The 72,089-nt window shown below is 37.9% G+C and overlaps 1 protein-coding gene and 1 pseudogene across 1 annotated transcript; both read left to right on the top strand.

The window, feature by feature from the left end:
• Nucleotides 1–14,585: 14,585 nt before the first annotated feature.
• LOC105751126 lies at nt 14,586–18,549 on the top strand (annotated as a pseudogene).
• A 15,885-nt stretch (nt 18,550–34,434) lies between these two features.
• On the top strand, nt 34,435–65,147 carry LOC100930140 (BRCA1-A complex subunit Abraxas 1-like). The gene is given in 9 exon segments (XM_031944464.1): nt 34,435–34,619; nt 46,979–47,078; nt 54,070–54,106; nt 57,800–57,866; nt 60,361–60,554; nt 61,178–61,297; nt 62,816–62,900; nt 63,362–63,479; nt 64,409–65,147. Coding segments are annotated over 9 exon segments (1,374 nt in total). The 5' UTR covers nt 34,435–34,532; the 3' UTR covers nt 64,975–65,147.
• The last annotated feature ends 6,942 nt before the right edge of the window (nt 65,148–72,089 follow it).

Raw genomic sequence — 72,089 nt, 5'->3', positions numbered from 1 at the left:
TATTTTAGTCACCCCAGTGTGGTCGCTATACAAATAAAGACATATTATCACCCCAACTTGGGGCCTCTAGAAACTAGGATATTTTAATCACCGCATCTTGGGGAGGGGTGTCTAGAAAGCAATGGTACATTCTGTCACCCCCAACTTGGGTCCCGTAAAATGCAAGATATTTTAATCATTCCAGTGTAATGGGTCTATTAAATAAAGGTACAATTTTTACCCCCAACTTGGGGGTTCTAGAAATCAGCATATGATAATCAACCCAACTTGAGGCCTCTACAAAGTAGGATATTTTAATCACCACACAGTGGGGGCTTTAGAAAGCAGGATATTTTAATCACCTCATTGTTAGGCTCTAGAAAGTAGAACTCAATGCTTTCTTTGCTGCAACATGGGAACCCCAGAAAGCAGGATAGTTTAATCATCTCAATATGGGGGGTCTAGAAAGCAGGGTATTTTAGTTACCCCACCGTGTGGGGTATTGGAAACAATTGTACAATTTGTCAGCTAGATTTGGGGGCTCTAAAACGTAGGATATTTTAATAAGCCCATTGTGGGGCCTCTAGAAAGCAGGATATTTTAATCACCGCATCTTGGGGAGGGGTGTCTAGAACGCAATGGTTTCTGGGCCCATAGAACCTAAGATATGTTAATCGTCCCAGCGTAATGGGTCTAGTAAGTAATGGTATAATTTTTACCCCCAAATTGGGGGTTCTAGAAAGCAGGATATTTCAGTCACCCCACCGTGGGTGTTCTAGATAACAGGATATATTAATTGCCCCATCATTGGGGCTGTAGAAAGCAGGATATTTTAATTACCCCATCATTGGGGCTCTAGAAACTAATGGTACATTTTGTGACCCCAACTTGGGGGCTCTAGATAGCAGGATATTTTAATCAACCCATCTTTAGTCTCTAAAAAGCAGAACTCAATGCTTTATTTGCTCCAACATGGGAACCTTGGAAAGCAGGATAGTTTAATGACCCCAGGGTGGGGGCTCTAGAGAGCAGGGTATTTCACTCAGCCCAGAATTGGGCCTCTAGAAAGCAATGGTACTTTTTTACCACCCAAAATTAAAGGCTCTAGAAAGTAGGATATTTTCATCACCACAGAATGGGGGGTATTGGAAGCATTTGTACAATTTGTCACCCAGACTTGGGAGCTCTAGAAAGCAGAATATTTTTACGACCCTAGTGTGGGGGGGTCTAAAAAGCAACGATATATTTTGTTACTCCAACTTGGGGCCACTAGCCAGCAGGATCGTTTGATCAACCCAGTTTGGGGTGTCTAGAAAGAAAGGGCAGGTTTTGTCACCCAACTGCGTGGCTCTCGTAAGCAGGATTCAATGCTTTCGTCTCTTCTCCTTGGAAGCCCTAGAAAGCGGGGTGTTTTAATCACCCCAGCGTGGGGGCTGTAGCATGCAGGATATTTTAATATAGACTCCATTTTGGAGGATGGAGAAAGCAGTCGTACAATTTGTCACGCAAATTGCGGGGCTCAGAAAAGCAGGGTGTGACCGTCAAAAGTCACATTGCCCTGTCAGCCTAAGTTTCCTGATCTGTAAACTACAGGTCTGGACAGCTACATGATGTACTCGTTGTAGTAAAAAGAGCACCAAGTAGAGCATCAAGAGGATTCTCCTTGCTAAGTTTGGATCCGGCCTGAGAAAGCTGAGTGACATTGAAGAGAAAGCCATGGCCCCAAAAGTAATCTCCAAGAGGCCGTTCCAGAGCCCTGAGTGTAGAACCCAGCGTTCTAGAATCCCGACCTACAACATGACATCCCAGAGTTCCGGCTCTGGGACACGGCGGAGAGACTGGGGCCGGAATCCTTGACCCTTTCCCTGGGGGTGGGTGGGTGATCTAGAACACTCAGACTTGCCTTCTGGGCGTTCTGGAACATGGTGGACTGGAGATGCGCTCCCTGTTGTTTTAGGCGATCTAGAACACGATGGGACAGAGCCCCCGGCCCTACCACATGGAATTCTAGAATGGGGTAGTGCAGGGCAGCCAACAGCCCTTTTGGAGCGTTCTAGAACACCGCGGTCAAGAGCAGGGCAGCTTAGAATGGGCCAGTCTGGCACAGACAGCCATGTCTTAGGGCGGTCCGCGAGGAAAGACAGGTCTTTTTAAGTCAATGGAGAACAAGAGGGTGTCCAATGGGCCCCTCTAGGAAGAGAAGTGAAGTCTTTTGTGGTAGGTCTCGAGCACCAAGTCTGGGCACAAGAAAACTCTGCTTCCTAAGTTTCAATCCAGCCTCAGACACTTTGTCGTTGGGAGACCTTAGGCAAGTCACTTATCCCTCTGGGGCTCGGCTTTCTCCATGTAAAATAGAGATGTGTGGGGATATAGGGGGAGAAAAGAAGACACACACACACACACACACACACACACACACACACACACAAGATGGGTATACATAGATATGTATGTGAAAATATATAGGTGCATATTTGCCCGATATTTGTCATTACAGCACTTGGAGTAGTGGCATCATCTCCAGGACAGAGAGCAACCACTCTCCTCATCCTGAGTTCAAACCTAGCCACAAACACTCCGTTGCTGTATTTTTTTATTCAAGCCTTTTTAGCCAGTCTGTCTCAGTTTCCCCATCAGTAAAATACAGGGAGGGACAATGACCTCAGCACCCCTTTATTTTAATCACCCTAACGTGGGGCCTCTAGAATGCAGGATATTTTAGTCACCTCTTTGGGGGGTCTCTAGAAAGTAATTGTATATTTTCCCCCAAATTGGGGGCTCTAGAAAGCAGAACTCAGTGCTTTATTTTGTCCCACATGGGAACCCCAGAAAGCAGGATAGTTTAATTGCCACATCATTGCGGCAATAGAAAGTAATGGTACATTTTGTGACCCCAACTTGGGGGCTCTAGAAAGCAAGGTATTTTAGTCAGCCCAGTGTGGTTGCTATACAGATTTAGGCACATTTTATCACCCCATCTTTGGGCCTCTAGAAATTAGGATATTTTAATCACCATATCTTGAGGGGTGTAGAAAACAATGGTACATTTTGTCACCCTAACTTGGGGCCCATAGAACCCAAGATATGTTAATCATCTTAGCATAATGGGTTTAATAAGTAATGATACAATATTTACCCTCAAATTGGGGGTCCTAGAAATCAGGATATTTTAATCACCCCATCATGCTGTCTCTAGAAAGCGGGATGTTTTAATGACCCCATAGTTGGGCTCTAGAAAGCAGAACTCAATGCTTTATTTACTCCAATATGGGAACCCCAGAAAGCAGGATAGTTTAATCACCCCAGCGTTGGTGGTCTAGAAAGTAGGGTATTTTAATCACCCCACAATGGGGCCTCTAGAAAACAATGGCACTTTTTTGTCACCCAAAATTAAATCCTCTTGAAAGTAGGATATTTTAATTGTTCCATCATTGGGGCTCTAGACAGCAATGGTACCATTTGTCACCCCAACTTGGGGCCGGTAAAATGCAAGATATTTTAATCATCCCAGTGTAATGGGTCTAATAAATAAAGTTACAATTTTTACCCCCAACTTGGGGGTTCTAGAATTCAAGATGTTTTAATCACCCCAATGTGCGGGTTCGAGAAAGCAGGGTAATCAACCTATCTTTGGGCTCTAGAAAGCAGAACTCAATCCTTTATTTACTCCAACATGAAAACACCAAAAAGCAAGATATTTTAATCACCCCAGTGTGGGGGGTCCAGAAAGCAGAATATTTCAATCACCCTGGAATGGGGCCTCTAGAAAGCAATGGTACTTTTTTGTCACCCAAAATTAAAGGCTCTAGAAAGCAGGATAGTTTAATTACCTCAGTATGGGGGTCCTAAAAAGCAGGGTATTTTAGTCAAACCAATGTGGTCGCTATACAAATCAAGACACATTTTATCACCCCAGTGTGGGAGCTCTAGAAAGCAGGATATTTCAATCACCCCACCGTTTAGGCTCTAGAAAGCAATGAAACATTTTGTCACCCCAACTTGGGGGCTCAAGAACGTATGGTATTTTAGTCACCCCAGTGTGGTCACTATACAAATTAAGACACATTTTATCATCCCAGTGTGGGGGCTCTTGAAAGCAGAATATTTCACTCACCCCAGAATGGGGCCTCTAGAAAGAAATGGTACTTTTTTGTCACCCAAAATTAAAGACTCTAGAAAGTAGGATATTTAATCACCACAGCATTAGAAGCAATTTTACAATTTGTCACCCAGACTTGTGGACTCTAGAAAAGAGAATATTTTAATCAGCCCATCGTTGGGGCTGTAGAAAGCAGGATATTTTAATTGCTGCATCATTGGGGCTCTAGAAAGCAATGGTACATTTTGTAACCCCAACTTGTGAGCTCAAGAACATATGGTATTTTAGTCACCCCAGTGTGATCGCTATATAAATCAAGACAGATTTTATCACCCCAACTTGAGGTGGCTAGAAACTAGTAATTTGTAATCACTGCATCTTGGTGCTCTAGAAAGCAATAGTACATTTTTTCACCCAACTTGTGTCCTATAAATCGCAAGATATTTTAATCATCCCAGCATGACGGGTCTAGTAAGTAATGCTACAATTTTTACCCCCTACTTGGGGGTTCTAGAAATCTTCATATTATAATCACCCAAACTTGGGGGCTCTAGAAAGCAGGGTATTTTAATCAGTCCATCGTTGGGCTCTCAAAAGCAGAACTGAGTGCTTTATTTGCTCCCACATGAGAACCCCAGAAAGCAGAATAGTTTAATCACCCCAGTGTGGGGGGGTCTAGAAAGCAGGGTATTTTAGTCACACCAGTGTGGTTGCTATACAAATCAAGACACATTTTATCACCCCAACTTCGGCCTCTAGAAACTAGGATATTTTAATCACTGCATATTGGGGGTTCTAGAAAGCAATAGTACATTTTGTCTCCCCAACTTGGGGTCAGTAGAACACAAGATATTTTAATCATTCCAGCTTAATGGGTCTAATAAGTAATGGTACAGTTTTTACCCCCAATTTGTGGGTTCTAGAAACGAAGATATTTTAATCACCCCTATGTGTGGTCTCCAGAAAGCAGGGTATTTTAATCACCCCACCATAGGGGCTCTAGAAAGGAGGATATTTTAATTGACCCATCATTGGGGCTCCAGAAAGCAATGGTACATTTTCTCACCACAACTTGGAGGCTCTAGAAAGCAGGGTATTTTAGTCACCCCAGTGTGGTAGCTATACAAATTAAGATACATTTTATCACCCCAACTTGGGGCATCTAGAAACTAGGATATTTTAATCACCGCATCTTGGGGGGTCTAGAAAGCAATGGTACATTTTGTCACCCCAACTTCGGGCCTGTAAATCGTAGATATTTTAATCCTCCCTGCATAATTGGTTTAATAAGTGATGATACAATTTTTACTCCCAACTTGGGGGTTCTATAAATCAGCCAATTATAATCATCCCAACTTAGGGGCTCTAGAAAGCAGGATATTTTAATCACCCCATAGTTGGGCTCTAGAAAGCAGAACTCAGTGTTCTATTTACTTCAAAATGGGAACCCCCAGAAAGCAGAATAGTTTAATCACTTCTGTGTTGTTGCTATATAAATCAAGACACATTTTATCACCACAGCATGGGGGGTATTCAAAGCAATTGTACAATTTGTCACTCAGACTTGGGGGCTCTAGAAAGCAGGATATTTTAGTCACGCCAGTGTGGTCGCTATACAAATTAAGACACATTTTATCACCCCAACTTGGGCCCTCTAGAAACTAGGATATTTTAATCACCGATTCTTGGTGGGTCTAGAAAGCACTGGTACATTTTGTCCCCCCAACTTGGTTCCAATAGAACGCAGGATATTTTAATCATACCAGCGTAATGGGTCTACTAAGTAATGGTAGAATTTTTATTCACAACTTGGGGGTTGTAGAAATCAGGATATTTTAATCACCCCACCATGGAGGCTCTAGAAGCAGCACATTTTAATTTCCCCATCATTGGGGCTCTATAAAACAGGGTATTTTAATCACCCCATCATTGGGCTCTAGAAAGCAATTGTACATTTTTTCCCGAAATTGTAAGCAGAACTCAATGCTTTAGTCTCTCCAACCTGGGGGCTCTAGAAAGGAGGACTCAATCCTTTAGTCAACCCAAATTGGGAGCTCTCGAAAGCAGGATATTTTAATCCCCCCACCGTGGGGGCTCTAGAAAGCAGGATATTTTAATCACCTCGTTATTGGGCTCTAGAAAGCAGAACTCAATGCTTTATTTGCTCCAACATGGGAACCCCAGAAAGCAGGATAGTTTAATCACCCCAGTGTTGTTGCTATAAAAATCAAGACACATTTTATCACCCCACCTTGGGGCCTCTAGAAAATAGGATATTTCAATCACCGCATCTTGGGGGGTCTAGAAATCAATGGTATATTTTGTCACCCCAACTTGGGGCCCGTAAAATAGAATATATTTTAATCATCCCAGTATTATTGGTCTAATAAGTAATGGTACAATTTTTACCCCCAACTTGAGGGTTCTAGAAAGCAGGATATTTTAATTACCCCATTGTGGGGCTCTAAAAAGCAATCGTACATTTTCCCCCCAAATTAGGGGCTCTAGAAAGCAGAACTCAATGCTTTATTTGCTCCAAAATGGGAACCCCAGAAAGCAGGATAGTTTAATCACCCCAGTGTTGTTGCTATACAAATCAAGACACATTTTATCACCCTAGTGTGGGGGCTCTAGAAAGCAGGATATTTCAATCACCCCAGAATGGGGCATCTAGAAAGCAATGGTACTTTTTTTGTCACCCAAAATTAAAGGCTCTAGAAAGTCGGATATTTTAATCCCCTCAGCATGGGGCGTATTGGAAGCAATTGTACAATTTGTCACCCAGACTTGGGGCCTCTAGAAAGCAGCATATTTTAATTGCCCCATCATTGAGTCTCTAGAAAGCAGTGGTACATTTTGTGACCCCAACTTGTGTGCTCTAGAATGCAGGTCTCAATACATTAGTCACCCTAACTTGGAGGCTCTAGAAAGCATGGTGTTTTAATCACTCCAGTATGGGGTCTCTAGAAAGCAGGATATTTTAATCGCCCCATCGTTGGGCTCTAGAAAGCAGAACTCAATGCTTTAGTCTCTTCAACCTGGGGACTCTACAAAACAGGACTCAATAATTTAGTCACCCCAAGTTGGAATCTGTAGAAAGCAGGGTATTTTAATCACCTCAGCGGGGGCTCTAGAAAGAAGGAAATTTTAATGTCCCCAGCTTGAAGGCTCAAGATAGCAAGATATTTTAATCACCCCAGTGTGGGCGGTCCAGAAAGCAACAGTCCGTTTTGTCACCTAGACTTTGCAGCTCTAGGAAGTAGAACTCAATGCTTTACATTCTCCATCTTGGGGATCCTAGAAAGCAGGATATTTTAATCACCCCACCGTGAGGTCTCTAGAAAGCAATTGTACATTTTCCCCCAAATTGAGGGCTCTAGAAAGCAGAACTCAATGCTTCATTTGCTCCAACGTGGGAACCCCAGAAAGCAGGATAGTTTAATCACCCCAGTGTGAGGGTCTAGAAAACAGGGTATTTTATCACCCCAGTGTGGGGGCTCTAGAAAGCAGGATATTTCAATCACCCTGGAATGGGGCCTCTAGAAAGCAATGGTCATCTTTTGTCACCCAAAATTTTGGGGTATTTTATTTTTGATATTTTAATAACCACAGCATGGGGGGTATTGGAAGCAATTGTACAATTTGTCACCCAGACTTGGGGGCTGTAGAAAGTAGGATATTTTAATCAACCCAGTGTGGGGGCTCTACAAAGCAATGGCACGTTTTGTCACCCTAACTTGTGTGCTCTAGAATGCAGGTCTCAATACAGTAGTCACCCTAACTTGGGGGCTCTAGAAAGCCGGGTGTTTTAATCACCCCAGTGTGGGGTCTCTAGAAAGCATGATAAATTTTGTCACCCCATCTTGCGGGTTCTAGAATGCAGGACTCAATGCTTTAGTCACCCCAACTTGGGGGCTCAAGAAAGCAGGATACTTCAGTCATTCCTGATTGGGGCTCAAGAAAGCAGGGCATTTTAATCACCCTGGTGGGGGGGATATGGAAAGCAATGGTACATTTTGTCATAGCAACTTGGGACCTCTAGAAAGTAGGATATTTTAATCACCGCATCTTGGGGGGTCTAGAAAGAAATGGTACATTTTGTTATCGCAACTTGGGGACCCTAGAAAGTAGGATATTTTAATCAGCCCAGTGTACGGTTATGGAAAGCAATTGTACCTTTTCTTGCCTAACCTTTGTGGCTCTAGAAAGCAGAATTCAATTTCTGTATACAGCTACATGGTGTAATGACTAAAGCGCCAGGACAGGAATCAAGAATACTCCCCATCCTGAGTTCAAACGCAGCCTCAAATACTTCGTTCCTATGTATTTTTATGCAAGTCTTTTTACCCTGTCTGCCTCAATTTCCCCAGCAGTAAAATGGAGATAGGGACAACTACATGATGTAGTGGAATACCAATTTTGGAGTCAAGAGGACTCTCTTTCCTAAGTTCAAATCCAGCATCAAACATTTTATAGCTATGTGACCCTAGGCAAGTCACTTTACCCTGGTTGCTTCAGTTTCCACACCTGTAAAATACAGATATGGACAGCTAGATGGTATAGTGGATAGAGCGCCAAGTCTGGAGTCTAGGAGACTCTTCTTCTTTTTTTTTTTTTTTACTGTCACCAAGTTGGGGATGATAAATTTTACTATTGTTTATTAGACCCACATGGTGGGATGATTAAAATACCCTGCTTTCTAGGCCTTCAAAGTTAGAAGAACTAAAGCATTGAGTTCTGCTTTCTCAAGCCCCCAAATGAGGTGATTAAAATATCCTGCTTTTTAGAGCCCCTAAATTGTGGTGACAAATTGTACCATTGCTTAGTAGACCCCCCGACGCTAGGATGATTAAAATTTCCTGCTTTCTAGAGCCCCCGAACATTCAGTGACAAAATGTACCATTGCTTTCCAGAGCCCCCATTCTGGGGTGATTAAAATATCCTGCTTTCTGGAGCCTGCAAGTCGGGGTGAGAAAACGTGCCATACTTTCTATAGCCCCTACACTGGGGTGATTAAAATACCCTGCTTTCTAGAGCCCCCAACTTGGGGTGACTAAAGTATTGAGTCCTGCTTTCTAGGGGCCCCAGGATGGAAAGATTGAAGCATTCAGTTCTGCTTTATAGAGCTTTCAAATTGGGGTGACAAACTGTACCATTGCTTCAAATATCCTGTTTTCTAGAGCCCCCAAGCTGGGGTGATTGAAATATCCTGCTTTCTACTGCTCCCAAGTTGGGGTGACAAATTTTACCATTGCTTCCTAAACCCCCCACAATGGGATAATTAAAATATCCTGTTGTCTAGGGCTTCCAAGTTGGAGAAACCAAAGCATTGAGCTCTGCTTTCTAGAGCCGAAAAGTTGAGGTGACAAAATGTACCCTTGCTTTCTAGAGCACCAACGTGGGGTGATTAAAATATTTTGTTTTCTATAGCCCCCAACTTGTGGTGACAAATTGGACCAATGCTTAGTAGACTTCCCACGCTGGTACGATTTAAATATCCTGCTTTCTAGAGCTCCCAAGTTGGGGGACAAATTATACGATTACTTTCTAGACCACCCACGCTGTGTTGATTAAATTACCTGATTTGTAGAGCCCCCAAGTTTGTGTGACTAAAGTACTGAGTCCTGCATTCTAGAGCCCACAACTTGGGATAACAAAATATACCATTGCTTTCTAGACCTCCCCATCCTGGGTTGATTAAAATATCCTGCTTTCTAGAGCCCCCAAGTTAGAATGAAAAAATGTACCATTGCTTACTAGACCCAGACGGGTGGGGTGTTGAAACTATCATGCTTCCTAGGGCACCCAAGCTTGAGAGACTAAATGCTTGACTTCTGCTTTCTCGAGCCCCCAAGTTGGGATGACAAAACGTACCATTACTTTCTAGAGCCCCCACCTTTGGGTAATGAAAATATCCTGCTTTCTACAGCCCCCAAGTTGGGGTGACAAAATTTACCGTTGCTTTCTAAACCCCCCCATTGGGGTAATTAAGATATCCTGTTTTCTAGGGCTTCCAAGTTGGAGAAACTTAAGCATTGAGTTCTACTTTCTAGAGCCGATAAGTTGGGGTGACAAAATGCACCATTGCTTTCTAGACACCCCATGTTGGGGTGATTAAAATACCCTGCTTTCTAGAACACCCATGTAGGGGTGACAAAATATACTATTGCTTTCTAGAGCCCCCACGCTGGGTTGATTAAAATATTCTGCTAGTTTGTCCTGGAGGTCTCTAGGCAACAGCTACCAGAATTTTGATTGGATGATAGGTATGGACTGAACCTCTGAGCGGGTGAGATTACTGAATGATGGAGGAAGAGGGAGAGTCTCAAGTCACAGAGGGGAGCAAGGAATATTCTAACTTCCCTGTCTGATCAGGGAAATAAAGGAGACTGCAGCCAGTGCTGGAAAGGCCGGAGGCTATGCCAGAAGGAGGAATAACTACAAGATGAAAGGAGTGGGAGGGAAAAGATTTCAGATGAAAGCAAAGTGGTTACCTATCGAGCAGACATTTTAAAGAGCTATTAGGAGGAGGTTCAGGGAGTTGGATTAAAGGAGTGTTCTTTGCCATGGGTGCCATGGGGAGTAAACACTGAGGAGTTTAATGCTGAAAATATGTCTATTTTATATATTTCTATGTAGCTGAAAAATTTATAATTTATATTTCTATTAATTCTGAAAAATATCCATATTTTATATTTCTATTTAACGCTGAATATGTTTCTATTTCTATTTGATGCTGAATTTTTATACTTAATATTTAATATTTATATTTATAGTAATGGCAGGTCAGGGAGGGGGGCACGAATCTCTGACAAAATCCCAGCCCGGCAGAACTAAGGGATTCAGATTGCATCTAGTACAAACCTTATCTGCTCCTTTCAGCAGCCCTCACTCTGCTTGTATGTGGCCAGTGATGGGGAACTCGTTAGCAGACCTACCCGGTCCATTTCTATTGTTGTTATTCAGTTGTTTCAGTGATGTCTGACTCTCGTGACCCCATTTAGGATTTTCTTGGCAAAAATACAGCAGTGGTTTACCTTTTCCAGTTCATTTAACAGTCGAGGAAACTGAGGCAAACAGGGTTACACAGCTAACAGTTAGAAAGTCTGAGACTGGATTTGAACTCAGGAAGATGCTTCTTTCTAACTCCAAGTTTGGCACTCTGTCCACTACAGCGCCATCTAAGCTGCCCAGAGTCCATTTTCGGGTAGTTCTAATTATGTTTTTGGCTACAACAAGCCTTTTCAATACCTTCTACCCAGCGGTCTTAGTTCTTTTTTTCTGGGCTAAGTGGAACAAATCTTTTCTACCAGACACTCCAGCAAGTATTTGGAGACTGCCATCTAAGACCTCCCAAGTCTTCTTTTCTCGAAATGCTTCCAGTTCCTTCAACAGAATCTGAACTTTCCTTTACCATGTCTGCCCTCATCTGGAATAAGATGTAGTTCTATACTAATCTTTCCTAATGAGACATGAGGCTTTGAGACATCTGAGAACTCCCCATAGTATAGACAAGAAGTGGGACACAGCTGAGAACCGGGGCAATTGTCAAAACATCGACATGTGAATCCCCTTTTGAACTGGATCCCATTTAGCTGACGGGGACTATTCAGATTGGAAATCCAAATGAAAAAATGCCAGAATTATAGATTTGGGGACATCAAAGACCCTTCAAACTGGATCTCGTTCATTGACAGGAAAGGTTCAGACTGTAAGTCCAAATGAAAAGGCAACAGGATTAAAGATTTGGGAACATCAGAGACAATTCAACCGGGATCCCGTTCATTAATAGGCAATCCTGAGATTGGAAATCCAAATGAAAGGGTCACAGAATTGGAGATTTAGGGACATCAGAGACCACTCAAACTGGATCCCAATTCATTAATAGGCAATGTTCTGATTGGAATTCCAAATGAAAGGGTAACCGAATTATAGATTTGGAGACATCAGAGAACATTCAAACTGGATCCTGGTTTATTGACAAGCAATGTTCAGACTGGAAATCCAAATGAAAAAGACATGGAGATGTTGAGGTCCCTGCTGGCTGTGAAATTTTTTATTTGAAGGACCCTCCTAATCCTGATGTTCTGAGTTTTGGGGTGTCAGACAACACTGATGTCCTGTGTTTTGGGGTCCCTGAAAGCTCTCATATTCTATTTTGGGGTCCCTAATAGCTTTGTTTTGGGGGCTTTGCTAGCTGTGAAACACTTTTTTGGGATCCCTGCAAGGCCTAATGTTCTGAGTTTTGGGGTGTCTAAAATTGTGGTGTCCTTTTTTTGGGGTGTCCCTCTTAGGCCTGATGTTGTATGTTTTAGACTCCCTGTGAGAGCTGGAGCTGTGTTTTGGGGTCTCTGCTGGACATGAAATTCTTTGTTTTGGGGTCCCTGCTAGACCAAATGTTGTGAGTTTTGGGGTGACCGACAACACTGATGTTTTGAGTCCCTGAAAGCCTTCATGTTCTATTTTTGGGGTCCCTGCTAGCTTTGTTTTGGGGTCCCCACTAGTTGTGAATTTTTTATTTTAAGGTCCCTGATAGACCTGATGTTCTGGATTTTATGGTGTCTAAAATGGTGAAGTCCTGTTTTGGGGGTGTCCCTGCTAGGCCTGATGTTTTATGTTTTGGGTTCCCTGCTAGCAGTGAAATTCTTTGTTTTGGGGTTCCTGAAAGACCTGATATACATCACAAATACATCGCCACAAATTTACATCACAAAGTAAACACACATCAGAAAAGAAGCACGCATTGCAAAAAAAGCACACATCACAATATAAGCACACAGTACAAATATAGATCACAAAACAAGCATACACCCCAATATAAGCTGACATCACAAAGCACACACACATCACAAAAGAAGCACACATCGTAATATAAGCACACATCACAAAATAGACATCACAAAAAAAGCACACATCACAAAAAAATACATATCACAAAGCAAGCACACATCACAAAAGAAGCACACCACAAAATAAAAGCACACCTCCCAAAAGAAAGACACATCACAAAGTTGGCAGCACAGAACAACCACACATCACAAATTAGACATCACAAAATAATCACACATCAGAAATTAGACATCACAAAATAAGCAGACATCATAATATAAGCACAATCAAAAAAGAAGCACACATCACAAAACAAATAAACGTCACATAATGGACATCACAAAGCACACATCAATAAAGAAGCACACATCACAATAAAAGCTCACATCACAAAACAAGCACACATCACAAAAGAAATACAGATAATAAAGCAAGCACACATCACAAAAGAAGCACACATCACAGTGTAAGTACACATCACAAAACAAAGCCACATCACAAAATAGAAATCATAAAGCAAGCAAACATCACAAAACAAGCACATCACAAAACAAATACAGATCACCAAACAAGCATACACCAGAATATAAGCAGACATCACCAAGCAAGCACACATGACAATATAAGCACACATCACAAAAGAAATACACATCACAAAGCAAGCACACATCACAAATGAAGGACATATCACAATGTAAGCACCCGTCACAAAACAAATACAGATCACAAAACAAGCATACGCCACAATATAAGCAGACATCACAAAGCAAACACACATCACAAAAGAAGCAGACAACACAACATAAGCATACATCACAAAACAAAGACATGTCACAAAATAGGCAACACAAAGCAAGCACACATCACAAAAGAAGCATACATCACAAAATAGACATTAAAAAGCAAGCACACATCACAATATAAGCACCCATCACAAAAGATCCCACATCACAACATAAGCACATATCACAAAACAAAGCCACATCATACAATAGACATCACAAAGCAAACACACATCACAAATGAAGCACACATTACAATGTAAGCGCACATCACAAAACAAAACCACATCACACAAGAGATATCACAAAGCAAGCAAACATCATAAGCAAGCACATCGCAAAACAAATACAGATCACAAAACAAGCATACACCACGATATAAGCAGACGTCACAAAACAAAGATATATAACAAAACAAATACACAGCACAAAACAAACACATAACAAAACAGGCACTCATTACAAAACAAACTCACAAGGTAGACAGGAGGGGAGGGGCAGAGTATCAGGAAGGCTTCATGTAGGAGGCAGCGCTTGAACTGAGTTTTGAAAGAATCTAAAGATTCTTAGAGCTAAAGGTGAGGAGGAAGGGAATTCCAGGCAGGGAGCACAGCTTGAACAAAGGCCCAGAGTCTGGAGATGGAATGAGAGGCAGCTCCGTGGTCGATTGAGCATTGGATTTGGAGTAGGAAAGACCCAAGTTCACATTCTGCCTGATCCTTAATAGCTGTGTGACACTGAGCAAGTTACTTAATTGTTCTGTGCCTCAGTTTCTTCCTTTGAAAAATGAAAGCACTGGAAAGCCACTAAAGTCTTTTCTGGGATTTGGGATCTTAGGGTGTTTATAAGGAAGAGGAAGGCCAGTTTGATTGGAGCAGAGTGTGTGCAAGGGCATAATGGGCAGGAAGAGCGGACAGGTGGGTCAGAGTTACGGTGTGAAAGGCTTTAAATGCCAAACAGAGGAGTTTGTAGTTATCTTAGAAGTAATAGGGAGCCATTGCAGTTTAAAGTGATCGAATCATCTAATTCTAGCTTTTTATTTTTACAGATGACCTGAGGCCCACAAAGGGATTTAAGTAAAGCCACATCATGAAATCGGAACTCATGTCTGAGTACAATTCCAGTTCCGTGAATTCTTCCTTCGTGTCTATGTTCAAGGGAACACAAGTTCTGGGTTTCCAGCTGGAAACCTGACTAGCTGCCCGCTCCTCCCTGACACTGGCCGTTTTGACAAGAAGGGGAGACAAGAGGAGCCCTCATTGGTCAAGGGTGGGCTGGCCCCAGGCTGTAGAAACAAGTGAATGGGCTTAGCCAGTCTCTGTTCCCTTCCCTCAGAGTCCCACTGCTTTACCCTTCTATCTGGTCCCTTTTCCCTGCCCGCCCATGTCCTCTTTGCGCCATAATTAGAGTAAAAGCTGAGGAAAGCCGGCCTGCCCAGGCTCCCTTCACTGTCCTTATCAACTCTCCGAACCCAAGGCCTGTAATATGTCAGAGCCAGACTTGCTGACAGCCTGGCCCTGGGGAGGTTTAACCACTTCCTCTCTGGCTCTGAGGAGGCTGGACCCCAGCTTAGCCAAGCAATGCTGAGCAAGGGCAAGGGGATGTGTGTGTTTTACAAGTGTGTGTGCTATGTTCATATACATGTACATACACTGCATGGGATTGCACGAATGCATACAATGATGCAAATATATCTATATACACACACACACACACACATATATATGTATATGTGTGTACACACATGTACATATAATGGTAGTGGTGGCAAAAACTGGATTCATATTCTACCTCTTATGTTTATTGTCTTATGACCTTCCCTAGGCCCAGTTTCCCCTTCTGTAAAATGAGATTCCACTACCTGGCCTCTGAAATCCTGTCCAGGTTTCAATTTAAAGCCCTGTGTATGACCTTGGATAAGTCACATCATTTCCCTAAGCCCTCAGTTTCCTTATTTATGAAATGAAATGAATGGATGAGATGGCCTCTAAGACTCCTCCCACCTCTAAATCCATGAGACCTTGGGCAAAATATTTCACTTCCCTGGGCCTCAGCTTCCTCCTCTGTAAAATGAAGGGGTTGTGGTAGATTCATCTCATAGAATTTTATAGAATAGGCGGAGAAAGTTGAAGTATCTTATCTAATGATCACAAACATCAATCTAATGACCAATTTCAAAAATAAAAGATAATAATATATTTTTAATTTTTTTATAAAATAAAATATACCACTGATGAAGACGAAATAAGTTATTTTGCCCGAATATGTACCAATAAAATTAATACTCTAAGTGAAATGGAAAAATAATTACAAAATATAAAGAAGAAATAGAATATCTAAATAAATCGACTTGAAAAAAAAAAAAAAGAAATTGAACAAGCTGTCAATGAGCTTCCTAAGAAAAAAGTATCAGGACTAAATGAATTTATAAGTGAATTTTGCCAAACATTTAAAGAACAACCAATCCCAATATTAAATAAATTATTTGGAATAATTTATTCCAAATTGGAATAATAGGAATAAAAGGAATCCTACCAAACTTATTTTATGAAACAAATATGGTGTATGTATTGTATACATATATAAAACCATATTATACATACTTCTACTTATAAGTTCTTTCTCAGCAATTCAATAACATCTTCCTTCAAAGTTCCTTTGTAGTTTATTTGGCTTTTTATAACACTCAGAATAACTTAATCATTCACAGTTCTTTGAACAAGAATACTTTGCTGCATCTAACATTCTCTTGCTTCTGCTTATTTCACTCATTTCATGTAAGTCTTTCCATGGTTTTTTTCCCTAAAACCAACCTTCTAATTTCTTTCAGTACAGTATTCAATCACAATCATATACTGCAATTTTTTAATTCATTTCCCAATTTATGAGGACCCCCACAATTTCCAGTTCTTTGCTACTATAAAGAGAGCTGCTAGAAATATTTTAGAACATATAGGTTCTTTTCCTTTTTCCCTCTATTGGGTGCACACATAATTCCAGATTGCTCTTCAAAATGATTGGATCAATCCACAGTTCCATCAACAATGTATTAATGTCCCAATTTTCCATACCCCTCCCAACATTTGTCATTTCACAATATTTCTATCATTTTAGCCAATTTGACAGGCATGAGATGGCACCTTTTACCAAGAATTAATTTTGATCTGGATGTTAAAAGGTGAAGAGTAGCAGGATAAAAAGGAGGATTTCTGCCTGGGGAAACAGGCCATGTCCTTCCAGCATTAATTTAAATTCCTTAGGTCTCTTTGCCTGGGCCAAAAGTAGCAGTTCTAATCTGATGATAATAGAAAGAATCCATCTGCCAATTTGGACCCCTCTTCATTTCTTAATTCTTTTATGGGAACCAGCAGGACTCTGCTGATTAACAGTCACAATGAACTGAACAGGGACCTGTTTAATAATTTGTTTGTTCTGACCAAGGTCAAGCCTCTCTTGAGCTTTAAAACTGCTAATTAGGCCAAATGATGATGACCATGGTGGTTCTGAGATCTGTGGGGGAATTATCTAAACTATCTAAAATCCATTTAATCTGTGGCCTAAGCCACAGATCTTTCTTTGAGTCTCCAGAGGCATGTAGAGTCCTATAAGAACAATCTTAAGATAAAAATTAAATTAAATTAAATTAAATGACATGTGGACAGCAAGATGTACATACAGATGAAGTGGGTGAAGGAAATTCGAGTGCCGTGAAGTCATTTGTTTTAGGATGGCCTATTGGTTGCCACTTTCAGCTCTCTCGAACAAAAGACCAATATATCTTCTCCAGAGGTATATTGATGAAGAGGAGAGGAACCATCCAAAGAGCATTCCCTTAAAATCTTTCCACAAGACAGTGGAATTGTGCTCACTCCAAAACAATAACAATCCAGAATTCCAGTACAGTGAATAAAGTCATCACCATGGCCCGTCAATGTTAGGAATAAGTGGTTCTATAAAAGATGACCAGCTGTGGGTGAATTCTGGGAGAAAAGAAGCTCTATATCTACGAGTACGTTATGGAATTAAAATGGGCCACCTTCAAGACACTTTATTTCCGATGCGGGATCAAAGGACTTCATCTCCTTTGGACCTTCAGGTGTCTTTCCTCAAAGAGCAGCTGCCCCAGGAGATGCAATGCCATTTCATATTGAAGCCCACCCAGGTGCCTGCTTAGGAGCCAACCACTGTCGGATCCCAGCCAGAGGATGTTTAACTATCATAAATTGGGCTCTCACCTGGACAACATCTTAGTGTATTCAACGTTCTCATTGCCAGGACAGCTCTTTGCCCAAATCTGTTTTGGACATGCTTTTCTTCTAAATCAAAAGGGCCTCTCACGAATGGCATTTTCAGGCTATTTGGGAATATCAAATCCTTCAGAGATTTGAAGGGAAACTTAACTCGGAGACTGAGGTGCACTTAAAACTCTGAAACTATTTTTGTGACATCAAGCAGCTTAAAGAGTTTTCTTTGAAACATTCTAGGAAGTACTTTTTTTATCTGATCTCTTTGAACAGTGGATCTGCATCATAGATCAAAGGAATGATGAAGAGAAGATAAACACAGTTCAGAGGTTAATAGAGCAGCTTTCTAGAGCCAGTGTCTTTCTCCCACAGTGTTTATTTGGAATATTGCACAGCAATGTGCAACAATCTGCGTCCAATCAGATGTCTTTTAATCTGGCAGTGTGCTTTGCTCCCAGCATTCTTTGACCACCATCTTCTGCCAGTCCCGGGCTAGGGAATGAATTCACCAAAAGATCTCTCCACTGTACAATTTTTAAATGAAAAATTGCTACATATTTGGAGAAGATATTGCTTCCCTCTTGAGAGATATTTATTTCAATCATCTGTGACAGAGAAAATAGTATAGTGGCATTCTGCAATAATCAGCACAGGACCACTCCAAGAACATGTTAGTGGGCACTAGCATACTTGGTTACTTGTTGACAGCTGCAGTAGATGCTCCGAAAAACTGGAGGAAACACATGCACTGTTCTGAGTCCAGTATGGAATATCTGGACTATGTCACTTGTGTCAGGGAATTCTATCAGAAGCTTCATAATTACAGCTGTGTTGCTATTTTTTCCATTGAGACAAAGATGTTCACAATCACCTCAACCTTCACAAAGACAATTGCTTGTCTTCTCTAAGGGAAGGAGGGAGAAAATGTGGAACTCAAAATTTTGGGGGAAAAGAAAGTTAAAATTGTTTTTTACACATAATTGTTTATACACAAAATCAAATATTAAATAAGAAAAAAAAGGCTTCTTGTTCATATCCTTTGTGTTTTTATCCATACAATCCTTTGTACGTATATTATCTGTGACAGAGAAAATGACTTTTTCCAACAGCTTTAGAAAATGAACTAAATGATGATGTGGATGTTCCTTGCAGTGACATGATAAAGAAGCTGTGTCAGGACAGCCATAGTATGGGCTCTCACTGAGTGAGTGTGACTTGGACTAGCCTACAAATGAAAAAAAAAGTCAGCTGAAATTAAATATAAGCAGTTGAGCATATATTATATTATTATATATGTATAATAAGATTATATACTATTGTGTATTATGATTTATTATTAATCATGCTTAATTATATTGTTATTTGTTATTAATTATATATGTAAATATCGGTATAATAATATTATATATTATTATGCATATTATATATAATATAATATTATATATATAATCCTTTGTATTCTTATACCTTGTATAGATTTGAGATATGAGACCTTTATATGAGAAACTGTCTATAAAATTGTTTCCCAATTTTCTACTTTCCTTCTAATCTTGACTACATTAGTTTTCTTTGTACAACCCCTTTTTAATTTAATGTAATCAAAATTATCCATTTTCCATCTCACAAATGCTCTCTACCTCTTCTTTATTTGTAAAATTTTTCTCCTATCGTTAGGACTGGTAGGTAATATGTTCCATGTCCTTCTAACTTACACGTGATATTTCCCTTTATAGCTAGGTCACATATCCATTTTGATTTTATCTTGGCAAATAGTAAAGGATATTGGTCTATCCCTATTTCTGCCAGACTGCTTTCCAGTTTTCCCAACAATTTTCACCAAATAATAAATTCTTATGCCCAAAGCTTAAATCTTTACATTAAAACACAAGTTTATGGTAATCATTTACTACAAGTTTATTGTATTATCCCTGTGCTGTTCCACTGATCCACCTTTCTATTTCTTAACCAATAAAAGGTGGTAGTGCTCATAACTACCTAATAATATAGTTCAAGATTAAGATCTGGTACTGCTAAATCTCCTTCCTTTATATTCTTCCCCATTAATTTTTTTCATCTTTCATTTTTCTAATTAAACTTTGTTATAATTTTTTCCAGCTCAATAAGATAATTTTTGGCCATTTAATTTGGATGGTATTGAATAAGTATGGGTAGCTAGTTGGTGCAGTGGATACAGTTCTGGGCCTGAAGTTAGGAAGACTTGTCTTCCTGCGTTCAAATCCAGACTCAGACACTTTCTACTTGTGTGCCCTTGGACAACTCAACTTAACCTTGTTTACCTCAGCTCCTTACCTATAAAATGAGCTGGAGGAGGAAATGGAAAACCACTTCAGTATCTTTGCTAAGAAAATCACAAATGGGATCACAAAGAGTCAGACATGACTGAAATGACTGAACAACAACAACAAAAATTGAATATGTAGATAAGTTTCAGAAGAATTGTCATTTTTATTATATTGGCTCTGTCTATCCATAAACAATTTCTATTTCTCCAATTACTTAAATTTGTCTCTATTTGTATGAAGAATATTTTATAGTTATGTTCATGTAATTCCTGAGTTTATCTTTGCAGGTATATCCTCACGTATGTTAGGCCATCTGTGGTTATTTTAAAGATTTAAGGTGTCTACCTTTTCTTTCTTGCAGGTTTTGTTGTTGATTTATATAGCCCAGATTCTAAAACTGTGGTTTGCTATCCCACAAAGGATTTTTTAACTGAATGTGGGGGTCGTGAAATTATGATTTATTATTGGTAAATGTTTGATTTGTATACCTATTTTATATACCTATACACCCAGGGTCATGTAAAAACTTCTCAGGCAAAAAGGCGTCATGAGAGTAAAAAGTTTAAGAAGCTGTGAAATATAGAAACACTGATGACTTATACGAGTTTATTTTATATCCTGCTACTTTTGCTAAGATTATTGTTTAGGTTTCTAGATATTTCATTTCTAGAATTTTTCAAATATATCATCCTATCATTTTCAAAAAGAGATAGTTTTTTCCCTTATGGCCCATTCTGATTATTTCACTTTGCTTTTCTTCTTTTCTTGCTATTAGTATTTCTCATACAATATTGAATAATATCATTGATAATGGGCACCCTTGTTTCGCTCCTGATCTTACTGTGAAGACTTCTAGCTTATCCTTATTACAAATAATGTTTGCTGATGGTTTCAGTTAGATGCTGAGTGGGGATCTCCACAGACAGGTGTGAGTCTAGGCAGCACCACACATGAGGCCTGACCCAGTTGCACCTTTTGTGAGGGAGGCATTCAATGTTCACTTGGGGCATAAATGATAACACCTTCTATACATTGCTTTTCCATATGTGCAGTAGCCCTGGACAAGGGTCAAGAAACAGCTTTGTCTCCACCCAAGCCTGATGTGGAGTAGTCTTCCTAACTCCACACAAAGAAGGGCACTGAGATCCTGAATGGTTCTTGGTTTTACTACATGGTATGTTTCCTAGAAACCTAGAGCCATTTCTGAGATTTTCATCCCAATTTTTCTTACATCTCTTCAAACAGAACAGCAGAGAACAGTGGCGGCAGCAGTTCCAATGGATTCTGCGATCAGATCTCAGCCAATATGTGGCTGTTCAGTTTGGAGACAGTTTTCCATTTTCATTTCAGAAGAGATGCTTTCATTTGTACCAACATGGAATCTTAGAGTCTTATTCTTCACTGAGAATAGCTCCTGGAGTTAGAGGCCACCTGGTGAACAAGGAAGGACAGGGACCTCCTCCCTCCCTCAGGCCCCAGAATAGATGTCTGAGTATTAAAATGACACCTAGAAGGGCTGAATTCAGAAATTTGGGTTTGAAAACATAGCACTGGGCAAGCCACTTCTATTTCTGAGCCTCCTTTTACTCATCTCTAAAATGAAGTGACTGATGTGGATGAGCATTAAAGTACTTCTTTCCTCTGCCTTTCTATGCTTCTATTCTTTTAAAAATTTAAGTTTATTTTAATGTATTTATTATTTATTTAAAACTTAAATACAAAATGGAAAAGAAAGACAGAAAACAAAAATAACATTGTTATGTGCACAGCAGAACATAAGGGAGGATTTAAAATATGTAATAATAAATTGCCATTTCAAGAGAACCTTTATGAAACATGGCCTTGGGTCAGAAGGAGCCAGCACACCCGTGAGGGCAGAGGCAATGCATCAAGGTCACTGCTGATTGTGGACACTTGTAGGAGGGTAGAGCTCTTGGTTTGGGGTTTTAGGTCAGAAGGGAAAGCTGAAGTAAAAGCAGAGGCATCATCCCCTACTCCATGATTAGTGGTCTTACACTAATACCTCTTATTTAAAAAAAAAATGAGCCAGCAAAGAAGAAGGATCTCAACCATAGAAACTTGATATAGGAACAAGGAAGACCTGAAAATAAAAAAAGCTTCTACCCCAAAGAGTAACATCAAATGGCTCCCTGCCTAAAGAGAATTTATAGAACTCAAAAAGAATTTAAAAATCAAATGAGAGACATTGAGGAAAAACTAAAAAAAATCCAAAAAAATAAGATTATGAAAAATGTTTACCAACTAGAAAAGGAGATACTGAGTCTCAAAGAAGAAAATAACTCTTTGAAAATTAGAATTAGGCAAGGGAAAGCCAGTGAAGATATGAGACAAGAAACAACAAAACATACTATTAAAAAATGAAAAATAGAATAGAATGTGAAACACAAGAAAAACAACAGATCTGGAGAACAGATCAAGAAGAGGAAATATAAGAAAATTGACTACCTGAAAGTTGTGACCAAAAAAGAATGTTGACCTAATAATGCAAGAAATAATCCAAGAAAACTGTCCTGGAGTGATAGAACATGAGGGGAAAGTAGAAATAGAAAAAATCCACCAATCACCACCTCAATGAGATCCTTTGCGGATAACACATAGGAATATTATTGCCAAATTTTGAAACCCCCAGATTAAAGAGAATATTTTGCAAGAAACAAGAAAAACAATTCAAATATGCTCTAGCTACAATTAGAATTGTACAAGATTTATCAGCAATAATACTGATTAACAATAACAATCACAAATAATAATAACAATAACAAACTGAATTAACAATAAAAACAATAATACTGCAGGTCCTGGAATCATATCTATAGACAATCAAAAGAACAAGGTCTGCAACCAAAAATACCATATCCAGCAAAGTTATCTATAATACTGAATTAGCAAAAAGAAAAAAAATGAACATTTCATGAAGTGCAGTACTGAAAATTCAAGACTTACTATCAACCAAACTCGAATTTAATAGAAAATTTAACATATAAGAGCCAATGTCAAAGATTAATTTCAAGGAACTCAACATGGACAAATTGTTTATGTTTTCCCTCCATGGGAAATGTATACCATATGTATAATGTTGATATCAACATGCTAATCAGTTGGGGAATGGATGAATGAGTTATAGTATATGAATGCTATGGAATATTATTATTCTATAACAAATTTGGGTTTCAAAACATAGCAGTAGGATGATTTCAGAAAGACCTGGAGAGACTGGAAATGCTGAGTGAAGTGAGTAGAGAAGAACCAAGAGATCATTGTACATGGCAACAAGATTGTGATGATCAACTCTGATGGATGTGGCTCTTTTCAACAACAAGGTGATTCTGGCCAGTTCCAATAGACTTGTGATGGAGAGAGCCACCTGCACCCAGAGAGAAAACTGTGGGAACTGAGTGTGGATCACAGCATAGTATTTTCACCTTTTTTTTCTTTGCTTGGTTTTTTTTCTTTCTCATTTTTTTCCATTTTGATCTGATTTTTCTTGTGCAGCATGAGAATTGTGAAAATATGTATAGAAGAATTGCACATGTTTAACATATATTGGATTGCTTGCTGTCTAAGGGAGGGGGTGAGGGGAAGGGAGGGAAAATTTGGAACACAAGGTTTTATGAGGATGAATGTTGAAAATAATCTTTGCATATATTTTGAAAATAAAAAGCTATTATGAAAAAAAGATTTACATCAACAATAGGGTAGCAGGAAAGATTGGTGCAGAGTTAAGGTAAAAATAGTAATTATGTAATACAAATGAGCTGCAAAGAAATAATGGACACAGAGGCATTGGGGGGAGGGCTTGTAGTTCTGAAAACCTACTCACATTGGAAATGGGTTAAATAGACAGCACTACGTATACATTATGAAGGGTATAGCACCCTTCGAAATCTATAAATAAATAGGGGGGGAATGGATGGATAGAGAAGCAAAGGGTAAGGGAAGAAGACAAGGGAGGGATCCATGGGTGGGAGGAGGTAAAGTAATAGCTAGGAAAGTTATGGAGCAGAATTTAATCAAAGAGTCAGCAGGGATAGGAAAGATGTGTGTGTGTGTGTGTGTGTGTGTGTGTGTGTGTGTGTGTGTATGTATGCTTATGTATAAATCCACATATGTATATATAAATATATCTTTTCTTAACTCTAGCTTGCTTGAGGGTGATGGGGAGATGAAAAGAGGAAAAAAGAATAAAGTAAAAAGGTGCACAGCAGAGAACAAAAGAACAATTTACAGGAAGTAAAAAAAATGGACATTCATGAAGATAATTTCTTCTTATACTTTCTTGATCTGGTAATTTGTTGTTATATATTTTGAATCCTCCTTTTTGTTCTGCTGGGCATATGGCAGTGTTCTCTTTTGTTTTGTTTTATTTTGTCTTGTATCCCTTTTCTGTTTTTCTTTTTTCTTATTCTGTTTTTTAAATAAAATACATTTTAAAATAAAAAGAGAGCATTTATAATAATAGAATAATAGAGCAATAGAATATTGTATTCAGAGCTACCCATCTTTTCTTTGCTTCCTTGTAGGTTGTTTTTTGTTTTCTGCTGAATACTTTTTAATTTATTCTTTTCCTCCCCATCTCCTCCAAGTAGGCTATAGTTAAGCACAGATATATTTTATACACATACACATACACACACACACAGAGATCTAAAATAATAGTACTATGGCTGATATATAATGTAGATTTCTCTCTTTTGATTTAATCTTTTTTAATGTTGAATTTGTGTAAGATCAATGATTACTATCCCTACTGTTTTTTCTAATTATTTCTACTCCTGATCACTGTTAACTGTGTTTGTATGTATTTCATTTCTTAATCCTGCTATATCTTCTACTTTACTTCTGCCCATTAACTTGCCTGGCTATCACTTAATCTCCACCTCTGATTCTTTATGATATCATCTGATTGATTTTAGTCAGTGTATCTGTGTGTGTGTGTGTGTGTGTGTGTGTGTGTAGCATTCATATACTAAATAATCAGAGGGTTCTATGATCTATGATCTCATTGCAATGGCTACTTTCTAAAATTTAACTTATCAATCCCAGTTCACTTTGAAGGTGGTAGAGCTAAGATGATGGATTAGAGACAGCAACCCCGCTGAACTCTGTCAACATTTAAAAATTACAAAATATCACTGAAGGAAAAAATTCTTTAAAAATTGGAATTGAGCAACTAGAAGCTTCATGAGACATTAAGAAACAATATAATGAAGTGAAAGAAGAGAGAAAAGTAGAAGAAAATGTGAACTGTCTTATCAGAAAAACAACTAATGTAGAAAATAGATAAAAAGAAAAAATTTAAGTATTATTGGAAAGCCATGATAAAAACCATGATAGCCATGATAAAAAAAAGACACAAAAGGAAGAACTTTTACAATGGATGGGGAAACTGGGGGATGGACAATGCTTGCACCTCACTTTCATTGGAAATGGCTCAAAAAAGGAAGAATACATATACACACTTGGCTGCATCTAAAAATCTATCTTACACAGTGGGGAAATTGGAGGGGAAGGGAATGGTTGTTATCTTTCATTCTCAGAGGACCCAAATGATATCATTACGTTAGAGCCAAGTTTACAGTGTGATTAACCATACCTGATCAGACCAATACAAGTGCAGAATGCTCTACCACAAGTCAGCACAAATAGTCCATGGGAACACTTGGAATGGATTCTTTAAATTTGTGCATCTCATGTTTATTTTGAGCTAATTGAGTTTTGCCTTGCTCACAGAACACAGCACCATATCTGATGAGGGCATATGATGCTGTGTGATCCTGTGTCAGTATCTCCCATGTCACACAATCGATTCCTAAATTTTTGAGAGCATTCTTGTATCACCTTTTCTGACCACCATGTGAGTGCCTGTCACGTGCAAGTCCTCCATAAAATATAGCAAGTGTACATTTGACATTCAAAGAATATAGCTGGCCCATCGGAGTTGAGTTCTCTACAGTAGAGTTTGCATGCTTGTCATTTTAGTTCAAGAAAGGCCCCAAGTGTCTGATATCTTATTCAGCCAGGTGATCTTCAGAATCTTTCCAAGACAATTTTTTTTATTAAAGCTTTTTAATTTTCAAAAGCTATTATCAAACTGTGCATGCCCTTTGACCCAGCAGTGTTACTACTGGGCTTATATCCCAAAGAGATTTTAAAGAAGGGAAAGGTCAGACATGATTGAAATGTCTTAATGAGTAAAATTACTTACTGTAATATTACTGTTTAATATTACTAATTAATAATATTACTTACCTACTACATAGCTTCACTGTCCCTGCTTCCTTGATTATGGTGACAGGAATAACCCTAAATTTCATAAGGTTAATGATTTATCTTTTATTTTCCTTCAGAAAGACCAGCCAAGCCTCCTCTGTGTAAAAAGAAAAATTTGGATCAATGTGCAATAACTCAGCAAGGGATATTTAAAGGAATATTTAAATGTAAATATATCTATTTATATCTATCTATCTATGTATATGTATATATATATCTATGTAGATAGATAGATAGATACAGCAGCTTTCAACTTTCCAAACTAATGAATCCAGAGCAGAAATCATAGTTTTCTGAAAACCAAAATGTAATCAAAAAGTCAGTCATGCTTAGCTTTTAAAAATCATCAGATACAATAGGACTCTCTTTTCCTCTTGCTCCACTTTTCCTATCCCCTCTCTCTCTCTGTCTCTCTGTGTCTCTCTATCCCTGCCTCTCTGTATCTCTCTCTCTGTTTCTATGTCTCTGTCTCTCTCTATGTCTGTCTTTATCTGTGTGTTTCTCCTTTTCACTCTTACATACACTCAAACAAAAAAACAAAAGCACAGACACACAAGAGCAATTGAGTGCGTAAGCATGCACATCACACACAAGCACATGTACATACACATATACATACTGTATGTGCAAGAATGTTTGTGGCAGCCCTGTTTGTAGTGGCCAAAAACTGGAAACTGAGCGGATGCCCATCAGTTGGAGAATGGTTGGGTAAATGGTGGTATAGGAATATTATGGAATATTACTGTTCTGTAAGAAATGACCAACAGGATGATTTCAGAGAGGCCTGGAGAGACTTACACGAACTGATGCTGAGTGAAATAAGCAGAACCAGGAGATCATTACATACTTCAACAACAATACTATATGATGATCAATTTTGATGGAGGTGGCCCTCTTCAATAACTGATAAAATAAAAAATATTTTCTAAAAAATCCTAGGTAACTTTGGTCCCTGGCCTCCCCTTAGGTCAATATAGGGGGACTTCTCAGTTTTCTGGGGGCCTTACTTGTTGTTGTTTGATTTCATTTGGATAACTTCTTCAATTCAGACTCTAGGATATAATTCCTCAATTACAGTAATGATCCCATTTGGTGATCATAATTCTCTTTCTTTTGTTCCTCACCTGATATTGATGGTCAGTGGGATACCCAAGTTGTTTCTATTGTTATGCTATTCAAGGTATCTTTAATAGTCTTGATGAATACATGAGAAACTGCCTAATGGAAAGGGAGGTGTGGGTATATCAAGTCAGATGCTTTTTCCTTCATAGTCAACAAACAATAATAATATTCTCCGGAGAAGGAAATGGCAATTCACTCCAGTATCTATGTTATTCAAGGCAATTCCAATAGACTTGGATTGGAAAGTACCATCTGCATTCAGAGAGAACTACAGAGACTGAATGTGGATCAAAACACAGTGTTTTCACCTTTTTTGTTTGCTGTTGTTTCCTCATTTTTTTTCTTTCTTGTAGTTTTTTCCCTTTTGATCTGATTTTTCTTAGGCAGCATGAAGAATAAGTAAATTATGTTTACAAGAATTGCACATTTTTAACCTATTTTGGATTGCTTGGAACACAAGATTTTGCAAAGGTGAATGTTGAAAACTATCTTTGCATATATTTGGAAAAATAAAATACTATTGAAAAAAATTTCTTCAATTAAAAAAAGTAAAGAAAATCCCATGGGGTCACATAGAGTCAGACACAACTGAATGACTGAACAAAAATAACATCTTGTATACTCAGCATCTTTCAACTCTGTGGTAGTAAAAATGCAATCTCCTAGAGAATATTATTTGTGAAAGCTCAATTTGCTCATCAGCAATGCTCTTGTGTATGCTGTTCTCATAATTTTATTTTATCTATCATTTATCTATACATTGTTTAGCAACTATATGCAAGTTTGGAAGAACTCCAATCACTTTTTGACTAATAGATACACTAAAAAGTAAAAGCCAAAATTAAGAGTGTGGTCCAATGTGACAATCAGGTTCTTTGGAGGATGTTGGTGATGTCCTTTTATGTAATTTTTGTTCCTGAAGTGACTCACAACAACATAATACTTATTGACATAAAAGCTGTACTATTGACTAGACATCAAATTAAAAGATTCCTGATGAACAGTTTGTTCCTTTGTCATTGTTTCAAGATGTTTTAGGCAGTTATTTGCATACAGCAACACAATGAAATGTAGCTGTTTTTCTTTTTATTCTCCATTATAAGTTTTTACATCTTTATTGAAATTGAAAAAATTGTTGGAAATTGAAAATTGAAATTGAAATTGAAAAATCGAAAATTTTTGAAATTGGAAAAAACTGAAATTTTCGAAATTGAAAAATTTCAAATTGTATTTGAATACATTGAAATTGAAATTGAAAAATTTCAATTGAAAAAAAAGTTCTGTATTCCACTGATTATCTTTGTAAGTCTGGAACACTCAGGAGCAAAATGTATTCATTGTCCTTGCTGAACCCTTGGTGAACCTTTTTTGTCTGCCTGTCTGTCTGTCTGTTTAGCATTTAGTTCAGCAACCCTTTAAGTGATTAAGAATCAAGAATCAAGATCAGATAGGGTTTTATTTTGTTTTTTTGAAAGAGAACTCATTCTGGCACATGTCAGAAACCAAGTTCATTCTGTGTTTAAAAGTATTGTTGAAGCTCCAGAAACATGTAGAATTTTTGCCTTTCAAGATTCAGTCATACATTCAGCAATCATTGTAAAAATTGTAAAAATTGTATTGATATCTTTTGTTTTCTGTAACTCAAATTTCTCAATATATCCCTTTTCCCTCCCACTTTAAGAAATTCTTCCCTTATAATGCTATATAAAAGATTTTTAAAGGATGAATAAAGGGTTCAGCAAAGCTAACCAATATATTAGTTGAGCCTAATATTACATTTAGTCATCCATACCTATAGTCCCTCTCATCTGCAAAAAAGGGAAGGAGCTGCATTTTCATATTTTTCTTTTGGAGTCAAGCTTGGTCATTATTTAACTTCAATTTTTGTTATTACTGTTAATGTTTTCCATTTACACAAGAAGAAGAATTTATCAGCTATCTGCTATGCTCCAAATATTGTGCTGGGCACTGCAAATATATAAACAAAAACACAAGTAGTCCTTGCTATCAAGAAATGATCAGTTTTAACTCTGTGGTAGTAAAAATGCAACCTACTAGAGAATATTATTTGTGAAAGCTCAATTTGCTCATCAGTAATGCTCTTGTGTATACTATTCTCATGATTTTATTTTATCTATCATTTATCTATACATTTGTCTCTCTCTCTCTCTCTGTCTCTCTCTGTTTAGCATTTGTATTTATGTGTCCTTGGGCTGGGCTCACAAATACAATGATATTCACCTCATGGTTTAACAACCATGTCTATATATGTAGGGACTGTGTTTGGTAAGGTGGGGGGGTATATTTCCTTTTTTACATGTTAATTAGCTCAGTAAATCACCACTCCAGCAAACTCAAGATGTTATTTAATTAGCAAATTGTAATCAGGAAATTAGCACATAGCTCCAAGTCTGTGGTATACCCTGTGGGGGGAGGAGGGTTGAAAAAATGGATTAAATGTAAAATATAAATGGGTATTTCCTATTGCAATTCCTATGCAAAACATTACAGTTACCCAGGAGTGTGCATTAGCCAAGCTGGATTCAGCAATTTAACTTTTAACAATAGGTAGGAAGGAGATACTTAAATTTCATCAGATTGTAAAGCAGTTAGTTGGGATTGCTGATTAGACACTTTCCATTTCACTTCCCTTTTGCACAGCAGAATAGGCTGGGCCAATTCACTCATCAATGGGTGATCTCTCGAAAACAGAAGCCTCCCTTACCCCCATCCAGTTCCAACCTTAGATTTCAGGATCTTTTAAACCTCAAATTCTAGACACAACTTCCCTGCAATGTTCATTAGTTTGGGATAATCTAGGAAAGATCAAAGACCCAAGAGTCAAAGACAAACAAGACACTGGCATAATCCCCAGTTGATGTGAGGAATGACAGTGGGGTAATTATGATACTGGAGTAGAGAATTCTTACCTTCACTATTCATCACTGGGTCACATCATGTCATATGGAGAGTTCAACTGAGGGATCTGAGTCATAAGCTGTTTCTTTTTTCATTTAAAAATAGTCATTTTATTTGATATATTTATTTAAAATGTATATTTATTATATATATTTATATAGAGATGTATAATGGGATAAATTATCTTACATGTAAGAGGCAAGAAAATATATATTTTATTTTCAGCCCTGAATTTTCTCCCTCCTTCCAACTTTCCACTTAAAAGGCAAAAATTATAATACCAATTATACATATGGAGACATGCAAAAAAATTCTATATTAGACATGTTTCAAAAAATAAAGGGAAAAAATAAGTTTAATATGCAATCTGAGTCCCCTACTGGAGGTATATAGCATTTTCCATCATGATTCTTTAGAACTGTGTTAGGTTTGTATTGATCAGAGTTAACAAAACAAATCTTTCACATTTGGTTATCTTTCTAACATTGCTAAATACTGTGTAAATTGTTCTCCTTGGTGGTTCTTCTTTTACTTTGCATCAATTCATATGTCTGCTCAGGTTTTTATGAAACCATGTCCCTCATCATTACTTAATAGCACAATGATATTCCATCATATTCATATATTGTACCTTGTTCAGCTATTCCCCAATTGATGGTCGTCCAATTTCCAATTTCTTGCCCCCAAAAAAGCTGCAATAAATATTTTTGCACAAATGGGTTTTTTTCCCTGATTTTTTGGTCGCTTTGGAGTAAAGACTTGGTAGCAGTAATTTTCAGTGAAAGGATATGTACAGATTTACAGCTTTGGAAGAACATCATTCCAAATTACTCTCCAGAATGGCTGGACTAGTTCTTAGTCCAATCAATAGTGTGTCAGTGTATCTTAAAAATTAGAATTGGACAAGTGGAAGCTAATGACTGTATGAGATATTGAGAAAAGATATAACAAATTTAAAAGAATAAAAAATATATGAAAAATTAAAATATCTCATAAAAAAACTAATATGGAAACTAGATAAAAAAGAGATAATTTAAGAATTGTTGGACCACCAGGAAGCCACTGTTCAGAAAAGAGTCTAAACATCATCTTTTAAGAAATTATCAAGGAAAAATAGAGGGTAAAATGAAAATTCAAAGAATCTACTGATTGCCTCCTAAAAGAGATCCCAACATGAAAACTCACAAAAATATTGTAATCAAGTACCAGAACTCCTAAGTCAAGGAGGAAATATTGCAGACAACTAGAACAAAACAATTCAAATATGTTGGAACTGTAGTCAGGATAAGACAAGATTTAGTAGCTTCCCATGTCAAAGGAGCAGAGAGCTTGGAATGTGATATTCCTGAAGGCAAAGGAACTAGGAGTATAAATAAGAAAGTATAATCCTTTGGGAAGAAAAGTGAATTTTCAGTGGAAGAGAGGACTTTCAAGCATTCTTGATAAAAAGACCAAAAGTGAATATAAAATTTGACTTTCAAATAAAAGATTCAAGAGAATCATAAAAAGGTAAACTGGAAAGATAAATTATAAGGGATTCAATAAATTTAAATTATTTGCATTCCTACAAGGGAAGATGATATTTATTATAGTTCCCAAGAACTTTCTCATTGTTAGGGTAGTTAGATGTTGTATATACATAAATAAAGGGCACAAGTGTGAATTTAATATTTTGGGATGATATTTAAAAGAATAAAAATTAAGGAATAAGAAAGGAATGTACTGGGAAATGGGGGAGGGAGATGTAGAATGGGGTAAATTATCTAAAGAGACAAGAAAAACCTTTTATAATGGAGGGGAAGATGGGGGATGTGAGCAGGAATACTTTAATCTTACTTTCATCAGAATTGGCTAAATGGAGAATAATGTACAAACTTAGGTGAGTATAGAAATCTATCTTATCCAATAGGAAAAATGAGGGGAAAGGGATAAGGGAAAGAGTAGGGCTGATAGAAAGAAGGGCGATTTGGGGGAAGCAAACACTTTTGAGGATGGACAGGGTGAAATGAAGAAGAGGAGGATAAATGGGGAAAATAGAACAGAGGAAATTATACAATCAGTAATCATCACTGTGAAAAAATATTTTATCAAGTTTCACTGATAAAGGACTCTTTCTCAAATAGTCATTTCCCAACTGATAAATGATTAATGAATATACAGTCAAATTCTAGATAAACTCATCAAAGCTATCTATAGTCATGTGAAAAATGCTCAAAACCACTATTGATTAGAGAAATGCAGAATAAAACAACTTTGAGGTATTATGCCACACCTATCAGATTGCCTAATGGGACAGAAAAGGAAAATGATAAATATTGGAGGGGTTGTGGATAATTGGGATGCTAATGCATTGTTGAGGAAGTTGTGACTGATCCAACCTTTGTGTTTATCTATACCTACTTTATTTTTCCAGTTAAATCCAAAACATTTTTTTTTACATTTGTTTTCAAAACTTTGAGTTCCAGATCCCCAGTACTGTACAATCATCAAGGGTGAACGACTTAGCCATTCTCAGTAACATAATGATCCAAGACAATTCCAAAGGATTCATGATGAAAAAAGTTATTTACTTCCAGAGAAAGAACTGATAAGAGTATGAATACAGATTGGAGGAGCTTTTTAAAAGGAGAAAAAAAAAAACTCAGCTTTTTTTGAGGTTGGTTGTTGCTAGGATTTTTTTTTGGTCTGTGATTTTTTTAATTTCATAATTAATATAGTGTATGAGTGCACATGTATAACATATCAAATTGCTTGCCTTCTTAATTAAGGGGAACGGATGGAAGAGAAGGGGATGACTTAAAACTCAACATTCAAAATGATGAAGGTTAAACAGTGTTTTTACATGTAATTGAGGAAAATAAAATATTAAAAAAGAGATAGCATGAGATATTTCATTTAAAAATCAGTATAAATTTTATTTAAAATCATTATACTTGGGAGTTTATCTGCCAGGAAGAATTCAGGAACATGGTTATAAAAAACACTTTTTATCCAAATAAGATCAGATTTAAATAATGGGAAAAATAGTCCTTGTTAATGGGTGGGTCAAAGCAATATAATAAAAATTCGAATTCTATCCCACTTAATATTCCAGGAAATTACCCAATTAAATTACCCCAAATTTATTTCATTGAGCTAGGAAAAATAAGAACAAAATTCGTCTGGAAGAACAAAAGGTCAAGAACAGCCGTTAATGAAATGAACAAATGAAGCAGGTCTCGCAACACGAGAACTTAAAACTGTTATATAAGGTAGTGATTTTTTAAAAATCTCCGGTAATGGTAAGCATTGGAAGGGTGGATCAACCGAATAGAGTGGCTATACAGGACCCGGTAATGATCTTGGCCAAGAAAACCTCTTAGGGAGTATGGATGTGCTAGAGACCAATGCGCCGGCAACAAGTAATTCGGGCGGCCTTCGGTTGCTTTACCTGGGACAGGTCACTGAACCTGTCCCTCATTTCCCCCAGCAGCCCTTTGTACCCCACCAGAGCTTCTGTGAATCAGGCGGGGTGACCGAGGGAAACCTACAGCCTCGGACGAGGAAGGGCATTAGAAGGGGCTCCCGGAGGGCGGATGGGAAGGCATCGGGGCCCCCGGAGGGGGTGGGGGGGATCGGAAAGCATCGGCAGGCATCGGCAGGCATCGGCAGAGCCCCACCTAGTGCCGAGCCCGCCCCCGCGTCGGTAGCGGGAGCGTAAGAGCCCGTCCCACCCCCACCCGGCAGAGGGAGCTCTAGACCTCGCGCCGCCCTCGCAGAAAAAGGGAGGGCTGGACCTCGCGCCGCCCCCCTACCTGCAGAGGACGCGCTAGAGCTCGCGTCGCCTCCGTTCTCTCGCTGGGTGCTCACGCACCGGACCTGCGCTTTCTGAACTCACGTGCTCGCGCCGGCCGGAAGAGACGTGGGAGGAGGTTGGCGACGCGTGCAGTCTCTCAACGACCTGGGCCGAGAGAGGAGCGGCAGCATGGACTTCAAGGAGACTTCGGCGACGCTCTCGGGGTTCTTGTTTAGCGCGCTCGCTTTCCAGCATCTTAACTCCAAGACCGACACGGTGAGGCCGTGAGGAGTCAAGGCCACGGCCGGGGAGCGAGCGCCGAAGGGTGGGGGCGGAGGGGCGCCCATAGAAGGGGCGGGGTCCCTTGCTCCCTTACGTTTTTCTGGTTTTACGGAGGGTCTGCTGGCCTTGATGCTGCGGGATCCTGAAGGGTTGCATGGCTGGCTGTGGGGCTGCGGGATTCTCCGGGAGGCTGCGGGATCCACCGGGGCTGTGCGGCCGTGAGGCGGGGATCCTCCGGCGCTGCTACGGGATCCTCCGGGGCTGTGCGGCCGAGGGGCGGGAGGCTGCGGGATCCCCCGGGGGGGGGGGCTGCGGGATTCTCCGGAGCTGTGCGGCCGTGGGGCGGGATGCTCCGGGGTTTGGGAGGCCGTGGGGCTACAGGATCCTTCTCCAGACATTGCTACTAATGTCGGCCTCGGTGGCCGCGGCACTCGATTCCGACAGAAACTGAAGCCTCAGCGGAGCGTGGGGGGGCCTTGGGTTTCATTGTGCCTTAGAAAATCACATTTGAACATTCTCCGTGTTTTATTGTCTTTTTATTTATTTTGTCGGATATTTTCCAGCTGTATTTTAATCTTGTTTGGGTGGGGAGGGTTATCAGTCCACAATCCCCTCCACTCCCAAAATTTGGTGTAGTCTAACGTGTCCCCCCTCCACCACTCCCCAGACCCCAAAAAAGAAAAGGAAAAAAAAATTCCTCGTCAAGTAAAACAAACCTGATTTGGCGTTATCTCAAAATGTCCGTCTCGTTCCGCATCTCTGCCCAGGGAATGGATGGCGTCCTCTCCTTATTGGTTCTGGGGAATTGTGAACGTTGCCTAATGAGGGATAAAAATTGCCCTTCGAAGTCGTTTTTCTTTATAATGATGTTATTGTATAAATGATTCATCAGATTCTACTCATTTCACTCTGCATCAGTTCATGTAAAATTTTCCAAGTTTCTCAAACTCTCTACCTTCATTTTTACATAAGCTATTTAATTTGTTCAACTCTTCCCACATTGAGCAATTCCCCCTTAGTTTCTGCTTCCTTTCTTTGCCTGGAGCTGTACCTTTTTCTTCTTTTTTGGACATCTTTGGGAGTAATAACTAGGAATTTATGTCTAGATAATTGGGGATTCACAGTTTAATGACCTTGGGGCCGGGGTTCTAAATTCCTTTCCATAATAGCTGGAATGAGCCATTGTTCCATCTAATAACATATGTTTGCCCATTTTCCAAAAGTCCTTTCTGTGCCAGTGAGGGGAGCTCTCGTTTGCTTTAATTTTTCTTGCTCCCTAACTTGGAGGCTCTAGATAGCAGGGTTTTTTAATCACCCCAGCGGAGGGGGTTTAGAAAGCAATGGTACAATTTGTCACCCCAGTTTTGGGGCTCTAGAAAGTAGGATATTTTAATCACTCCAGTGTGAAGGCTCTAGAAAGCAATGGCTCTTATCTTACCTTTTCGCTAGTCTTTCAAAAGAAAGTTTCTGAAGACCATCATTAGTATTATCTCTCCCTTATAGATTCTTACTAAGGTTCCCTTACAGGTTATATTCTTGGAACCAATCCAGAACACTTGAGACTGGAAGTCAGACATTGGATTTTTCTTGCCAACCACATTTTGATTTGTAAAAAATGCTGTTTTTTTTTTTTGCCTTTTGTGAAATTAAGAAAATAAAACTAAGCAACTGAAAAACCCTGGCCCTTTTATAAAAGTGAGAGAGATTATAGATTTAGGTGTACATTTATTTTAAATTTCCACTTGTAACCCATTGCAAATAATTGGTTCCCATAGCCGTCTTTCCCTTTAGACAGCACACCTCTCCCCTTATCACCATCTCTTGCCTTCAATCCAGATGAATTAACTTTCTAAAACAGACATAATCCTTTACTATGGATTTTTTTTTTTACTTTTTTTTTTCCTACTTTTCCAACTTCATTCAACCCAAATTTGAAATTTATGAATCATCCTTGATTATTTACTCTTCAACTCCAAAATTTGATCATTTCCCAAGTCTTGTAAGAGATGATGTGAATGTAGAATCAATGCTCATACACTTAATAATGATAACCAATTTTAATTGACCCTGGAGAAGACATTCTTTCCATTGGAGAGGTGGAGAACTGTGGGTTTGGAATGTTGTATATGCTGTTGCCAAATCAATTGCTTTTGTGTAACTTTTTCTTTGTCAGGAAAAACTCATTGGAGAGGTAGGTAACAAAGGATGTGGTTGGAAATGACTGATTTTAAAATAAAAGATGCTCGAAATTTTTTTTGTCCATTTTCTGCTCCCCAGCTAGTTCAGGACTTCTTTGCTAGACTGAATCAAGGGTTTCTTCTCTCCAGTTCATCCAACATAGATGTGAACATGACCCTCTGATGCTCAAAAAGTTTCAGTGGGATCTAAGATCAAAAACAAACTCCTCAGGTTGACATAAACTGCAAAATTTGCCAATGACTTGCTTCTGTCTCCCTTTTCAAATTTATTACACATTACTCCCCATTGTGAACCCTATTTTCTGCCAAATTGCCCTACTTGCAGTTCCTCTAAACATTCTCCCTCCTGTCTTCGTGCCTTTATATCAGCTGTTCCCTAGTGCTCAGAATTCACTTCTTCCTTATTTGCCTCTCAGAATCCCTAGTGCCCTTCAAAGCTCAGCTCAAACACCATCTTATACATGATACTTTTTAAATTCCCCCCTTCTACAAGTTCCAATTTTATTTATTCTTTATAAATTTTATGTATGATGTGTATTTAATTTAGTATATAATTATATCAATATATTAAGTATAATGTAATTTACATGATCTATAAATCCTTTAAATTAAAATTAAATTTATTCTCTAATTCTTTTCATTTAATTTTCATTTAATTCATTCTTTAACTTCTTTTATTCCTTTTGTTTTGTTTGGTTTTTGCTGAGGCATTTGGGATTAAGTTATTTGTCCAGGGTCACATAGCCAGGAAGCATTAATGTCCTCCTGACTTCAGGGCTGGTTCTCTCTATCCACTACATCAACTAGCTGTCCCTCTATTCTTTAAATTCTTTAAAGGCACGGACTGGATTTTTTTTTTAAAAATCTCCATGTCTAGCAGAAATTTATGTTTATGATTATTTATTTATGTTTATTTAATTTGTTTAGCACAAACTAATAAATAGTTTTATTAAGTAAATTAATAAATTAAAATAAAAGTTTAATAAATACAATGCTTGTTGATTGATATACTTCAACAACTTCCTGTGAATTCTCATTACTTTGACCATAAAGTTCTAACTCCTTCCGACATTCAGGTCTCTCCATTCTTTAAGCTCACCCTGCCCATGTGCCAGGAACTTTACCCTCTAGCCAGACTAGGTATCATAGAATTTTCTGAACTTGACATATTTGTTCCTGATTTTAAACCTTAACACATACACTTTCTCCTACCAAGAATGTCCGTTTCCCCATTAGAATGTGAATCTACTGGGAGCAAAAATATATTATTTTGTATATTATCAGCACTTAGCACAGTGATTGGCATATGGTAGGCATGGAATTGATGTTGTGATAAATTCTAAATTCTAGTTGATTGACTTTAATCCTACCTTCAGAGTTCAGCTTATAGTTCTCTATCAGTAAACATGAAGAGCTGCTTATGTGGAAGCACTGTGCTATGAAAATGAAAAATTACTTTGATTTATTTTTAGTTTGATTGCATGATTAAGCTCTTTTCTTTAGGAAAATCTAGCCCTAATAGCTAAGCCAGATAATGTAGACATTCTCTTAAGTCTAGGTTGCATATAGATTTAATAAATAAATAGATTGGCAAGTCTTTATCATTAAGCAGAGATAATTTTGAGTAAGACAAATATCTTTGTAGGAAGAAAATAATCATAGGAGTATAAGATTCTCTTTAAAGGCTAAGTTCCTCTTACCAGTGGATAATTTTTTTTTTCAGCTAGAGGTTAAGTCTAAGTTGAGTAAGGTTTCTTCTGAGGTTGGCAGTTGGAAGATGGAGGCAGGAAGGTGAGGGAATGGGGCTGATTACACACGAGTTTACTTTTCCCAGTAAGCTTTCTAGTTACAAAAAGGCTTCATCTGTAGGGCAAGGATTCCTGGGGTCATCTTACTGAGGTTCAAAGGAGCTCCCAAAAGGTTGGGGACACAGACTGATGGCGGGAGGTATCTCAGAAGAATTTGCAGGTTTGAACCCAGCTCCAAATCAAGGGGTAAACTTTTTTTTTTCATCATTGTAATGCCAACTGAAGTGGGCTAAGTTCCGATTTAGCAAAGGTAACAGGAGCAAGAAAATAAACTTAGAGGAAAAGTTAGAGAGACCAGGAGCACTTATTTGCTAATTTTATGGCTCACAGGTAGATTTGAGGGGTGTTAACTATTGTCTGAAGAACTTGGTTATCATTGACCAACAAATTGTTTATCTGACAGTCAGCAATGTTTGTAAGCCTGTACTATAGTATTTCTAAGGCCAGGAGACTATTATTATGTATATAATATTATAAACAGACAAATTGTTAGAACAATAGCATTTCTAAGGTCAGGGGGCCTAAAGATTATTGCTATATTTCTCCTAAAAGATACACCCCATGTGCCCTATCATTCCCCTCTCAAATAGTTTGAGACCCAAATTAATTTGAGATTAAGGGGTGTAGAGAATGGTTCTCAAACTTTTGTTTTCAGTATCTTTATCCTATTCAAAATTATTGTTTTTGTTTATCTGGATTATATTTATAGACATTTACCAGATTGGAAATAAAAACTATTTTTGAATTTGTAGACCCTCTAAAAGGGTTTCAGAGATTCTGTAGACCATACTTTGAGAACCACTGGTGTAAAGCTTGGAGAATGAAAGGAACAAATTTCACAAGTAGATTAAAAATGCAGGGGCCAAAAATGAGCAAAAAACCCAAAAATGGAGTTAGTATGGGGGTTACTAGGGACAGTAACCATGTGCCCTACCAGAAAAAGACTTGAGGAGGTAGATGAGGCCATTATGAATGTCTCACATCCAGTCAGTTTAATGTTCAGGTGGCCTAGAATGTAAGCACCATAATGTTTAAAAATGCTAAGCATGGGGTAGAGAGGATGGCATTCAGAGTGGAGATGGTAATCTTAAGTGCCTCACCCATAGCTTGGGTCATTTGGGAAGTGAAAGCCTTGCTCTGAAGAGCTGGGCAGGCCAAAATGAGGTATGATTTCCTTTAGCAAAAGCTCAGCCTTTACAGTCTTTCAAGGGAAGGCTTTTACCCTGTCATTAAAGATTTCAACAAAAACCAAAAGTAGTTTGAAGGGGACATAGGTGTAAAATCAAACTGTCAGTTCTCCCTTGGTATGAATCCCTCCTCTGGATGGGCTTCAGGATAGAGGAAGGTTTAACAGCCTCTTCAGGATTTTTCACAAGGGATTGGAGGGTCTTTGTCTCTGAGGTGCAGAATAACTTTTCCTGTTTGCAAACCAACTAGATCCATTTGTAAACCATTCACCATCTGAATTGTGAAAGGAATGTCCCTCAAGTCAGGCTAACTGGAGTAGATAGAATCTAAAGCTTCCTCACAATTATGAATGATGTTTCCTGACTTGAGTGTTGTCAGGGAGCAGGGTGCCAGAGTTAAGAGTGTGGGACACCCGGAGAGGAGGTCTAGCAGGTGAGCTTGATACCTGGTTAGTCTCCCATAACAAGTTTCTGATGACCTTTGGCTTCCAAGATGCTCTGAAGTGGGGGGGGGGGGGGCAGGGTTTAGACCCTCCAATCGTTGGCGAAAGGTGAGCTTGGAGGCTTCCTCCATTAGAAGGGCTGTGGCAGCCATTTCCCTAAGGCAGGAGAGTTACCCCAAAGCACCAAATTAAAGTTGCTTTGAGAAGTAAGCGACAGCCTGGAATCAGACTGTTCCAAGGGACTGAGTCAAAACACTCTTCATCAACATAGTTTTCTAAAAGAGGCAAGGCTACTGCGGGGGCAATTTAAGACCTTTCAGGGTCTTAAAAACCTTGGCCTGATCAGGGCCTCAGTGGACAAATGTGTTAGGACCTTGAATGGCTACAAAATCCAGCCATGCCCAGGGAAGTACATAGTGGTTTCTTTGAGGCAGGTTCAGGGAGTGACAAAATCTAAACCCATACTGAATGGGTTTCAGATTTTGATTCAATCATCAAGAGAATAACAGGTTCCATAGGCAGTGTATTAATATAGGAACCTAATTTCATATAGGTATATATCTAGTCATTTACCTAATTATTTAGGATATAATGAGTACATATTTTCAGATTGAAAATAGCAAGATCTTACATACTTGTATTGTGCTGATGGCTTCTACTGACCACTAGCTCTGATTATAGAAATTTGCTATAAGAGGAAAAGCAGGGACATGATTATAATAGCATCAAAACAGGTCCTTCAGGATTCAGCCTGAGAGTACATACATGACAGGATAAAGCATCCTTAGCTCTGTCATGCAGTAACAATTTTACTTCATACCCAGATTCCAGGAATAATAAGGTGGGAAGCAAAGAAACAACTGGGAAACCGAGTCAGAAGGATCCAACCTTGAACTGAGATTAAGGTTGTTTTCCCAGCTCTTGCCCAGATAAAACCTCCATCTGTGACAGTTCAGGAAGGCATCCCTCTGAGCAACTTAGGATATTTCTCTAGAATAGTGGGCTACTGACTTAATGATCCATCAGGCAATTATACCCAAATTCAAAACTCAAAAGAATATCAGTTACAATCCTAAAAGGTTTTATCTCTAATAGCAAATTCTACTAATCACAGTCTATGGCTAGAGCCATTATTTTTTTTTCCTATTCCAAACAGAGGAGAAAATAGTGGGTTTTTTAAAATAGCTTTTTATTTACAAAACATATGCATGGGTAATTTTTCAACATTGACCCTTGCAAAACTTTCTGTTCCAACTTTTCCCCTCCTTCCCCCCATCCCCTTCCCTAGATGGCAAGTAGTCTAATACATGTTAAATATGTTAAAGTATATGTTAACTCCAATATATGTATATATATTTATACAGTTTAGAGACATTATTTTTTAAAAGTTTGCCAAGACACACACAGGACATTTTGTTTAATATATTTAAACTCATCCTGTTGCAAAGGATCACTCATTAAACAAGCTTATAGATTCTTAGTAAACATATTCCTTTTTTGGGGAACAGTACATCCCAAACAAGCTCATTTTTCAAGGCTAACGACTTTGCTTATCCTGATGGCTTCAAGAAAACTGACAAGCTTACAAATTAAGAGGAATTGACAGAAACCCTATTAGTGTGTCTTAAAATATGAAATAATAATCCATAATTACTCTTAGAGTCTCTTTATATTATTTATAACATAATAAAATGTCATCTATATATAAATAACACTTTAAGATCTACAAAGCTCTTTAAATGTTATCCCATTTGATTCTCATATGAACTTTGTGACAGGAATTCTGTTGTTATCCTTAATTTTCTTTTTGTATGGGCTGTGCTGTTTGATACCTCCCCCCATTCTGTAAAGGGAAAAAATGGTGCTGCACACCCTTGTACTTCAAGGCAAACTGATAAGACTTTCATTTCATCCTTCTTGTTCCACACAAAGTAATTACCAATTTTAGGTTTAAGTTGATGACAATGACTCCAAATAACTTAGTTAACAATCCTAGAATTTCACAATAGCCAAATAGTCTTAGTTGTAATTTCCTCTTGATTTTCGAGCAAATGTGGAAATACCTAATTCCCTAAATTACAATTACAAAATATAAAACAGGGTTAGCAAAGCTAAATAAACTTTCCACCTTCTTTTAATTCAGTTTATTCTGTCCCCAAGCTATTGCAGCTTTGGAAGTTCTGGGGGGAGGGGGGAGTCAACTTCCCTCTTCCCTTGAATAAGTTTCCCTTTTGTTTTAGGGAGAAAACAAGACAATTCTTAAAATTGAGATAGAACAGATTTTAAAACTGACTTTAGTTTATGATATTCCTTAAATTCTAATTAAATGTTCCAGACAAACTGAATTGCCATTTGGTTATTTTCCATTTCACACAAACCATTTTATTGATAGGTCCCCAGAAGTCTGACTCCAGATAATGAAAAAGCAAAGTAGCATTGAACTGCTCAGGTTTGGGACGAATTAATGGAAGGAAAAAACATTTTCTCTTTTTCTGTTTCCTTAAAGTTCCCAAACTTTTAAATCTTTTGTTAACACTATCAGTGAAAATAAAATACGGCTTACATAGCCCTTTAGTGGGCTTTGATTGGAACCTCTTTAAAACTGCTTTTACTATCATATCCCAAATAACAAATTTCACTGAACTGAGTATATTTTCTTTCTTTCCCTCTCACCCTTTCATCCATTTTATCTCTGCTGCAGTCAGGGAAGGAAGGAAAAGGGAAGAAAGAGAAAGATTCTATTACACACTGTTGTCCTAGTCCTGGGGAGCCCAGGTGTGGTAATTTAGTTGAATTTGCTTCCAGATTACACATACACACATACACAAATTATTTATCTCAACATTGGCGTTGTATGTTGGTCACATCTAAAAACCCATATAAAGTTATCAAATATGAAGTAATTATATCCAATAAAACAATTAACTTTCATATAGCATTTGCTTTATGCTAAGAATTTTTGCAATCATGTGATCTTCACAACAATCATCATTTCTCTTTACAAATCAGAAATCTGGGCAGAGATAAAAATAATTTGCCATAAATTACATAGCTAATAAATATCTGCAACTGAAACAGAGAATGGTAGGCTTCAAATGCAGAGGTTGACTGGTTTTCCTACTCACACTGCCATGCTGGGTGCTGCCAGGGGCACCCAGATTCTTCCCAAGCAGTTGCTGTACAGAAACTCTTTGATGGTAGTTTTAGATGCCAGAACTCAGGGAATGCTCACCCCCCCCCCCCCCCCCCGTACCCCCATTGCCCCAAGCTGGGTTGGGGACTTGTTTGGGCAAGGTTGTGTGGGGTCCCCATTGCTTTTGCTGCTTCCTTTATTTCTACTGGAGCAGAATTTGAATTTCCCTCTAGTTCTTTAGCACTCTTTTTTCTTAATCTCATCCAACTCTGGTGAGTAAAGCATACACTTTAAAGAAAGTAATCAGAGTTGTGGAGAGGGCCCCATAATGCCTTCTGGGGTGCTTTTCCAGTGGAATAGAAGAAACTCTGGACAAGATAGGAGTCAAGGAAGGGTTAGCAAAAAATTGTTATTTATCTAGTAGGTTTTTTTTCCTTTTCACTCCCTTCTTTCAAAATAGGTTAAGTTCTTGGAGTTATTCCCAATGTCGCAGGAATTTTTTCTTGTAATCTTAAAATGACTGATTGCTAAACTCCTTAATCATTGCTCTCCAAACCTTGAGAATCCTCTATTTTAGTGGTTCTATAATTTTAATTAGCTAGCTTTACTTCTGTAGCCCCCAGCTGGGCCTGAACTGGGATCCACAGGGAAAAAAAAGTCTGACTTTTCCCTTTTAATGTGGGAGTCAAGGATCTTAAGACATTTTTCTCAGCATTCTACAACATAGAAGTTTTATCTTGCTGGCTGCATTTTAAATCTTTCCATGTAACAAAATGTAGCTTACAGAACAGACATGACACAGACAATCTGGACACAGACACAGACACAAACGAACTGTCCCATCTTTGCCAAAAGCCATAGAATTTTTCCTCCACGTGAAAAAGGTATTAAAAGTTAGTTCTTTGCCAAAATCCATTCTATAGCACCTTGAGTTTTCCAGCATCTCAGGGAGGGTGAAAAGATGGCAAAGGTACCCTAGGAACTTTGCTGGAAATTGCAAGAATTTCCAAGTCTAGGGATCCCCCATCGAGGAAAATTTACTGAGTGTGGAGCTCAAGGCAACCCAGACAAGTCTTTAGGTGCTTGAGATGTCTCAGCTATAAGATAGAGAGGGAAAAGAATGAAGGATTTACCTTGAGAAGGAAGGAGTGAAGCGGGGGGGGGGGGACCAGATTCTCCCCATATAGGACCACCAAATGTTGAGGTTCAAAGGAGACCCAAAAGTTGGAGAGACAGACTGATGTCGGGAAGTGTCTCAAAAGAAGTCTCAGGTTTGAACCCACATCCAAATCAAGGGGGAAAGTTTTTTATCATTGTAATGCCAATTGAAGTGGGCTAAGTTCCAAAATGATTTAGCAAAGTACCAAGAGCAAGAAGATAAACAGAGGAAAAGTTAGAGAGACAAGGAGCTTCATGTTACTTATTTGTTAATTTTATGGCTTACCAGGTAGGTTTGAGGGGTGGCTTGTTCACTATGGTCTCAGGAACTTGGTTATCACTGACCAACACATTGTTTATCTGACAGTAATATTTGTAGGACTGTACTATACTATTCCTAAGGCCAAGGGATTCTAGAATTATTGACGTTGTTAGAACAATAACACTAGGGTCAACCCCTTGACTCAGGATTACTGCTTTATTTATTTCCCTTAGAAGTTGTACCCCATGCACTCCATCAGTCTCACTTTGAGAATTTGGGTTAAGAAGGCCTGGGAAAAGTAAACTAGTCAGATGATCTGTCCTTTAAAAATATATTATTTATTTTTTTAGGTCATACATATACATTTGTTTTTTACATATTTCCATATGAGTCACGTTGGAAGAGAAAAATAAGAACAAAAGGGAAAAAACATGAGAAGGGGAAAAAAAGGTGAAAATAGTATGCTTCAATCTGCATTCAGTCTCCATTATTTTCTCTGTCTGGATATGGATGGCATTTTCCATACAAAGTTTGTTGGAATTGTCTTGAAACACTGAATTACTAAGAAGAGCTAAGTCTATTGAGTTGTAGATCCTTTTTTTATTAAAGCTGTTTATTTTCAAAACATATGCAGAGATAATTTTCAATATTCACCTTTGCAAAACCTTTTGTTCCAATTTTTTTCTTCCCCTCCCCCCAATCCCTCCCCTGGATGGCAAGTAAACCAATAATGTTAAACATGTGGAATTCTTCAGATGAACTGTCTTAACCAATTGAATTATGTTCAAAACAAGTTTCCAATTTTTTTATTCCTCTTTTCTGTTTTAAACTAAAGCTCTGTAAATCGTTCCTTTGTCACTAATTACTGAGGAATTAATGGCAACTAGCTAGACTTGCTGTTAAATCATTTTCCACTTGGAAACTGTACTTCAGGATTATTTAGATAATTTTAACAGCTAGTTGCTGGGTAGTTAAAAGAACAACAAAAAAGAACTTCAAAGAACTTAGATTCTAGTGGGACATACAACATGTCAACAGAAATAAATACAAGGTAATTTGGGGAGGGAGGGAGAGAATGCTAATGACTAGAGGAATCAAGAAAAAGTTCACAAAGAAAGTGGCCCCTTAGTAAGTATGGAAGGAAAATAAGCATTCTTAAAATAGCTTGCTCATAGGTATGCAGGTGAGAGATAGAGCATTAAGTTCAGGGAACAGAGAGTAGGCCATTTAAGCTAGTGTATATTATGTATGTGACATAAATCTGGAAAGTTAGGCTGGAGCCAGACTGAAGGGTTTTAAATGCCAGGTTGAATTGGTATTTTATCTCTGAGGTGATTGAAAACCATTGGGAATTTTTAACAGGGATAAGAATGATTAAACCTGTGATTTGGGGAAATTATTTTGACAGCTGTGGGAATAGAAAATGGAAAAAAGGGAGTAAAGGAAAATAAGAAGGTTGATTAGGTTATGCAACAGTCCATGCAGTCAGCTAATACAGATCCCAAATAGGGTAAGAACAACATGGGGGGGGGGGGGAGGAAGGGGAAGGATAAAAAAGATGTTGAGATAAAACTGAAAAAAGTGGGCAAATTAGAGAATCAAGGGTGGCAGAGAGAGGGTCATTGATCCTGTTTTCAAGCTTGACTGACAGAAAGATTCGTGATACTTTCAACAGAAATAGGGAAGTTTGGAGTTTAAAGGGGAAGAAAATCAAATTTGTTTTGGTTGTATTGAACTCAGTTGCCTAAGATGTCCAGGAAGGCAGTTTCTGGGACTCAAATGGAGGAAAAAGATTAGAGTTGGGTGAACTTATTTTTATGAATCATATGTATAAAGATGATACTTTAGGATGGTGATAGGGGCTGATGAGCTCACAGAAAGGAGAGCACTAGGGACAGAACATTGGGATACTCTCGCGGTTGGAGGCAAGAGATGGATGATAATCTCCCTTAATGCAATCCATATTAATCTTTTTATCACAATTTTAAAAATACTTGGCCGTGCCATTCATTTTGACATATTGTCTTTCCAACTAGGTCAATTAAGGTGCTCTTTTATAGTACAAAGTATATTGTAGGTGCTCAGGTTTGGGACGAATTAATGAATAAAGGAATAATAAATGTCAGTTTATTTTACATATTGCTCCTTTTTTGTACCCCTCTAGGAAGGTTTTCTTCTTGGAGAAATAAGAGATGATTCAAAGGACAACATTAATGATGATCCAGGCTTTTCAGTGACTGAGATTGAAACTGTTTCTGTAGTTGGTGAGTCTGTCTTATATCTTATGTATGTGTTAAAAATTTTAAGTGTTCTTTTAAAAATATTTAAAAAATAGTTATAAAAAACTTTTAAATGTAGAACACATATAAAATTAATGCATTCTTCATTTATTCATCATCTAAAAGTGTTAGGCAGAGCTTAGTTAAAGTAGAGAAAACTGAGGCCAAAGGAACAGAAAAAATTATGGATGAAAGACAGTTTCTTGGTAATAACAGTCAATTTATCTATTATGCTAGCAAATAATAAATAAATTGAGGTCAATATTTTCTCTGGTAACCAAAGACCCTGAATGGAGGTTCCTCGATGTTTTAATTACCATTGCAGAAAGGGGGTATCCCTGAAGGTAAAAATTAACTCTGATTAACAATAAGAGAATGAATATTATAATGAGAGAGGTTGGCTTTTTCTAGTAAGGAGCTGGGAGAGGTGACTTTAATCGCGTCTGCACTTCTAGATCATTCTGCCTCTAGCAATCTATACAAAAGAATCTATTCTCTACTCATTCCTACTTGAATTTGAGCAGGGGTGGGGTTACTGTAAGAATTCTACCTAAATAAAATGGTCTAGATGGGATGAATTTCGGGGCTAAGTCAGAAATGTTCTTGAAAAACTGAGTTTTGAATTGAATAAGCAAAAAGAGGATCTTTGCCTCATATATAAAATTGGTTGTGAATATAAGAAAATAATGCTTTTTCTCAATGTGTAGTCAATTTAAATGGAATTTGTCTATCTCTTCCTGCTGAGTTTTATTGGTAATAGATAGTAATGTTAATGATTTATGGGGATTTATTTTATATTCTATAACTTTGCTGAAGCTATTAGTGGTTTCAATTAATTTCTCATTTTGATTCTCTACTGTTCTTTTAAGTAAATCATCATTTGATATCCAAAAGACTATAGTTTTGTTTGCCTTTTCAATGTGTTTATTCTTTCCCTTTCATTTCCCTGTCTTATTTATTGCTAGCTCTAGCACATCTAGCACTGTGTCAAATAGTGGACCTCCTTGACTTACTCAAGGTCTCATAGAAAGGGACTCTAGTTTATCTCTATTAATATGTAATGCTCCTCTTGATTTTAGATAGATACTACTTCTACGAAGACAAATTCCACTTGTGTTTTTTGACAGGAATGGATGTTTTATCTTGTCAAAAATTTTTTTCTCTGTATGTTGATATAGTCATATTATTTGTTATTCTTGTTACTTCTCATCAGTTGTTTATAATATTGAACCAGCTCTGCACTTGTCATAGCTTTTATGATATATTGCTGTAGTCATATTTTATTTTAAAAATTCGTGTTGATATTCTTGTATAATTTTCTTCGGTCTAACTTTCCCTTGTTAAGGTAGAAAGACTTTATTTGCATCATAGAAATCACCTTTTCCTCATTTTCCCTACCATTTATGTAATATCTGGTCCTTCAGGTTGTTTTCTTTTTGAGTTCATTTGTGTCTTATCTAATTTCTTCTTCTAAAAACGGGTAGTTTAAGTGCTCTTTCACTTGTCATATTAATCTGAGCCTTTTATATTTTTATAAATATTTATCCATTTCATGTCAGAATAAATTAAGTGAAAAAATATTCTCAGATCTGCATCAGCTCATTATCTGGATGTTGATAACATTTTCCTTCGTGAGTTCTTTGTACTTGTATTGAATCATTGTTTTGCTGAGAAAAGCCGAGTCATTCATAATTGATCATCATACAGTGTTACTAATAATATGTACGGTGTTTTCCTGGTTCTGCTCATTTTATTTTTATCAGTTTGTACAAGTCTTTTCAGGTTTTTCTAAAATCTTCCTGCTCATCATTTCTTTTTGCACAGTAGCATTCTATTACCGTAATATATCACAGCTTATTTAGCCATTCCCCAATTGATGAGCACGTCATCAGTTTCCAATATTTTGCCACCATGAAAAGGTCTGCTATAAATATTTTTGCACATGTAAGTACTTTCCCATTATTTAATGATTTCTTTGGGATACAGACCTAGTCATGGCATTACTAGATCAAAGGGTATGCAGAGTTTGATAGCCTTTTGGGCATAGTTCCAGATTGCTCTCCAGAATGGTTGGATCAGTTCTCAATTCTGCCAACAATACATTGGTATCCCAATTTTCCCACATCGCTGCCAATATTTATCATTTTCCTTTTTTGTCATATTAGCCAATATAATGGGGTGTGGGGTGGTACTTCAGAGTTGTTTTAATGTGCATTTCTCTAATCAAAAGTGATTCAGGGCATTTCTTCATATATCTGTACATAGCTTTGATTTCTTCATCTGAAAATTTCCTCTTCATATCATTTGTCCATTTTTCAATTGGGGAATGGCTTATATTCTGATAAATTTGACTTAGATCTCTATATATTTGAGAAATAAGGCTTTTATCAGAGATACTTGCTGTAAAAATTATTTCCTAGCTTTCTGTTAGGTTTTCTTTATACAAAAGCTTTTAAATTTACTATAATCAAAATAATCTATTTTGTATTTCATAATGCTCCATATCTCTTATTTGGTTATGAATTTTTCCCTTCCTATAAGCCTGACAGACCATTTCTTGTTCTGATTTGTTTGTGGTATCTTCTTTTATGTCTAAATCTCATACCCATTTTGATCTTATCTTGGTTTATGGTGTGAGAGATGTTGGTCTAACCTAATTTGTGCCCTATTGTTTTCCAGTTTTCCCAACGGTTTTTGTCAAATAAATTTCTTATCCCAAAAGCTGGGGTCTTCTTGACCTTTTAATTCTTCCAGATGAATTTTGTTGTTATCTTTTCTAGCTGTATAAAATAATTTTTGGTAGATGGTTTTCTTTTTTAAGTTGCATTCCCAATTCATTGATCTGTCCCTTCTCTCTTTTAATGATAAAAGTCTTGAGATAGAAATTTCCCCTTAAGAACTATTTTGGTAGTGACTCGTTGTTATTATTTTAATGAAATTACTGGTGGTTTCTGTGATTGTAAGGAGGCAGAATCTATTCTGCACTAATTATGCTAATTATAGGGTAACATGCTTTCTGAGAGAATACTGAGATCCTGAGGAAAGGAAGATTCATACATACCAGCTTAGTTATTATTAGGTTTTATTAGGGTGAGCTTACAAGAGCCAGTTGTCCTGAGTGGCATTAGGACAAAGTGACATCCTGGACCCCTGCACCAACCCTACCTAGTCCAGCTCATCTGTTATAGTGTTGTTTGTTGTTTGTTCTTGAAGATGATGAATGACATCAGAAAGATGACATCTTGACTTGCAAGTGAATTGGATTTAAAGGAGAGACAGCACTGTGCAAAGTTACTATTCTCATTCTCACCTTAACAACTATCTGGGTTCAGTGGCAAAATACAGATCAGAACAATTTGAGCTGCCCTGGATGTGATGGCAGTCCTTGTCCTTTTTAAACGAAGATCTTTCTTTAAACTAAGGTCTCAAGTTGATTTGAGGCAAGGCCCAATCAGTGATTAAGGCTAAGAAATTGCTTCTTTTACCTAGTCAAGGAAAGAAATCATTCTGGCAGGGGAAGTTCCTCAGGATTTCTGGCCAAAACAGAAACAATTGCTATTTACACTCACTGAGTCATCGGGGCCCAAACCATGAACAAGTGAGGCTTGAGCTTTGACCTATTACTGCCAATCAGTGAGTGCAAGTATGATTTAGGTTTAAGGCATGTTCAAGTAGCTCCATTTGAATCCCAATGGGTTTTATCTAAGTCTGGTTTTCCAATGTTGTATTTCAAGAAATCATAAATGAAACTATATGGGGCAAAAAAGTTGTGTTTTTTTAAATGATAGAAGAAATTAGTAGGGAAGGGGGGGGGAAGGGGAAAGAAATCTAGCCTGTAAACTCCAAGATATCATACGAAGTTTCAGTGATCAAAATTTATATTACTTTGGGTAGAGTACCCTCATGTAAGGGTATGAATCCTTATGTGGACAAAAAGAGGAGGGAAGGAAAGAAGGAAGGAAGGGAGCAACATTGCCCAACTGGAATTGTCTAGTTGGATCTCCAGGTAGTAGTAGCTAGTACTGCTCACAGATTGTTATTTGCCCTTCATTCTCAAAGAGGACCAATGACATCAGGAATGTGATAGCTCGGCTTGCAGATGAATTCAATTTAAGTGAGACAGGGTTGTGTAAAGGCACCAGCTTCACTCTCCTTCATATCTATCCCACATATTAGATAGAAAAATAACAAAGAAGACATAATGCTATGGATGGCATAGGGTCACATGCAGATATTCCCATGGGATAGATGGGATAATTAGATCTTTTTTTTCCATTTTCATTTATTCAGATATTCTATGGAGTCATAGGTCACATTCCCAATCTGACTATCCCTTCATACTTTGTCCTTTGACCTTTTTTAGGTTAAGATGTTTGGTCTCAATTTAATTTTTAATAGTTTCTCCAGCAGCCTTTTATTCAACATAACTTTTATTGGATTGTAGTCTTTAAAATATGTTTAATATTCTGCTTTCTGCTTTTTTATTATCTAAGATAGTTAATTTTTATAAGATGGCATATACAAGGCATCTGTTCTTTTCTATTCCCACTTAGTAACCATCAAACTTCTATCATATCTAACTTTTCTAAAGTGTGTTCAGGTCCTTACTTTCCTGTTTATTATTTTTGTTATATTTGGCTATGTCTCAGAAGGGTACATTGACATATCACACTATTATAGTTTTATTGTTCCCTTTAACTCATTTACTTTTCTGTATTTAAATATTATGTCATTTGGCCTATATATTTGGTATTGATATTATTATGCTACTTTTCAACAAAACACTATTTTTCTGTTTATCTATTTTAATCAAGGCTATTTTTGCTATTATAACCTTGACTGGGATCATGATAGTTACCTAATCCTTTTGTTTTTTAACTTCAACTGAGGAATGATAGATTTTATTCCAGCTCCTTATTTTAACTGTGTGTGAATCTTACTTTTTCAAGTGTGCTCCTTGTAAACAACATATTGTTGGATTCTGCTTTCTCATCTGTTTTGTTATCCTACTTCAATTTATGGGTGAGTTCATTACATTCAGTTATTATGTATTTCTCTCCATTCTGTTCTATTATATTTTCCCTTTTCTTTATTTCTTGTTCTCTTCTTATAAAGAAGAGGGCTGTGCAAAGAATGTGCTCAGTCCCAGTGCTATAGGTGCTACATACAGTCTGCTGCTATTTCCCTGCCCCTTTTCTCTTTCCTTCCCCAACAACTGAATCACAGATTGCTTTCTTTCCTTTTAAGCCCCTCTGTGTGAACCACTCTTTGGTTAGATTTTTTTTTAATCTCCTTATTCTTTTTATTTCCCCCCTTTCTTTCCCCTCCTGTTTCCTTGTTGAGGGAAACTGTTGCTGTATTCTTCCCTCTTTTGAGCAGTTCAGGTGAAAATAAGGATCCCATTCCTCCTTGTTTGTAATCTTATAACTGCATCCTGATTGCATGTTATACTTCTTTTCCTCATCCTTTCTCTCCCATTCTACCCCCCAACCTCACTGCTACCCCCAGTGTATTCTTTCCCCTTCCTTTTATTCTTTTAGATTGTATCAAAATTTCTACCAGGCCCTCTTTTTAGCTGACATTTTCTAGACCCCTGATGATATTAGAATTCTAAGGGGGAACATATCATCTTCCTCCTTTAGAATGTTTACACTCCATCCTTGTTTAATACCTTATTATTGCTCTCTTGTATTTATCTTTTCTGTTTCTCTTGATTCTTCTGTTTGTATTTCAGAATTTCCACACAACTTGTCTTTTCTTTGTAAAAGCTTGGTAATATTCCATTTCATTAAAAGTCAATTTCTTCCTTTTTCCCCTACTTCCAGTGGTATTAAATTCAGTACAGTACAGGATTTAATTTAATGGTTTTAAGATTATTTTATTATGACAAAACATAGTTTTTCTGGTGTCCAAGAAGGGCCTTCTTTCCCTATTCCTTAGTTCGAGGTTGTAAATTGTGTAGCATTGTAGCAAGGGCAGTGACAGTGCACCATGTCTTTGCAGTTAGACTTGCCTGAGATTCATCAATGGAAGCCACTGGGAGAATATGAGGGCATGGACTGTTGTGGCTTGTATTTAGTGAATGGATCATGGTAGGCTTTTATTAAAAGTTTAGTGAATAAGAATAGTCATTACTTACATCGTGCTTGAGGATTTACAAAGTCCTCCTCAAAAATCCTGTGGAGTATAGAGTGCAAATATCATCCCCATTTTTTTGAAGAGGAAGCCAAGTCATGATCAGATAGTTATTGACAGATTTGAGACTAAACACAAGAGTTTCTAATTTTAAGTACAGCATTCCTCCTCTTGTGTAACTTCTCATAAATGTATGCCTAAGGAGATGATCATATCTATAATTATTTCTTCTCTACTCTCACTCCCTTTCCTTAGATTTGGTTTGGCTTTTGAGTTGGAAATAAACTAGTTTAGCTTTTAGACATCTCTTGACGGTTTTCCTACCCAAATAGTTAACTTCTGCTTTAGTGAAAAGAGTTAATGCATCTTTTGTGTGGTACAAACTAGTGATTTGGTAAGTTTAGGGGACTTTTCCCATGAGGAAATTCTTTCTACCAACTTGAGTCAGTGATGTTTTTGCAATTTAGAGTTTTAGAGCATATCTGGAGCCCTGAGGGGCTCAATGAATTACCTTCAGGTAGGATGTGAACCTAAGTTTTATGGACCCTGAGAACCAGGCATTGATCCATCTAATTTGTGTATAGTTCCTAAGCATCAATACATCCATGGAATTTAATATCTATTAAGCAACCACAGAATACAGTATGGAGAATATATAAAAGCCATTTCTAATAATAACAGCTACCTTACCAAAATATGAAAGTAGAGTAAACATATCTTTAAATTCAGTGAAACTATAGCAGGCTAAGATTGTGCTGTGGGGGAAATATTTGCGATCATTAATGCAGTGTTAAGAATTTCTAATTCAATTGATATAAAAATACTCATCTTTTCCTTTCAGACATACAAAGGTACATTCCATGCTATCAGCTTTTCAGGTAAGTATTACCATGTGTGAGGAATTCTGACAGGTAGTTTGTGATCGTGTTCTATCAAGGAAGCAAGCAATGATTGGCTAAGTACCTACCAAATGACAGGCATTATACTAAGCTTGGACAGACCCTGCCTCAAGAAGCTAATCAGTCGTCTTGGAATGAAAAGGTGTTTTTTTTCCTAATTATTTGAAATGCTATTCATTACTCATTCAACCTGAATACTCCCATTCTCTATGATACTTCATTGCCTCATTTTTCTAGACCTTCACATTCACCTTTTGAATCACTCCAGCCACCTGTTCATTTGCCCAGTTTTATATTTTTTACTGTTCCAACTACTTTTTTTTCTCAACTAACTGGTTATATTCCTCACTCCACTATACTTTGTTTCATGGTTGCCTACCTCTTATATTTTCTAAATTGCTATAGTTTTGCTCTTTCTACCACTACCCACGCAGTACCTAATGTAACTGAGGCTGTTTTCCATTAACCACATGGAAAACCAGCTTTACTGCTTTAGAGTTACAAACTTTGCATACTGCATCTTCTTGTAGTGAATCATTTACTCCTCTTTACGTGAGGATAATTTTCCTAGTCATTAGAACATATTTCTTGAGGAAATTTGAATCTATTCCTCTTATTAAGTGTAAACTCGTTACTATATCTTGATTTAGTATTTATTGGGCAATTACCAAGAAAAAACCCTCCAGCTATATACAGCAGTACCACTCTGAGGATCTGGTAGAGGAAGAATATAGAATATGGCCACTTTTGTGGTGATACAGGTCCCCTATGAGATAACCAGGGTAGATTATTATAATAGAAATAATGGGGGCAGTTTGGGTGATGCAGTGAAACAAACACTAGCCCTGGAGTCAGGAGGACCTGTGTGCTCCTGGGCAAATTCACTTAACCCCCCCCCCCCCAAGTGTCTCACCAAAAAGACAAACAATTAGGATAAAGAACAGTGTTAGGATGGTATGACCGCAAAGGAGATTTAAGGAGAAGAAGCTCTCAGTACAGTTATAGGGTCTATAAACAGTACTCATAGGGGAGCTCATAGGGCTATTTTGGGAAGGAAGTTGAGGAAAGTGGAGAAAAAAGTGACTCTTTTAATGTCACTTTGGGGATGTTTTAGTGGTTTTCAGATGGTTGTTGAATCATTCACTTGCAATCATGCAGTTAGTTTTAGAGCTGGAAAAAAGAGTCTGAAAGATCATTTAGTTCAATTGCCTCATTTTACACATAAAGAAATTTAGACCAAGAATAATTTAATGACTTTCCTAAGATTCTACAGTTGAGAAAGTCAGATTCGAATGAAAGGCTTCTTACTTTTAAGTGAGCTTTCCAATGTGGTAAGTGCCTCTTGCTTCCATGAATTTCTACATTTCTTCCATCCAATTTACTTAAAGGCGTGCTCCTTGAGAACAGAAATGTTTTTCCCTTTCTTTGTATCCTCACAGGCTTAGCAGAATGGCTGGTACAGAGAAAGCTCTTAATTAGCACTTGTGATTAATGTGTATTGACTCACTATCAAGTCCTTTTGTTTCTTCTAGGACTTAGGATTTCATTGGTATGGGAAATCTTACCTATTTAAACATGCTAAGTGCCTTGGCCAGGTAACATAGCTAGTCTGTATCCAGGGAAGAATATGAACTCAGGTCTTAATGACTCCCAGGCCGATCCTCTCATCTGTTCTGCCTCCTGCTGTCCTGCTGTACCAAGTGCTGAGCTGTAAAAGATAGAATTTTCAAAAGCTCTTGTGTATTTCCCAGGATTGAAAAGGCATTAGAAAAATCATACATAATGCCTTGTACTTAGAGTTGCCATATCAAAGCATAGATTTGTGGGACTGGAGAGAGAAATTAGGGACTGCAAATGATCTTTTTAGCATTTCTTTGGGGCAGAGGGAGAGCAGCCATTCTCAGTTTCAGATCTTGGTTTATTTTTTTTTTAAACTGTAAAAGCACAGGGAGGAGGAGTGATAAGGGCAAATAATCTTAATAAGGAGTTTCTCTTTGCAACTCTTTATTACAAACATAACTAAAATCTGTTCAAATTTACCCACATGAACATTTGTAGCATTATTACTCATCTCCCACCTCCCTAGTTTTGCAGACTGCCCTTCAATCTTCCACTAGTCTCCCTCCTCACCTTAGAATCTCTCTTTTAGTTTAAATGTCAAGTTCCTACATGAGACCTTAACCATTTACCCTGGTTGTTAGGGCTTTAACCTTCCCACAACATACATTACTTCGTATATATTTTGCATGTTTTTGTCTGTGGACATATTTTCTTTCCCAGTAGAGTGTAAACGTTTGTTGTTTCTTTTTCTTGGTATCCCCAGTTCCTGGCACATAGTAGGTACCTAATGCTTGCCTAATTGAATGAGTTGTTGCACTAATGTGAGAAATGGGCATGTTATAGCATTGTCGGCAACTTCATTTATAGTTTCATGACACTCACTTCTGACCTGACATTTTTGTGGAGCACTTTGTGTTTCTCTCTGCCTCATCACATTCTACCTCAAGATCATTTTTGTCCTCAGCGCGGTCTTTTTTTTTTTTTTTTTTTTTTTTTTTGGTGGGTAATTAAAAAAGACAGTGAATGGTGAAGTTGACACAACTCGAGGAGAGTTTGGAGACCTTAATTATGTGAAGTTCTCCTTCAGTAAGTAAAGTCCTAACTAGAGTCCTAACTGCTACAGGTTACTTATTTTTTATTATTTCCCATCTATGGAGTCTGTCTCTTGTTTGTAAATAGGCATTCACATGTTGTCTCACCCATTAGGCTTTGAGTTCTTTAAGAGCAATGGCTTTCTTTTGCCTTTCTTTGTATCCCCAGCACTTAGCACAGTGTGCCTGGGGCTTAATAAATGCTTATTGATTGACTGATATCCTTTTGAATATTATTAGAGATAAAAGACATTTGATAAATAATTTTATAATAAATTTTTCTTACCGGGCACATATGATATGGTATTTGCAATATAAACAAAACATGTCTATTAAGAAGTACACATTACCCTCAACATTTGTCAGGATGTGAACTTACTGCTGAACAGTTAACTTACTGAAGGGTAAGTAAAGACCCACACAGTAACAGCAAAATAAGCTTAAAGAACAACAAAAAGAAACTCAACATTAATTATAATGGGTAAGTTTGGCTCTGAAGAAATGAGAAAATGCTCTTGCCCTTGCACAGGTAGTGGACTGTGGTTATGGATTGCTACACGTGCTCTCAGATTCAGTTGATGTGTTAGTTTTGTTGAATTGACATTTTTGTTCACATCTTTGTTTATATTTGGTTGCCAGAGATGATTTGCTGAGTCAGGTGATGGGAAATGTGAAGTAAAAATAAGATATGAATAATAATTTTTAAAATAAAGCAATTTGTTGATATGTGCTTTTAAAGAAAAGAATGACAATCAATAGACTGGGAATGAAGTAACTTTATTTGAAAACTTTTAGAAGATGTCTTTGTTTATATTTCAGAACTCATTTGTTATGTAGCTCCTAAGATGTGGGTAGGGTTCAATAGAATGTCAAGGCACATGGTATCATCTGTTGACTTTTGCCCACTTGGCTAACACTTGTTGCTTTGCCTTAGGGTACTTTAATTAGGACCAAGTATGATACTGGTGTTGAGGGACTTAAAGGATCTTACTGAAATGTGTTTTCAACTGCCTCTTTTTAGCTTTTATAACGCATCAGGTGACATCAATGAACTGGAACTGAAGAAGATCATCCAATGCTATGAAAAGGTATTGGGACTTGCTCTACCTCTGTGACTCATTGCTTTAATTTTCTACCTTTCTGGCTTCTGACAACATTAATAGTCACATTAACTTTGCACCTGTGGTTTCATATTACATATGAGAATATCTTCATATTATTCTCCAGAGTAGAAAGAAGAGCTAAAAGACAGCATGGTCAGCATAGGACCTGGGGGCCATAGGCAAATCCTCGAGCTTTTCTAAACCTCTTTCCTCATCTGTCTGCCATGGAGATAAAATGTTGTACCTTCAAGGGTTTTTATGAGAAAAGGCCTCTGCAAACTCTGAGGTGTTCTAGAAATCTGAGTGACAAACCTTTTACCACAGAATTTGAGAGTTAGGCTAGAACCCAAAGGGTATTCCAGACCTGAAAGAGTCCCTTTAGTGGGAAGAATGATGGAATAATTTAAGACCAGGTCTTTGGTAGCCAAGTGGGCTATAGGGAGGGGCACTGAGGGGAGAAGTGGGCCTTTGTTGAATTCCTTGCGTTGACAAAATTACAATGATCCTACAGTTATTTATCCAATTAGGAGACCCGACTACAGATGTCAACCCCAAGGGTATTTTTCTTATAAAAACCTACTGGTACCCCACTTCTTAACTAACTCCTTTTAAGAACTTTGCCCAATTACTAAGCATCGCAATGGCTGGTTTATCAGGAACTTGCTAGCCTTATGTTGTAGCTAGTTCATTAGGAACTTAGCCCACCTTATGGTACCTTCCCTTTGTTAATAGCTAAAAACTCTCTTGTACTTAGCCTACTGCCAATAGCGTGATAAAATTTTTGCCTCTTGATTTGGAGGTCTAAGCCTACAAATTCTTTGGAGATACCTTGCAACACCAGTCCTAAGCCCCAACATATTTTGGGGTTCACCCCATCCCAACAAGAGAACCTAGCTCAAATCTTTCCTTTTGAACTGTGTGTCCTTAGGAAAGTCACTTCACCTCCCTGGGTTTCAGTTTTGTCTTCTGCAAAAGGAGATTGGAGTAGATGGCCTCTGGAAAAAGGTCTTTAAGTACTTATCAAGATTTTCCTTCAAATACCTCAAGGAGGAAACCTCCCTAACCTTTATTTGACCCTATCTTCCCAAGGAAATCCATTCCACTTTTGGGTAGCTTTCATTGTTAAGTTTTGTCCTATCTCAGTCAACTTAAACCCATTACTCCTAGTTCTGGCCTTCAAGGCCAGAGCAGAACAAGTCTGACCCTATCTCAACAGACAGTTGTGTCCATGACCTTCTCCTAGATAAAGATTCCAAGTTCCTTCAGCTAATCTCATTTGGCGCGAACTCCAAGCCCTTTATCATCCTGGTTGCTCTACTATTAGGCATCCTTCAGCTTATTCCTAAAATGTGGTCCCAGAACTAAGCAGAATACTATCTTTTTAATCTGATCAGGGTAGAGCCTCTCACCTTTCTGCTTCAATAATTCTATATGAATAAACATTTTCAGTTCAGGGGTTTTTAAAAGTAAGTTTTACCTTTCAACTCAGTTACATTAATCTCATCTTTTAAAAAGGATCTTCTTATAAACTAAAGGCTTGTTACAAATGCAAAGCCCTAGAGACAGTTTCTGGGAAATTAATAAATAATTTGTTTTTAAAATTTTTAGCTTTTTATTTTCATGACACATATATAGATAATTTTCAACATTCACCCTTAGCAAAAGCTTGTGTTCCCAATTTTTCTCCCTCTCCCCACTCCTTCCTTTAGACAGCAAATGATCCAATATAGTTAAACATGTGCAATTATATTATTAATTAGGTCAACAAATAATAAATTGATGGTCAGTGGTCTCTCATGGTAACCAAAGACAAAACCATGGATATCATTGAATGCTTGAAAACCCTTTGGAAAAATAGGTATCCCTGACAGGTGATTGATGAGCAATTAATGGGACAGAGGTAAGGCATTTTATTGAGGAGCTGGGCTTTAAGCTCCTGCTGCTGAGAACTGCCTCCAGCGATCTGGACAGAGGAATCCATCTCCACCCAGACCACTCCAGCTGAACAATGTGAGCTATCATCAGCCCTAAATACTTTAGGGCTGGAATTCACTGTCTCTAGTGGGTGGGCTCCCTTAAGATTAAGGAGGATATTCCTGGAGCTGCACTTTAGAAACTGACTTCTCTGAATGAGGAAATAGAAGGTTAAATAGAAACCCTCAATTCTAATTTGGTTATTAATCTAATAGAAAAAATAACTTCACAGGTTTTGGGCTCAGGACAGAATTAGGAAAGTTCTGAGTAGGACCTTTTTCCTTTCTTGAAATTGTTTTTAGTGAAGTCTAAGAAATACATAAGAATATCGTAAGTACAAACTAGTATTTACATTTTGGGAATGTACAAAACATGTATATATAAATCCTTAAGCTTGTCGATGCTTTTTAAATCATTACTTTTGAGTATTTTTAAATTTTTGTCTCATTGTGATAGTACAATTTTAGATAACAGAGGCATTTAAGTTTGAATTTTCTCCCCTTAGAACGTGATCGGATGGTACAAATTCAGACGTAATTCAAACCAAATAGTGACATTTCGAGAGAGCGTTATTCACAAAAATTTAGAACAGTCTCTTTCAAAGCAAGGACTTATTTTTCTGTTACTGACATCCAGCATCACTACAGAAAACTACTCTACTCATAGACTGGATCACGTATTGTTCAAATATCATGAAGGGTAAGTTTGGCATATATTTAGATTAACTAGTAAACTTCTGGAAGTGATTTTTCAATAATTCTGAAATATTTTATACAAATGTTTAAAGTTGATACAATAACTTTTATGCATAGGTTTTATTGAGATGAGCCTTTCCTTTCATATTTATATATTTTCCTGAATACAGGTATCATAGTGATCCCTGGTACCAATAGGAGGAAACATCACAAATTTCTTCTTCCTTAGTGATGATAACCTGGGTAGTACTACCTCATGTCATCCAGATGCCTTTTTCATGCACCATCGAGACTGTTGTAAAAATGCATTAACCTGATAGTTTTTTTAACTAATGAATAATAGCTTATGCCAAAATACTAGTTATGCCTAATTATAACTGTATTCCGTTTTAATTGAACTAATCTTTATAAGTCAAAAAGGTGTTTTTTAAAATGTATTTTAAAATAATTGATAGTATTGTAGATAAAAGTAATTGCTTACAAATTGAATGAGTTTTAGCTGAGCAATTATTTAGGACAAGTGCTTCCATAGAGTCATCTATTAATGAATGGAAAATGAAGATAATAGAATGCCTCTGCTTATTTTTAATCTTGCTTTATAAATTCATATCAAAAACTAATTTTTAGGATCTTCAATAAAGTGCCTTTACTGGTGACCAGCTTAAGTATGTCAGAGGAGCAGGGCTATAAGACTCTGTCTGGTTGTTGTAGCTCCAACGCCTTTTAAGGAGCAATCAATACAAACAGGTAAGATAGTTTCTCAACCACTAACCTCCCTCACTTTACTTGTTTCAAATCTTATTGTTTGGTCATTTTTTTTCAGTTGCTTCTACTCTTTGTGTTCTATTTGGGTTTTCTATGGCTAAGATACTGGAGTGGTTTGCTATTTCCATGTGCAGCCTATTTTCATGATGAGGCAACTGAGGCAAACAGGGTGAAGCCCCTGGAGCTCTTCAGTATCTTAGGCCATATTGGAACTCAGGAAGATGAGTCTCTCTTGATTTCAGGCCCAGTACTTCTATCCACTGCATCACCTAGCTATACTAATTTTAAACAAAAGGATTTTTGTAGTCATTAAATATAAAAAGGATCTAAACATGAACAAATATAAAACTAAAGCTACTATGAATATAGTCTGTCTGTAAATTTAAGCTTACCTCACTTTTATTCAAGTCTTCAGGCTTTCTTTTATTCAATAGATCATTACATCCTTCAGATCAGGTCCTTTTGCTAAGGATACAGTGAACACTGTGTGTGTGTGTGTGTGTGTGTGTGTGTGTGTGTGTGTGTGTGTAGTGTGTGTGTGTGTGTGTGTGGAGGGGGGAGAGGAAATACAGATTTTTATATACAAGGTACTTGAAAAGAGTCCAAGGCTTTGTGGTATCTTCAGAGTTAGGTCTGGGGCTCCCTGCCAGGACACACAGCTTGACCCTAAAGTGTGAGATAAAGCTCCAGAAGCCCCTTTTCCCTACCTGGTGTGTAGCCTTGTTGCCAACAGAACCACACTGCCCCACTTCTGTACATTTTTCCTTCTGTGCCCTCTCACATCTGGCCTTTAGTGGGTACACTAGGCGTTTGCTTCTCAGTCTGTTTATAACCTAACTTCACCTAATTTGAATGCCAAATACAGTAGTCCACGTGTATCCTAGAAGCAATAGGAGCCACTGGAGCTTTTGATCAGGAAGTGACATGGTCATGTGTGCTTTGGGAATTTCCTACTTCCTGAAGTGGCTGTTGCAAACTTTTTCTCTATTTTAACTGCCTTTCCTGCTAAAGACCGCACTAGCTATGATATTGATAAAATAAAACTGATTCAGTATGAACTTCCTGCTCTTCATCATTGCTTTTCCTTCGTTCTGAAAGAATGAAGCAGTGTTTCTCTTTAAGAGTCCCACTAATTCTCCTTCATCCCATCTAAACTCTTCCTATCCCCATTCTTCTGAGAACTTGTCCCATCATTGTTCATCCCTACTTTGAAATGTTGAAATCCTGTTGTCTCATTTGCTAATAAACATGCCAATTTACCTTATCCTTAAAAAAAAAACTCCACTTGATCCTACAGCAGACCCTCCTCTTTATCTTTCCTAACTTTTATTTTAACAACTAAAAAAGTTGTAGTGCTATTGCACTACATCCTCACCACATACTCTTTGGATCTATGTTCTAGGGCCCTACATTACCTAGTCTGATCATTGTACAGATGAACTATAAACATCAATTTTGAAACATATTTGCACAAGGTGATATTTTATCTTTCACCAACAGCTCAGAGTTTTTCAATGAAGACGGAACTTTAAAAGAGGTACAGAATATAAAGGAACTTTGCATCACTGTGCAGGAAGAATTAAAGGTAATTATAACAGACCTTTAAAGATTGTTTCTAGATTTAGAAATCAGCTAGTTTTGCATGTTTGGGATTTCTTCTAGACGAATATACAGAGGTATCATTTATAAAAAAAAAAAAATACACAGTACCAAAAATAAAGTTAACAATTTATTATTATACATTTACATTGATGTTTTAATTCATAAAATTTATTTTAATTAATAACTCACTCTATAAATCTGAATTAGGTAATAATTTTTGGGGTGACATTAGGTTTCCCTACCCTCACCCTAATTAACCACATTGTTGTCAGGCAGAGAAGAAAATTGTCCTTGCAGAAATGCGTATTTTACAATTCAGGAAGTGGTTCACATTTGTGACTGTTGCGCTATTCTATCCAGTAGAATTCCTTTTCCTTAATATAGATTACTAATGTATTTTGAATTGAATGTCATATGTATAATTAAACTGTTTTTCTTTTGTAGGAAATAACCTCTGAAGTATTAGACAGTGAGAACTCAGTAGAACAACTAACAAAGGATATAAATATACTAAAAGAGAAACTTGCATTAAAGAAGGAGACTTTGGAGACTGAAGAAGGAGGTAAATAACAAATTCATGGCTATATTTATTTATTTACCTAGCAGTTTCCAATCGACAGAACTGTGACTTTGCCAGTGGCTCCTGCATTCCCTTTACAAAAAAAAAAAATAGAGGTTCAAAAATGATGGTTTGGGCGCCTGCAATGACTAGTTCTTTTTGTTTTAATTTTTATAGTATTTTATTTTTCCAAATACATACATGCAAAGATAGTTCCCAGCATTCCCTTTGCAAAACCTTGTGTTCCAAATTTTTCTCCCTCTCCCTTCCCCAAGACAGCAAGAAATCTAAGTTAAACATGTGCATATTTCCATATTCATCATGTCGCACAAGAAAAATCAGATCAAAAGGAAAAAAATGAGAAAGAAAAAAACCAAGCAAATACAACAATAAAAGGTGAAAATACTCTCATGCTTCTGATTTTTCTTGTGCAGCACGATGTGGATGGCACTTTCCATCACAACTCTCTTGGAATTGCCTTGAATCACTGCAATGACCAGTTCTTAAGCCATCATGCAGCATGCCATGTCAAACTTAAGAGTTATCCTCAGTTTAACAAGATAGTAAGCAGTCTCTGAACAGTAGCACACAGAAGACATTTTGATAAATATAAAGGACTCCTCAATTCTGGTCAGGAAGTCAGCTTTGGCAGATGTAAGCCGAGTTTGCCAAATATTCTAAGCAAAAGTAATAGTTATGAGTTATATAACTTATAGATATTAATTATTATTTATATATATAATATATATAAGTTATAAGTATAAAGTTTTGTAATTGGACTCTTCAGATCAAATAAGCCACAAAAGGCCTTTATACCTTCACCTTCCATGTCAATCTGAATTCTAATAATGTTATAATAATTTAATCATAATCCAATTATGGATTATAATAATTTTATAATACTGAATAATATATTGTGTTATTTGATTTAGCAGGAGGAAGCGGTGACCCAGAAACAGAAGAGAATGTTTTACTCTGTCAAGCTTTCCGTAAATTTTTCCCAAATCAAGAGCTTCTTCGTTCATGTGTTGTTTGTTTGAAAGGCAAGCAGATTGCTAGCAAGTCCTGTACCACTGAACAAAAGCACAGTGAATTGGATAAATTAACCCTGATGGTAGGAAGCTCTGATTCTTCAGATGATGAGGAAGCAGTAAGATCTAGCTTTAAACGTAAATATATGGAGTGTGAAGATTTTGATGTTGAGGATGAAAGGCCATTCAAGAAAGTAGGTCTGTTAACATTTGAGTCCCCTCCAAAAGTTGATGATAGTAGTGATGATGATGATGATGATGATGATGACAGTAGTGATGATGACAGTGATGATGACAGTGATAGTGATGATAGCGATAGCGATGATGATGATGATGATGATGATGATGTTGACATCGACAGTGATAGTGATAGTGATAGTGATAGTGATACTGATAGGGGTGTAGAGGAGATTGAAGATTCTGACAAAGATGATATCATTGAATGTCCAGACTCACCACCTTTCTAAACCTGTTCATATAATTGTTCTTACTGTCTTCACTAACTAAAAGTGAGCAGAGAAAAAAGTTTACTGTTACTAATTAGATAAGTTCTGATAATTTTCTTAAAATGACAAAAGTTTTTGGAAAACTTGCTGTATCGGTAACGTGGCAATCTTTTATTGCTATTACAGTATTCTAAGAGTGTGGCAAAAATTACACATCATTTTCAAAGTTGTATTTTTATTTCTTGTTGTCAATTAAAGCTTTCACTGAAACTCAATCTACTTTGTAGATGAAATGTTTTGTAAAAAAAAATCCTAAAATCAGAAGCTTTCTTTTGACTTTGATCTAAGAAATGCAGTTCACATTAAAAGTTAAATTTCAGAATTCAACTGCCCTGGTTTTCACTGCATCCATTTTCTCCTGCGTATTCAGCTATAAGATCAGTAGTATTCCTAAAGTATGAACTAATCCCAGATCAAGAACTTCTTGTGCATGCTTTTTGTGTCTGTGTACAGATTGTTTCTTCCCATTAGAAACTAAGTTCCTCGATGGCAAGCACTTTTTTTTTTTTTGGCTGAGGCAATTGGGGTTAAGTGACTTACCCAGGGTCACGTAGCCAGGAAATGTTGAGTGTCTGAGGCCAGATTTGAACTCAGATCCTCCTGATTTCAGGGCTGATCCACTACACTACTAGCTGCCCCTGACGGCAAGCACTTTTTGTGAGATATCTTTTGAGCCCAACTGTGTTTGGCACATAGTAGGTACTTGATAAACGGCTGCTGAAAACATGAATTGTACTACTTGTATCTAAGTTAAATCTCATCGTTTGAACAAAATGATGTTTCTTCTTAGTTAAAAATTTAAAGGGCTTGATTTAGAAAAACAAACATAGCTTTGAACTCTTTTGTGTACCGACGTCCATCCCCTTAAGTTTAGGTAGACCTTGGAGATCGGAGAATAGCAGTGAATGTCCACTGCTGCTAAGCATTTCACTGATACTTCCTTTGGCTTTCACATCAAGATTTGTATTGGACAGATGAGACCACCGATTCCCTTTTGTCATCCTCATCTTACATTACTGAAACCCCTTTCTCTGGGATTTTCTCTTTCATCCCTGTCTCAAGAAGAGAGATGGCCCTTCTTGCCAAGGCAAACCTCTCTCTATGTGCACCAGTGAGCCCCAGAGCAAAGGAGGCAGAAGGGAGCTTCTCTACCAGCAGCAATTTTCTCTCTCCTTTGCCATCTCCTCTCTTGCCAGTTTCTGTGCCCCAGCGTCCTAGGAAACCCAGCCGGCCTGAGGGAACTGAGGGAAGAAGCTGTGGGGCTCAAAAGGAGGCAGGCCTCTCCTGTGGAGAGCTGCTCCCAACTCTCCTGGCCCTCTTCCTACTCCTCGGAGCCTTGCCTTCCCATCCTGGAAAGCCCAGGCTAGAGGGTCGGTCTGTACCCTTTGCTCTAGGGCCGGGTCCTAGTGAAAGGCTGGTGGTTGTGAAGTGGTAATAAAGATGCCAGAATAGTAACAGAATAGAACCAGACTCGGGGACACATATGATACAAAAGGCAGGCGTTTTAAATCCTAGATGAAGAGGCTCAGGAAGAATGACCCCTTTACAAAGTTTGCTGAAGTCAGTCCCCATTGTAATATTGGGATCCCCTATTCATGGTCTATGCTCACTAACTAGTATCCTGGAGAAAAGTGGGGTGTATACAATTAGGATCTTTAGAAAAAGGCAACCTGGTTCAGGGCGTCCCCTGCCGAGATCTGATCACCCAGTGAGCAAAATATGATCCATGAGTGTCCCCAAAATATCTGGGTTTGCCACAGTTGAGAATAAGACTCAAAAATATTGAGGCGACTGCATTTTGTTCTGTTGCATGCTGCCATATGGATTTTGACACCATTATGAAGTGATAATAAAAGTACCAGAAGTGACAATATGAACTAGAAATGTGAAATAAATTTGGGACAGCACAGTAATCCACTCAATCTGAAGAAATCAAGTCAGATGTCCACCACAGGTAACAGATTTGATAGTACGTGAATAGCATACAGGCTTAAGCAAATATGAATCGGAGGGGCAATCATAAATGAATGAGCAGTTTGCTTGTGGGGAACATGACTTTTATAGCTCAGGGAGATGAGGAAGAGAGGGGGCGATCTAGAGAGTGAAGGAAAGAAGGAAGGAGTTTGGTAGCTCAGAGAAAGGAGGGGATGGAGGGATTAACAGAGAACTGAGTTTCCTTCCAGGCTGTCTCAAATATGCTCATCAAGACAGTCTGGAAAAGGGTTCCCATCATGGTTGATCATAGAAACAGAACAGGATGGGCTGCTTTAGTAATTGCTGAGAATAATCTGGTCCAGCCCACAAGCCAGTCCAAAGTTCTCAACGTCTTTTAACTAAAGGCTAGCTTCTTTTCCCAGGCTGGCTCTGGGCCCAGTGGAGATTTTCAATATAGCCATCACAGTAATTTATCTTAAACCCAGAGAATTCCAAGCCATAGGTCCAAGGAGCAGGGTCGGCATCAGTAGGAAATGAAAGGAAAAAATAAGTTCCTGGCACTTGTCCGTGGACACTCAGAGTTTCCTTCTGGATTATCCCCTGCGTTTCTTAGGTTTTATTTGTTCTCTCTGAGTTAGAATATAACTAGGGGCAGTATTCAGATGAAGAAATTAAAGCCATCTATAATAATATGAAAAATGCTCTAAATTACTCTTGATTAGAAAATGCAAATTAAGACAACTCTGAGGTTCCACAGTCACACCTCTCAGCTTAGCTAATAAGGAAAAGATAATGATAAATGTCAGAGGACATGTGGAAAAATTGGGACACCAATGTATTGTTGGTGGAGTTGTGAAATGATCCAACCATTCTTTTTTTTTATTTTTCATTCTTTTTTAATAATTATAACTTTTATTGCCAGAAACATGCCAGGGTATATTTTTTACAACATTATCCCTTGTGCACTCACTTCTGTTCCGACTTTTCCTCCCTCCCTCCCTCTCCTCCCCCAGATGGCAAGTCAGTCCTATACATGTGAAATATGTCACAGTATATCCTAGATACAATATATGTGTGCAGAACTGAACAGTTTTCTTGTTGCACAGGAGAATTGATTCTAGAAGGTAGAAATAACCTGGGAAAAAATCAAAATGCAAATAGTTTACATTCATTTCCCAGTGTTCCTTCTCTGGGTGTGGCTGCTTCTGTCCATCATTGATCAATTGGAACTGAGTTAGATCTTTTCTTTGTCGAAGAAATCCACTTCCATCAGAATACATCCTCATACAGTATCGTTGTTGACGTATATTAATGATCTCCTGATTCTGTAAGTCTCTCCAAGCCTCTCTGTCTTCATCCTGCTGGTCATTTCTTACAGAACAATAATATTCCATAACATTCATAGACCACAATTTACCAACCATTCTCAATGGATGGGCATCCATTCACTTTCCAGTTTCTGGCCACTACAAACAGGGCTGCCACAAACATTTTGGCACATACTGGTCCCTTTCCTTCTTTAGTATCTCTTAGGGATATAAGCCCAGTAGTAGCACTGCTGATCCAATCATTCTTGAGAATAATTTGGAACTATGCCCAAAGGGCTAATCAAATGGTGCATACTCTTTGATCAAGCAATACCAGTAGTAGGTCTGTATACTAAAGAGTTCATAAAAATGGAAAAGGACACACATGTACAAAACTTTATGGCAGCTCTTTTGTTTCAGCAAAGAATTAGAAATTGAGGGCTACCCATCAGTTGGAGCAATTGTGGTATATGGAAACAGGCAGATTTCAGGAAAACCTAGAAAGACTTAAATGAACTATTGCCGGGAATTGAGCAGAACCAGGACCAACATTGTACACAGTAACAACAACATTGTGTGACGATCAACTTTTGATGGAGTGATAACAGAAATTACCAAAGAATAGAAATACTTTTAGGTCCCTCATCATTCAAGACTAAAGGAAATGGATAATTGGTTTCTTTTATAATTGAACTTAAAACAAGTTTCCAAACAAGCAGAACTTAGAAAACTGAACTTAGGAGAAACTGCCAAAATGTAGCTAATGCCTAAAATGTAATGCTATAATGAAATTCTTTTAGAGGGTTGAAAACAGTTGTAGAAACCTGTGGAAAGAATCTCTGTAGGGAAAAGACTGTGGGACCGAATATGGATCACAATGAATGGGGCTGATGAAATGATGCTTTCTCAGTTTGAGACTAAGTCACATGATCCCTATTCCGGATGTCGGACCTTGGGTTGCAGGGAGTCACATGGTCTCCGAAGGTCAGACCCACAGGAAGTGATGTGACCCACAGGAAGCAGACAACCTTGGGTCAAAGATGGTTACATCCTTTTAGTCTATCCAATAAAAAGGCTCAGGGCTTTTGCTGTTTAAATCCTGGACAAGCCAGAAGCTGGTCAGGTTCACGAGCACATGGCAGGAGCTAAGATGGCTCCCAGGTGTGTGTCTGGGCATCTTCCTGCAGGGATTGAATAAATGCTTTCTCTTTGTACCTGAAGATGTCTCTGATTAGTTCATTTGGGAAAGGAGGGCTAGCACCCGACTCTTTAATGAGAGGCAGTGATTTGGGTTTAAGGCACTGTCCTTAAGAAATCTAAACTGGGCGTATGATTGCACACACACACATACACACACACACACACCCTTTCACCCAGGTTCTCTACACAGTACCATCTCTCCTCTTTAATACAGCTGTGTCAGCTTATCAGTGTCTGAGGCAGACTTTCTACCTCCTTTTCCTTTCGAGACATTCCAGGTTTCCATGGAAATTAGAGCTCATTGTTTTGTTTCCTCTCAGAGTGTCTCCCCTACTCCCCAATCCATTCACAGCCATCAAATACAAGCCACTGTCTTGTCACCAAGGCCTCCCAAGAATGGCTTGCATTCTCTTGACCTTTTCTCTCACTATTATCACATTTGTTAATCTAATCAGCTCCTGGAGCTCCCTTGCTTAGCCTCTCTCTCTCTCTCTCTGTGTGTGTGTGTGTATGTGAGAGACAGAGACAGAGAGAGAATCAGAAGACAGAAAAATGAGATAGAAAAAGGAAAAATGGAGATTTTTACAGTGATTTTCACAATTATGCTGAGATTGTGTTAGTTTTCATTCTTTCTATTATTAATATGAATATTTATACATTCTAACAACAGGAGAAATTTTGCATAATGGGGGACAGTCAGTAAACATCAAATTACATGGATTTATTCTCATTGCTTGAACTAGCCTGCCCTGCTTGAACTGATCACAGAATCATTAGAATGATTTCTATTTTAAAAGAGAAGCAAATCAACCAGCTTTACTTGCTGCTTATAATAGGGGATGAAAGGTCTTGGGGATCATGGTTGCCAAAAGCTATACCTCTCCCTAGGCTGCTCTTTGGTCATCCTCCAAGGTCTGTAGGCCAACAAATTTCTTTTCTTTTTTTATTATAACTTTTTATTGAAGAACCCATGCCAGGGTAATTTTTACAACATCATCCCTTGCACTCACTTCTGTTCAACTTTTCCCCTCCCTCCCTCCACCCCCTCCCCAGATGGCAAGTAGTCCTATACATGTTATATATGTCACAGTATATCCTAGATAGAACTTTGTGCAGAACCAAATAGTTCTCTTGTTCCACAGGAAGAATTGGATTCAGAAGGTAAAATAACCTTCGGAAGAAAAACAAAAATGCAAACAGTTTACATTCATTTCCCAGTGTTCTTTCTTTGGTGTAGCTGCTTCTGTCCATCCTTGATCAATTGGAACTGAATTAGATCATCTCTTTTGAAGAAATCCACTTCCATCAGAATACATCCTCATAGAGTATCGTTGAGGTAAATGATGATCTCTGGTTCTGCTCATTTCACTCAACATCAGTTCATAAAGTCTTTCCAAGCCTCTCTGTATTCATCCTGCTGGTCATTTCTTACAGAACAATAATATTCCATAACATTCATTATACCACAATTTACCCAGCCATTCTCAATTGATGGGCATCCACTCATTTTCAGTTTCTGGCTACTACAAACAGGAGCTGCCACAAACATTTTTGCACATGTGGGTCCCTTTCCTTCTTTAGTATCTCCTTGGGTATAAGCCCAGTAGAAACACTGCTGGGTCAAAGGGTATGCACAGTTTGAGAACTTTTAGGGCATAATTCAGATTGCTTTCCAGAATGGTTAGGATTCGTTCACAACTCCACCAACAATGTATCAGTGTCCCTGTTTTCCCGCATCCCCTCAACATTCATCATTATTTTTCCTGTCATCTTAGCCAATCGCAGGTGTGTAGTAGTATCTCAGAGTTGTCTTAATTTGCATTTCTCTGATCAATAGTGATTTGGAACACTTTCATATGAGTGGAAATAGTTTCAATCTCATCATCTGAAAATTCTGTTCATATCCATTTGACCATTTATCAATTGAAGAATGGCTTGATTTCTTATAAATTAGAGTCAATTCTCTCTATATTTTGGAAACGAGGCCTTTATCAGAACCCTTGAATGTAAAAATGTTTTCCCAGTTTATTGCTTCCTTTCTAATCTTGTCTGCATTAGTTTTGTTTGTACAAATGCTTTTAATTTGATATAATCAAAAGTTTCCATTTAGTGATCAGTAATGATCTCTAGTTCTTCTTTAGTCATAAATTCCTTCCTCTTCCACAGGTCGGAGAGGAAACTAGCCTATGTTCTTCTAATTTATTTATAATCTCATTCTTTATGCCTAGATCATAAACCCATTTTGACCTTATCTTGGTATATGATGTTAAGTGTAGGTCCATACCTAATTTCTGCCATACTGATTTCCACTTTTCCCAGCAGTTTTGTCAAACAGTGAGCTCTTATCTGAAATCCTGGGGTCTTTAGGTTTATCAAGCACTTGATTATGAAAATTATTGATTATTTTGTCCTTTGAGATCTGACCTATTGCCATCATCAACTAGTCTGTTTCTTTGTGCTCTCCCATTATATCCATTATATAAAAGCGTGATGCTTTTTCCCAGGAAGCCCCTTTGGGGGGTTTCGGGCAAAGTCTCCTTCTTTCCTGAGCAAACTGTTTCGGGCCTAGACTGGGGTTGTTGGGGGGGGCAGGTCCCCGAAAGCCCCAGGGGGATCAGAGGTTGCGGCTGGGGC

Source organism: Sarcophilus harrisii, chromosome X (genome assembly GCF_902635505.1).
Source record: "Sarcophilus harrisii chromosome X, mSarHar1.11, whole genome shotgun sequence".
Classification (NCBI taxonomy): Eukaryota; Metazoa; Chordata; class Mammalia; order Dasyuromorphia; family Dasyuridae; genus Sarcophilus; species Sarcophilus harrisii.
Note: the sequence above shows the minus strand (reverse complement) of the source record. Positions and strands in the feature narration are given on the sequence as shown.